Source organism: Rhinolophus sinicus, chromosome 15 (assembly GCF_057876585.1).
Source record: "Rhinolophus sinicus isolate RSI-liver-muscle chromosome 15, RSI-T2T, whole genome shotgun sequence".
Classification (NCBI taxonomy): Eukaryota; Metazoa; Chordata; class Mammalia; order Chiroptera; family Rhinolophidae; genus Rhinolophus; species Rhinolophus sinicus.
In genome coordinates this window covers 129,923,484-129,995,572 of record NC_142515.1, presented here as the reverse complement: position 1 = coordinate 129,995,572, position 72,089 = coordinate 129,923,484, and the positions used below count along the sequence as shown (strand labels likewise).

Here is a 72,089-nt window from a genome sequence, read left to right as displayed (position 1 = left end):
AGCTCAAATGCAGTTTGTTCCTTATCGCACAGAGCGATACCACCATCACACATCTGAACAACTCAGAATTGTGGAAATCCTTCTTGGCTCCTTTCCCCATTATTTCCAAATGGTGATTAATTTATTTTCTTTCCTTAACATCTCTTGAATTGATTTCTTTTTGTCTTAACTGTCATTCCCAAAGGACAAGCTGTCATCATCTCTCACCTGACTTACTGCTACAGCCCTTGTAACTGATCGGCTCACCCCCAGTCTCAGCAGCCCCAACACCATTGTCTGTGTTGCAACTGGGACTCTTTTCTTTAATAAAAACTGGGTTTTTATCACATCCTTACATTAAGCCTTTCCATAGGTCTCTATTGTCCTCACAAGGGCATCGACAAGTCTTAAGTTAGTATAAAAGCCCCTCATGACAACTCAGATGTGCCAGGGTCTCATCAGATACTGTGACGCCCCCTCCCCCGGAGCCATTTTCCACATACAATCAACATCTCCCGACACAATAAATGGCTTCCATCCGCCCAAATGGTGCTGGACTTTCTCTTGCCAGGACATTAAATGTGCCGTTTCCTTTGTCTTCCACACACTACCCCTTGCTACATCAGCTCAGATACCGCCTTCCTAGGCACCCCTTCCTGACTCCCCCCACCCAGCAAGCCAGTCCCCACCTGGGCGCCCCCAGCTCTCTGGAGCACAGCACTCTTCACAGAGTTTTGACCACTTGGCTTGATTGTTTGTTCTCATCCCTTTAGTCTGTAAGTTCCTTGAAGGCAAGCGGCATATCTGATTTATAATTGACTCTCCAGGGCTTATTAAATAGTTGTGGAATGGATATAAACATGAGGATAGAATACAAAGATTGATCAGCTAGATATATGAAAATAAAGCTAAGCTCCTTTGGTTATCCTCTGAGAAGGAGACCATAATGTTCACCATCATGATGGCTTTTATTCAAGTTCTTTACCTGTCGCTTACAAGGCATAGCTTAGAGGGCAATCTACCTTTGCCTAAACAACACACTGGAAAGCTGCTCTTACTATATCTCTTTACTTTGCTTCTCTGTAGAGTATCATTTTTGCCGTGATTCTAGATGTTAGATTAGTCTTGTCATTTATCTACAGTACCTAAGTTTCTCTGTTGTCCTCTGAACTCCTGAGTCCTCGTGCAGAGTGGCTGTCTGGTGAGTTAGGAGCACAGACTCCGGAACGGGATTACAGATTTAAGTCTCGCCTTCTCCACATACGGCTGTGTGACCTTTGGAAAGTTGCTTAAATTCTCTGTGCTTAGTGTCCTCCCCTGTGTCATGAAGATGATGGGATTGTTGTAAGGTGTGAGTTACTAGCCGTGAGACACTAAGGACAGGACCTGGGACCTGGTACGGTCTCTGTGCACATTGCGGCTATTTCTGCACGATCAATGCTGTCAGCACACCCTGAGTCTCTAACTGCAGTTGGCTCTCTAGCTGCCAGCAGTGACGCCTTGTGTTCTGGCACCTGGTCCCAGCTTCTCCGTGCTGCCGAAGCTCCAAGGCTAGATGAGCTGTGTGGTCGGTCGTTCACTAAACCTGGATGGAGGTTTGATTGGTGACCTGGCGCACAGTCACCAACTGAGGGTGTGGGTGTGCGCACACAGGTGTGCAGTAATCTGGGCTCCTTCCATCTGCCCCCAGGGGAGGGGCGTCTGTCTTCTGGAAGGAGTCGCTCCACTCCCCAAGCCCAGGCAGTAGCTGCACACTCTGGTGGCTGTCCTGCCCGAGCCAGGGTCCGTGCGGGCCCAGATCCCCAGGACACCTCAGGGACGCCCATGCTGGGCTCCGAGGTAGGGCCCGCAAACTTAGTCATTGTTCTGAAGCACTCTCCTGGAGCTGAGTCCAGACGGCCTGCCTGTCCCGAACAAGCCTTGTGCAAGGAAGAGCCCTGGACGTGACCTTTGAGTCATCAGCTACATCATTTCTCTTTCCTTTAAGGACACAAAGATCTTTTCAGCCCTCAGCTTCGGTTAGGGCCACTTCCTTCCACCTTGGCCTGTTTCCCTAACTGTGAATTGCAAGGAGCAGAGATGGGTGGGGTGGGGTGGGGCGGGGGCTGTCTCTGTCCTTTCCTTCCCAGAAGGTTTCTGGGCTCCTTATGCAAATTTATCTACCCTTTCCCTAAGCTCTGCACACCAAAGGCCAGGGCCACATGAAAACAACCCAGAATCTGAACCACACCCTCCAAGGGCAGGACTTGACTCTTGGCAACTCAGAACGTTCTCTCTCTGCCTCCCAACAACCCTCCATCAGAGGCGTCTGGTCACAATGCCCACAATTCCCGGGGTGGGTCCTGGAGTCAGGGAGCTCTTAGGCAGCTGCCAAGCCTCCTCTACAGGGACTGTTATGAGCAGCCTTTAAAAATGCACCATGCTTTTTAGTCCTTCATACTGTCTCACAGTTAGTCTTTCATCATCACAAAAGCACAAGAATTAGAAGACTATAAAATGTTAAAAAAAACAAAACAAAACAAAAAAAACAACAACAGTAAATAAGTTCTATTAGGACAAGCTGGACCTAGCAGTGACTGTTCCAGTTTTAACTGTGAACATGAAATTTTAACTGTGAGTTAAAATGTATTCTTTGCCACAATTCTATGTTTTAAATTAGCCACTGTGCATATAAGTGAGAACCGTGGGGGGACATGTACAAAGCGAGGATTGTGCCTCAAACCGCTCTTCGTCTGGGAGGTCAGTGAGATCCTTTGCCAAGAAAAGGCACTGAAGCGAGCACACACTCCAGCAATTACTGTAGTGATTACTATTATTACTATTATTATTATTACTAGTACTATTATTAATATTTATTTGCATACCACTCATCTCTGTCAAACTGCACAAGAAACACTGGAATTTCTGCACCTAAGTAAGAAATAAGTTTACAGTATCATGTTCCTGGTTTGATGACAGGTATGAAAAGACTATTTCCTGACTGCCTGCAATCACGTCCCCCCACCTGATGGCTTGAGGTGCCCATTTCCCTGGCGAAGGTGACGGGGGGGGGCATCATGATGAGCTGGTCTTTCTTTCCTAGGCTCTAAATTTCCTTCCCTTTGGGACACATCCTGTTTGCAAAGGAGCTGGATGCCCTAGGAGAAAAGGATCACTACTAGTTCCACTGCGTCTTTAGTCAAAACAACGTAAAGCCTTTAAAACACCATCTGTGGCTCCTTTTCTGGTGGGAGCTGCTATTACCACTCTCATTTGCGGGGCTGACCAGCGGGTAGGGAGGAAGCCTGCTGGGGCTGAGGGAGCTGCCCTTCCAGGTGGCAGCCACGCTGGCACCACCAGCTGCAGCCCTGCCCCTGGGGTCTTCAGGGCTGTGGTTGTTTCTTCCTTCATGACGTGGGCTCCCTGCTGCTGGGACTTTTAATTCTGTAGTATGAAAACAGAAACCCTGATCCACTTGGTTACATTGCCAGGGTGTGCTTGCCATTTAGATTTTTATCTAAAATTTTGTTTTATTAGAATTTAGATCCTTCAAGCGGTTTTCATTTGACTTTGGTTGGTTGAGGAATGAAACAAGGTGAAGGGCGTAGATTAAATACAGGCCTACCAGGTGTTCATTTCTGTAGTTGGTTATTACAAGGTACAGAAGAGTTGAGTCATGAAAAAAAAGCTCAGATGTTTGGAAAATTATTTGGGGGAAAGACACACCCCAGTAATTGCCTGGCTATTGCGCTTTATCAGGGCTTCTTGTATGTGTAAAATTGTATGCATGAAACTTAACATGCCATTGTTCTTCTTTTTATTGTCCCAGTAAGTAACTAATGGAGTCTCCTCTGAATGAGATGCTTTAGGCAATTTAACATCACTGTGTCATGTAATTAGTGATTTCTATTCACTCACCTAGCCTTCATGGACTCAAAAGACATGTGCTGAGCACCATTGTGTCCCAGGCAGGTGGTAGGAAGTGGACCTGCAGAGGTTAACAGACTCTAATGCCAGCCTTCAGGGCTCAGAGTGTGAGTAAGAGTTGCAGAAAGGTTCATGCACATTGTAGATAGCGTTGTGGACAGATGGTGAGAAACATGTACGCAATACACCAGCTTGCCTGAATGGCCGCTGGTGTCTGCACACTGGAGACTGCATTCTGGATTCTGGACAACTTGTATGTCAAGTTCAGAGGCCAGGTCTGGACCTATGCAATAACCCCTGTCCCCGGGCGGTGGGCGCCAAGCAAACCATTGGTGACTAAGCTACACGGTATTCTTAGTTACACAAAAGAACACGTTGTAGGTGGCGGGGAACAAAGAGTGTCAGGGAAGTTCCCCTAAAACTGCATTGTCGGAGAAACAATCCAGGTGACCATGGCGCCTGCCAAGAATAGCCCTTGTTGGGGGCCAGTGACATGTGTTTGTTGCTGTTAGAGCTTTCCTTCATTTTGTCCCCGTACTTCCAGCCCAGGCATCTACCCTTACTTTCTAATCACACCCTTTCGTCTTTCACTTCTCAGCTTTCTTCTAACTCCATTTTCCACATTTGAAAATGTGGAAACTTTTTAAATCCACCTCAGTATCCCCCACTTTGTAGATCCCCGATTACTTTATTCCTTAAAGACTTCGCCCTCACTCTCCCACCATTACCTTGAATGGGGAGTCAGAACTGAGTTTTAATCCTAGTTCTGCCACTGCCTGGCTGTGACGACTTTGGACAACTTGCTGACTGTGGGGAGTCTCATTTGCCTCGTCTGTCAAGGTTGGGGACTTGATTCACTGAACTCCTGGATCCTTTATAGTTCTGCTACCTCACGGCATCACAGATTTTCCTGCAAAAGTGAAGTCCAAGAACTTTTCTTAATGCTTTTACAGTCATTCTTTGAGGTCCATAAACTCATCTTCCTCTCATTCTTTGGGTCAGACTTACAAACACAGATCTACCTGGGCCACCATGACCCTTAATCTTTGGGAGCTGTTGGCTCCCTGGAGCTGAGAAAGAGAAATGGGGGGGTTTCCTAGGTATTTTCAGACACATGGAAATATTCAGTATTGAAGCCCAGGCTTTTTTCACTGTCTACTTACTGCCGTCCTCCCCGGTACTTTCATCTTTCCCAAAATGCAGGCCCTAACACATTCCAGGAATCATGCAGCCACACTCTCTCCCAGTACCTCTGTGTGAAGGTCTTAATGGCACAGATTGCCTCAGAGTTCCTTTCCTCCCAGCTGAGATGTCCACGTCCTGTCTCTGCTTCGTTCACCTCTCCGTCTCATTAAACCAAAGAACCACCTCGGTCTGGGCTCCTCTGAGGCTCAAGCTAGTCCCTTGGATGTATGTGGTCACTTGGGGCAGAATCTTCCTTTCAGTTTGAAAAGCTTTTCTGTAGACTTTGTAAGGCCAGGGGCGCCTGAGCTTCTTCCTGTGGACTGATTTCTCTTCTACAACTTCTGCACCCACTTCTATTTCACTTTCAGGCCACGATTCCCGGGGCCCTCCTTTTCCTCCATGGCCCTGCTGGACCTAGTTCTTACTCTGGTGATGATGGATGCACGGATGGCCTGTAACTGAGGCCAGACCCCAGGATCCCTGGAGAATGTGAACTGGGTCCTGCCATTGAACTCCTGGCAGAAACGAGAGTCCCAGGCGGGCTCAGACATTCCGAGGTTGGTCCAGAGGAAATGCTGAGGCTTCAATCCTTTGTCCCCAGTCCTGCTGGTAAATTCATTCCCCTCCTCTGTAAGGTTTTTTATCTATATGATACATTATGCCTGTCCGACTGACATCGAAGGTCATCACCCAACTATTAAAGCTGAATTCTGGCCAGGGTTAATATCAATCTATGGGCTACTTTACAAGGAAACAAAAGACATCTCATGACTTCCAAGCTCCTAGGAAGGTGAGGGTTATAGTGACCATACGTCCCCGTTAACTGGGGACAGTCACAGTTCATGCCCATGTTGTTGTCTTTATGTACAGAACCTCATCGCACTCTCTAAGGTGTCCCAATTTACATAGTAAATTTACAGCCTGCCTTGTTTGGGCACTGAGTAGGTGTTCTGTCTTGCCATGCTACCGTGGAGTGGCCTTCTTACTTACATGTGGAACTTAATGACTGACATATTCACTCATCTTTCTAAAGCACATCAGTTAAATCTCTTTGTGAGGAAATTAGAAAGGAATCTTTCTGATAGAATGCAAGCATGGCCTGCTCTATTCCCCATCACTATCACAGCCTTACACGCACACACACACACACACACACACACACACACACACACACACCCTGAGCGACTGTCTACGGGTGTTTCTGCAGCTAATACATAGCAAAGCATGTTCAATCAAGGGCTGCACATTCATCCATATGACGATGAAATCAGTAGCTAGTGCCTCCTTTGTCCAAAAAAGTAAGCCATTCCATTGAAAGACAAATTAGAAACTTTTGTTTCAACCAAGGATAAATCAAATATTCAGGAGAGTACAGGATTTTGCTTAACTGATATAATTGAGTGATTGTGTGCGACTGAGTCATCCTTTGGGAAAAGGTGGCTTTTCAGCAATGGCCCATGTTTTATTTACAATAGAATTCTGGGACATGCTGATTTCAAGGGAGATATGGCTATGTATTGTGTTGGGAAAAGCACTGCCGTCTAATATTAATAACAGCTAAAATTGATTGAGTTCCCTGAAAGTAGGGCATCACACTAAACACTTCACGTGCAGCATTTAGCCCACAGCAACCCAGGTGTGCTAAAGGGACACTGTGGGATCACACGAGCGGGGCTTCTCAATCTATGTACCAACGATAACTCCTAATGATGTTTTCATGGATTTTCCAATGGGATATCTTAATGATTCTCTTCTCCAGTGCTGGGAAACATGCTCCTGATTGTGGATTACTGTATGTGGAGATGATACATTATTTGTGTTGCTCAGAAGGTAGGGAGATGGAATGATAATAGGTGGGGAATATTAAAGGCTTTTCTTCTTATAGGCTGCCTGTGAAAAGTTTTGAGAATCTCAATCTGATGACTGAAATATCAATCAGAGGAAAATTGTATGTAGTATTAAATGTAAATTATATGTCAAGGCAGAGAACCAGAGTTTAAGAAGGCGGGTATTACTGGAAACACTCAGAAAAATCCCCTTCATGGGTCTGAGGCTCTCTTGATTCTGCCATGTCTGGTTTTTTCCTTCCAAAGGAACAAGATGGGTTCAACAAGCTATGACTTTTATCAATTGTTAAATGAGGTGTGCCAAAGCTATCCACATTTTTTCAAGAGTAAAAGAAAAACAAAAACAAAATCTTTCATTACCTGAGAGACATGAGCAAATAATTTCTGCAAATCTACTTAATTTTGCTTATAAATTTTGCTTGCCTGGAATTTTGTTTTATAGAAAACAAAAAGTTAAATAATTTCCCCTGTGTAGTCCAAATATGACAGAAAAAAATAATGTGATTGGATCTCACTAGGGGTCCCTGATGTGGTGAGGAAGTGAAGGGGTCAGAAACTGACCATCTCCACCCATTTGGAGGAACGTCCCCGGTTACCCCCACAAAGGAGTGGCCTCAGGCTCTAGTGGGGTGAAGGACCCATCTAGGTTCTCATCTAGTGACAAGCACGTGACACCCTCTGAGGGCCCAGAATTTTGGTATTAAACATGAATCTTCTCCACTTGTATGGCATTACATCTGATGGAGGAAGAAAAGCAGAATCAAAACTTTTATGAGCTCCTCCCCTTGGTGTCCTGCGCTTTCTAACATATGGCAACGAAAAGGATCAACTTGAAAATGAAAAGGGTTAACCCAGCGTGGGTTAATTTTGACAGGCTCTAACGCAGCGGGCAGCGCCATAGGCCAGGTGTGAGGGTAGGACCCTCTTCCTCGCCTGAGCATCCGACACCTGGGACACAAGTAAATCCTTTAAGCTACAGCTGTTCTCTACTGTGACCTCCCCCATCGAGGGGCCACATGTTTTGAGCAATACCGCAAATTGAAAGAGTCTAATGAACAACTTCTGTCCTGAAACCCCAAGAATTTTCTATCATCTGCTAAGATGGCCATAGACTCGTTTCCTCACCAAAGGGCACATTTCCCAGTGCTTAGCTTCCAGTTGCTAATAATCTAACAGGCTCATACACTAAAATAAATTGATAGTGTACCCTAAAAGGGATATAAAGGACAAATAAATCTGGGGCTGTTATCTCCTGGAAGTTCCAAAGAATGCTTTTCCGTCATGGTGGCCCTAACAGAAGAGAGGACATCTGTATAGTGAAGGCACATTCCTTTATGAGTCATTTCTGACAGCACAGGTTTCGTACGGGCTGATTGAAAACAAAGAAAATGAGTCTACTTTAAAATGTATGGAGCCGGTCAGAAATGGGCTCGGGGATTGCATGCTCATGAATACCTTCTATTTATCTCTGTTTATGCCCTAGAACTAAGTGGGCCTCAAATAATGTTTGATGGAGGCTCTTCAAGTACAAATCTTACACGTAACATACACTCTTTTCTGGAGGAAATTCAGTTCATTGCTAAAACAAACCATTCTGACATTGGTCTATGAATAATATTTGTGTAGCTCATATGGCTATGAAGTGGCTAAATAAAAAAAAATAATAGTTAAAACATAAGAATGGAATTGATGAATTGGGGAAGGAAATATATTCTATATGAGCTACAATCTTGGGAAAAAAGAGAACCTTTTTCATTTTGGAACACACCTGGAAGCTTCTCTTTCCCTTTTTGAAAGTAAACAGAATAAATACTCTTCTTGCTACTAGTAATAATGTCACCAAGAGAAATACAGGCATGGAGAAATGAAGCTGCTCTTGACGAATAAGCTTCACACAGCTGTTTGCAGAATATTAAGCAAGAACAGTCCTTAGATTCCAGCGTTCCATGCTTCATGAAGCGCCCAAGACATAGAAACACACTTTCTCCAAATACTATTCTTAAGGTGTGACTTTTCAACAACTTACAAATAGAAAGAATTTTGAATTCTCTAAAATTGGTCGTAAAAGCTATGTTACAAAAACAAAGGTCTCTTCCAACACAGACTTCATGAGAAATAAGTGGTCGAGAAAACAGAAGAGAATCTGAAACACTATTAAAAAAACAAATAAAGTGGTGGAGCCACAGACCTGAGAAGAAATAAATGGTATAAGAAACAGAAAAGAAGCTGAAATACTATAAAAACACATAATAAAGTGGTGGATCCAAAAGGGACATGAGCCGATAATACAAACTTACAGATGACCCAGAAGTTGCAGTTAGTAGATATGAGTTTAAGTAACCATGATTAATAAGCTAAAGAAAGTAGAGGAAAAATGGACAAAGTGGACAAAAAGATGGAGTGCTACAATAGAGAATTGGAGTCTATGAGAAGAATCAAACGTTTTAGAAATGCAAAATACAGAATCTGAAATTAAGAAATCTTTTGATGGGTTTAAGAGTAACCTGAACATCTAAGACAGGATTTGTAGACTCAAAATCGGTCAATAGAAAGTATTTTAGAAGCACGTATAGCAAAAGAGAATGGAAGGAACAAAATACAACATGTAAGAGATACGAGACATGATCAAAATATCTAACATACACATAGCTGGAGTCCCAAAAGGAGAGAAGAGAGATTAGGACAAAAGAACTATTTGAAGAAATAATGGCCAAAGGCTTTTCAAATCTGATGAAAATAACCCACAGATTCCAGAATTATGGACCCCAAGCAAATAAATACAAAGAAAACCTCAGCTCTTCAGTTCTAAAAACTGATAAGGAAAAAAATCTTTAAAACAGAGGGGAAAAAAACATTATCTTCAGAAAAATAATAGAAATACTAGCAACCAAAACTATATGCTAGAAGACGTTGTTAAAAAAAAAAAAACTGAAAAAGAAATATAAAACAGAATAAAAACATCCAACATAGGATTCTATAGAGTCAAAATATCCTTCAAAAAACGAAGACAAAAAACAAAGACTTTTTCAGGTAACCAAAGCTAAAAGAATTGTTGCTAGTCGATGTACAATACAAGAAATAGCAAAGGATATTTTCATTTCAAAGGAAAATGGTCCCAGATCAAAGAAGACAAAAAACAAACAAACAAAAAAAACAAAACAGAAGTCCAGGAACAGAAGTTCAAGAGTTTATGACTTTTGTAGGAGCAAAAAATTTGACAACTGTAGCAGGAAAAGATACTAAAGAAGTAAATGGAGTTAAACTATAATATTATAATCTCCCTGCGGCCTTTAGCTCATAGGAAAAGTAGACTAGTCACGGTTGCAGTTTTTAATTTCTAGGTTAGCCTCTAAAATAGTGTTGCAAAAATATATAACAAAAAAAAAAGCTAATAGAGGAGATAAAACCCAATAATAAAATTTATTAATGCAAAGAAAATAGTATCCTTAGTAAAGAGTAAAAGGATTATGTGACTGTTTTGGAATAAGTTTGAACTATTTGAACTCAGAGCTTCTCCTTTGGGTTTTTCACCTTATTTAATATGCTCTTAGAAACAACCCTACTTTATCACAGTCTCTGTTCTCTTTCCCAGCCCACACCAGTGTGCCCACAGCGTGGGAGCACTGTCCTCTCTAAGTCCATCTGAATTTTCCACTGGTATGCATTAGCTTCTACCTCCTGCTCAGTTCACTTGACATCGTACGTTATAAAGTTTACGACACTAAGACACATAGGCAGGCAGCATGTCCAATAGCCAAAGAGGCCGGCTCACAGAGAAGCAGGCCAGCACAAAGACGATTTCTTTCTGCCTCAAGTGTACTCTTTTCCTCCACTAGATGTCATCAGAAGATGAGGATGAGTCTTCTCAAGAAGAATCCAACAGAGAAAGCAGTGTAGATCAAGCTTTCACCAGAAGGCACTAAAGGGATTCCGATTCCAGACTTGCAAAATCCAAATATCTACTTCTCACCCTCAGCCCACCCTTTCATTCATTTCCAAGTTTGTAAATGCAGCGATTTTAAAATTGTATCATAGGTACTGGGAGGGTAGCCATATTGTTTCTGGTTTCTAGCACCAATTTCCTTATTCCTTCTCTACAGGTCAGCTTTCCAAAACTTATCAAATTCTTGGAGTGATTTATAGAGCATTTAGAAATTCAGATTCTCAAGTCTCGCCTCAGACCTAACTGCATCATAACCTCTGTGGGTGGGGCTCATGAAGTTTCTGTTTTAAGATACAAAAATCACTCTTCCAGGCTATGCTGTTTTTTGTTTGTTTTGTCTTGTTTTAAGCACAAACGAAAACCTGTACCTACTAGAAATGTACTCGAGCTATCGAAAGGTTTTCCTTGAAGCACTGAGCAGGTCATAGCGTTCGAAAGACTGTGACTGTCACACAGGTGGCCCCGGAGTAATGGCTGGGCGGGTCTCTGCTCAGCATGTCTGTGTCATCGGGCTGTCAGTCTGCAGGTATCATTAATGCAGCTGCATACTTCCACAGACACGTGACTCACATCCATTTCTCAGTGACGCGGCTTTTCTAGCAATTATTAGCCTTCCACCCATGTCCAAATTCACGACCGGATGGCAGAGTTGAAAGGGACGCACAGTAGCAGTAGCGCTCGTCAATGCCTGCCGGCTTTCTCAGTCAGGTAACGAGTGTCAGAGTTAACCTGGAGCTGGGCTTTGTGCTCACATTCATACCCCACTTCGCTGTTCCTTCCAAAACTAAAGTTTTGAGGGAATGATCAATTTCATAAAGCCAAAGTCAGGAAGAGACACAATGTTTTGCTGCTAAGATCAGAAGGAGCATCTGGGCAAGCGTGAGGAAATGAGAAGCACCTCCCTCACGGTCATGCTTCCTTTCCCGGCCCACCTTTCCCCGTGGGCTGGGACAGTCTCTTGAGCAGGATGGCACATTCTAACATTGTAATACGAGCCCGGGTGAGCGTGAAAGGAGCAAAACGAGCTGAGCCGGGCTAACTGGAGCATCCCACTACTCATAAGGCACAACCTGCGCCTCCTCCCGGGCTGACAAACCCACGCTGGGTTGCGACCTCCAAGCCTGTTTTTACCTTCGCTTTCCAGACAGTACAGGCAACTCGCCAACATCTAACCACAGGCCATACTTGAAAATACTTAGCTCTGACTCAGCCATGTGCCAGAGTTCCAGATGTTCTTTAAAACTCCAGCTGCTCTGAGTCCTCCTGAAAGCCGGTTCTTCTGCCAATGCCCTCACTCCCAAAGTGCGGTAATGCTGCCATCTACAGACTGTGCAAAAAGGACCATGCTTGGCAGCTGCAGGTCAGATTTGGGGGAGGGCGTGGACTAATGTAATTGTTGTGAAGTGGAGCAGTTTACAGTGCATTTCCTGTATGCACTTGGTAAGGTAATGTCATCTTCACGCTTAAAGGGAGGCTCTGTATTTTTTCACTATCAACATTTTATTTGGAAACGTGGACGAGAAGGCGTACAAACATAAAATAGACAAATGAATAGATTTGGAAGAAACAAGTCACAGCCCGTGTAGTGCGTGGATCGTGATAATGCAATGGGGTCCTGCTGCCTGTAACTGTGCAGATGGCCTCTGGATTCCTCAGCTTCTAGTCAGCTAGTCTCAAAAATGACACCTTACTCATTCCTGCAGACCCAGCCTACCGCATGGTCCTTCAGCCCTTAAAGGTCACCCCAAACTGCTCGTTAACCTCTTTTTACATAAACTGACTAGAGGGTACTGTGACTTCAGCCTCCCCCTGTAGGATGACAGAAGTGAAACAAGTGGAAGTAAGGCGTGGGTCGGGGCTTCAGCTCCCACAGGACATGGAGTGCTCATGCAGAGGCAGCTCGAGCAGCATGAGGAGGGTCTGCTCCACGTCCTCTGTGCTGTTAAATGATTATGAAGTGACAGTTACGAGGCAGAGAGGCCGGTGTGATAGGTGCATCTCCTAGACCTCAGGCTGACGCTGCATCAGGAAGAGTGTGACCCAGGCGGGCATCTAGCCACGCGTGTCCAGGCTGCCGTGGGCAGTAAGGCCCATTCTGTGCAAGTGGGGTGGAAGCAGAGAGCCAGTCTTCAGTACTGGCCACGCAGGATTGCAGCCAAGAGTTTTCTGTGATTCACCCAACTCCTCTGTTCTCATTTCGGAGGCAGTTTCGTTTAGTGAGGGCAGCTGGTACTGCCGTGTTTCCTGACTCCCCAGCCCTCCTTCTACCACACTCAAGCCTAATATGTGTTTTCTGTTTTCAAATATCTACTGAATATTTTAACCCAAGCACTTGTCTAAGAAGAATACCTGAGAAATCCTAAGGATGTAACCACTGTATTTTTCCTAGGGCACATTAAGGTACAGACATGGCATTGACGTTTTAAAACATTCAACAGCATCCCACCACAAATGGATCCTGCGTGGCCCTCTGAGCGCCGGGACCCGGAAGGAGTGTGGCCTGTGGGATTCGGTCTGACCCCGCTCTGCCTCCACAAGCCTCACTACGCTCCCACCTCCACCTCCCCAGGAGGGCCCGGGCAAAATGCATAGAACCACTGGGCAGCTCAGTAGCCCCCAGCTCCAAAAACAATAAGCTGTTAGATGTTTTCTAATTTTCCAAGGTTCTAATACAGTAACTGATCTCTCTGAAATATGAGGTATTTAAGTGTTTCTAGTTGGGTATGCTGACATTTCACTCCATAAGAAAACATGGGAGCAGCTTATCACAAAGCCAACATTGGAATCAGTATAAAAACTGCTAAAATCACTTTCATTCTTCAAGCTTACAATTTGTGTGCTGTTCTCTTTGTATAGTGTACTCCAATAAAAACGTTTATCATAAAAAGAGAGAACTCCCAAGAGATTTCATTCAAATAAAGTTGGGTGTGCATGGATTAAGCTAGAGACAAGATATTTTTATGGAAAGAATGGGCAATGAACAGAGTAGGTTTCCAGGTACAAAGAACTAGAAAGATTTATGTAGGTGTGTTCTGGGAGTCTCGATACAGAGTGCTGTTTCCAAGTCTAAGAAGAGTCTCTCATCTTGCACCATAACAAATGGACTCAAGTGGGGAAAAAAACTGTTGAAGATCACCTTTCATTCGGTGTTTTAAATCGGCTATTTTCCCCACTGATTTGAAGGAAGATTATAGTTTGTTTTTTTAATAATAGTTTTCACCCCTTGTCATGTAATTTGTTTATTTTCCTTTTAGCTTCAAGTAAATATTTGTTTCTATAGCATTATATCATCATAGTCACAGACATTTGAAATGTAGGCATCCTTCTTTCAAATACTTAGAAAATATAAGCACTTTTCATCTCAGAAATGTGTGATGATGATATAGAGAGGGAGTTGATATAAACTGGAACTGAAAATAATATGCAACCCTGTTTCCCCGAAAATAAGACCTAGGCAGACAATCAGCACTAATGAGTCTTTTGGAGCAAACATTAATATAAGATCTGGTGTTACATTATATTATATTATTATTATATTATATTATACCTGGTCTTACATTATAGTAAAATAAGACCGGGTCTTATGTTAATTTTTGCTCTAAAAGACACATTAGAGCTGATTGTCCAGCTAGGTCTTGTTTTTGGGGAAACACAGTAGCAGCTATGTGAACACGAGGATGTGAAGAAGAGTATAACAGAAAGTCTCTAAAATATACATAAAAGCTGAAAGGAGCAAAGAACACCTTTAAAAAGGTATCATTGGAGACAGATATTTTCATCTAAGAGACAATTACTCTGAAAAGTTTGCTTACATTTCTAAGTGGCTCAAGTTATGGTGACTAAAATAAGTTACAATAAGACGTCAGGAAGCCTGAGCAGCAGTACCTAGAGAATGAACAAAACAACAGATGCCCACTGCAGGGCACTAACACCTTCCGTTATTGCTGTCACCAGAGCAGAAAAGCATTAATATCTACAGAAAAGCTTGTGGAGATCGTGCACTCAGATAGCAGACAACTAGAGCATACACCACAGCCCTCTGATGGTGTAGCTGACAGGGTTAGGGCAGGGTATGAACATACAGAACTCTGTTTAGAACAAATAAAGCCCCAAACCGACACAGAAAGGCATCAGAACACGACTACTGGATGACCAGTGTCTGACTGAAAATTTGACTTGTTGAAAAGTACTCCACATGTAATCAATCATATATGTGTGGTCATTCAGATTGTGTCCAGATGGGCAAAACCAGGTGAGCAGCCCACCCACTCCTCACTTGAACAGAAATCTGTATGTATACGCATGTTAAATGAGGAAGCAAAAACTAACAAGATCTAAGACAACAGACGGCAGAGCGGAACTCACTGCAGAGACAAGTGCCTTCAGAGTTGGGAGAAGACAGACCAGTTCAGGCCAAGCTCTTCAGGAACCCATGCAGACAATATTTTGTCCTTCACATCAGACGCAGGAAACATAAAAATATGCGCTTTTACTTGCTTTTCTCCCCGTAGTAAGTAGTAACATCTTGGAAGTGATTCAGCCATATGTTGTTACCCTGTCTCTCTTGAGATGCATTTAAGAAAGACCAGCTAAGGGTGTTAAGCACAAGGGAGGAAGGAGCTGCAGGAGATCAAGATTCGTCTATTAGCATTTGTTTGGGGTGTCTGAGCTGTGCAAGGTCAGGCTAGAGCAGAGGGGAAAGATCATAACCTCCCCAGAAAAGGGGTATGGAGTTTTATAGGAGGGGGCTGTTCCCCTTTCAATGCTTCAGGGGGTTTTCTTTGACAAAGGGTTTCAGGGCCTGACCAAGCCCTCCACCTCCAGCCCCAGGTCATGCCCCACGCCCAGGCCCCTGAGCACAGGCCCCTAGGAGAGAAAGCAAGACCAGATCAAGACAAGCTGGCTGTTAAGGTAAGGTTTCTGCCCTGGCCTAAATATGGCTTAACAAAGGGCAAGGATGTGATCTATAACCATGGAAACACGAGGCTGTTGTTAGTTCCTGGACAGCGTTAGGAGCTAGCATTCTTAATGAGATCCCACCACCAGCGGAGGACTCTCATTACAGCAAGGCCAGAGCCTCTAAGGACAGTACCATCCTCCCCTCCTCCACCCAGGGGATGATGACCCAAAGCTGGTGTCCAGAGGCTCAGGCACCTCAAATTATCAACCAGACGATGAGATCAGACAACCCACAATCATCTGTTCGCAAGTCTACCCCACCAATGTTTTCCGTGGCACAGCGCACACGTCTAACCTCCTGTACACAGTCCTGTTCTCTGTGCCTGGTGATGGAGCGGTAACCCTCCCTATCTACACATTCCTGCCCAAATCAGCTGTCTGCCTTCTCACGGTGTAGTTCCTTCTGTTTTCTTATCATTTTTTTTCATGACTAAAATTAGAACAGCTGTTGCATTTTCAGGGAAACACCACTTACTTGAGTGTGCTTTTGTGTTCACCTTCTCTGCTGATCTGAATTTCCCAGACAACCCCACTCACTCTTTGGTATTGTTAGAGAATGTTATAAGACTATGCTGCGTATGTTGACCACTAACTTGTGAAAACTTGCTTTAATCTGGCTCATCTGACCACTCAGAAACCCTTCCAATGATCCCTTATTAATGCATTCCCCAAAGTTGAGTGTTCTGGACCATTTCTACACAATGTAGCCCCCCCCCCCAACACTATTCCCTACTCATCGTAGATGCCTTTGCTTTAAAACCATCTTGTTTGAATTGCTGTGAAATTCTCCCTAACCACCTCCAGGAATCTTTATTTGCACTACTTTCCTTACCAGAACATTCATTCTTTCCCCCCCAGACTATTCATTCCAATTCCACAAATGGTCTAAATCCTTCAAATTTCAGCCTATTGTTTCCTTACTGTCCCCTTGACTATTCCAGGACCTTCTCTAAATTTCCATGGTACTATTACATCTCTCTTTTGACACATCCTTTGCTATTTAATGTTAATTGTCTTTTTATGTGGATATTCTGCTTTCATGAGAAACGATAAATACCAAGGGCAGAAATCATGAGACAATTCTTATTGCAGTGTCTTAGAGTTTGTACTTAATAAGACTGCATTTTAAAATACAAATTATTATTTTACAGGCATTAATATTGTAGTGTTTGCAGGTTTTATAAACTCTAGCTGTGTCTTGTTCTTGAAGCTTTAGAAGTGGCTATTGGTAAAGTTATGAGCTTGTACTTGTTTTCAATAGGATCAGTTAGCTTGTTGAAAGATGTCCCCATTCTATGAACAGGATTCAACAATAACTAGAGCTAACAGTCTTGCAAATGCAAATTCGGCATATAGAAGTCATTCAACAAATATATATTGGCTGGATAGGGTAAAAATGTACATGGCACCATGCTCACTGGAGAAAGGAATTCAGCTGACAACATAGTAAGATGGCCAGGATTTCCTAGGGGAAAGAAGCAACCCAGGATGGTATAGGTTGCTATTTTGATTACTGTAACTTCATACGGTAATACAGTCTGAAGTCAGGGAACATGATGTCTCCACTTTTGTTCTTCCCTCTTAAGATTGCTTTGGCTATTTGGGGTTTTTGTGGTTCAATACAAATTTTAGGGTTGTGTATTTTAATTCTGTGAAAAACGCCATTGGAAATTTGATAGAAATTGCATGGAATATGTAGATTGCTTTGGGTAATATGGGCATTTTAACACTACTAATTATTCTAATCCAGGACCATAGAATATCTTTTCATTTATTTATGTCTTCTTCAAATTCTTTCATCAATGACTCACAGTTTTCAGTGTACTGGTCTTTCATCTCCTTGGTTAAATTTATTCCTAAGTATTATTCTTTTTGATACAATTGTAAATGAGATTTTTTTTCTTAAATTGTCTTTCTGCTTGTTTGTTGTTAGCATATAAAATACAACATATTTTTATACTGATTTTATACCCTGCAATTTTGCTGAATTCATTTATTAGTCCTAACAGTTTTTGGGTGGAGTCTTTAGGGCTTTCTATATATAAAATCAAGTCGTGTGCAAATAGTGACAGTTTCACTTCTTCTCTGCTAATCTGGATGCCTTCTATTTCTTTTTCTTGTCTAATTGCTCTGGCTAGGATTTCCAATACTATATTGAATAAAAGTGGTGAGTGGGCATTCTTGTCTTGTTTCTGATTTTAGGGAAAAGCTTGCAGTTTTTCACCATCAAATAAGATGTTATCTGTGGGTTTGTCATATATGGCCTTTATTGTGTTGAGCTGTTTACCCACTTTATTGAGAGTTTTTATCATAAATGGATGTTGGATTTTGTCAAATGCTTTCCCTTTATCTATTGAGACAATCATATGATTTTTTATCCTTCATTTTGTTAATGTTGTGTATCACGTTGATTGATTTGTGGATGCTGAATCAGCCTTGCATTCCTGGAATAAATCCCTCTCAATCATTGTATATCGTCCTTTTATTATACTGTTAAAATCAGTTGCCTATGATTTTGTTGAGGATTTTTGCATCTATGTTCATCAGGGATATTGGCCTGTAATTTTCTTTTTTTGTGGTGTCCTTCTCTGGTTTTTGTATCAGGGTAATGCTGGCCTCATAAAATGAGTTTGGAAGTGTTCCCTCCTTTTCAATTGTTTGGAAGATTTGAGGATAGGTATTAAATCGTCTTTGAATGTTGGCTGGAATTCACCACTGAAGTCATCTGATCCTGGGCTTTTGTTTGTTATGAGTTATTTGATTACTGAGTCAATCTCCCTACTAATAATCAGTCTGTTTAGATTTCCTATTTCTTCATGATTCACTCTTGAAAGATTGTATGTTTCTAGTAATTTTTCCACATCTTCCAGGTTGTCCAATTTGTTGGCATTGTAGTCTCTCATAATCCTTTGTATTTCTTGAGTTATCAGTTGTAATTTCTCCTCTTTCATGTATGATATTATTTATTTGAGCCCTCTCTTTTTTTCCTTACTGAGTCTAGCTAAAGGTTTGTCAATTTTCTTGACCTTTTCAAAATACCAGCTGTTAGCTTCATTGATGTTTTCTATTGTCTTTTTAGTTTCAATTTTATTTATTTGTGTTCTGATCTTCAGTACTTCCTTTCTTCTACTAATTTGGGACTTTGTTCTTCTTCTAGTTCCTTTAGGTGTAAAGTTAGATTGTTTAGTTGAGATTTTTCTTATTTCTTGAGGTAGTTTGTATTACTATAAACTTCCCTCTTAGAATGGCTTTTGCTGCCTCCCATAGATTGTGGTACATCGTATTTCCATTTTCATTTTGGTGACATCACAGGATTGATGGGAGGTAGGGTTCACCCACTGGCACTAGCAGGTTAGAGAGAGGATATAAAAATGGCACCCATCCTCGCCTTTGTCCCTGGGAGAGTTCCAGCAGGCTCCTGCCCCTCTGACAGATGCTTTAAGGTTAGCAAATGAATATCCTTCTCATATGGTCTAGCACTTTTCAAAATGGTGCTTTTGTGCTGGGTCCCGGTGCGAGTGGGTCTGTGCACAAGCCCTTTAAGAGTAAATCTCTGTTCCCTGCATCCCTATGGTTCTCCTTGATGCAAGCCCTGTTGGTTTTCAAAGCCAGATGTTTCATGAGCACATCCCACAATGTAGGTCCCGAGGATTGGGATGCCTAATGTGGGGGCACAGACCCCTCGCTCTTGGGGAGCAGTTTTGTATTTGTTAGATCGCTCCTGATTGTGGGTTGTCAGGCCAGGAGTGGCAGAACCACATCTGTGTCTCCTACCCTTCTCGTTGTTTTTTCTCCTTTGTTGGGGAAGAGCTGTTCAGCTAGTTCTCAGGCCCTTTTCAGAAGGAGTTGTTCCATACGTAGCTGTAGATTTGGTGTGTCTGTGGGCGGAAGGTGATTTGACGACCTTCCTACACTGCCATCCTTAACCGTCCCTCAATTCCTTAATTATTTTTGCACCCACTCAGGCTGGTGGAGTTTAGAGAACAACTGTTAGACTTCATACGCTTACTCCCTACAGAGAGGACATATAATTATAAGTTTGTCAGATGCTCTTTTCTTTGAAATCCCCTTTTGACATTGCCTTTGCCAGTTCATTAAAAATTAATTTTTAAAAAGTTTATTTATACCTAGGTTTTCCTGAGTTAACACAATTTTGCAAACATCGCAGTAGCTAAGGAATCTGGTTTGGTGACCAGAAATGAGCGGCATCAGAACAATAGTTCATTGATTCCTGTCCTCTTATAATTCTAGTGATTCAAATAGAAGCATTTTTTTGGTCATTTTTTTGTTTTTCTTTCTGAATCTTTTTCTTTTATAGCAACACCATCATCTCAGTTCTGGAAAACAAAAATGTGGTGAGCAAGAGGAAAAAGGGTCTGAGATCGACACCAGTAAAACTATGTTTTTAGTTTATGGATTTACCTGATTTTTATGACTTTCTTTCCCTAGTCTCTCATTTGTCCACCAACCCTTTTCCGCCTCATCTGGTTCAGAGTAGAAAGGATTTTCTTGATCTTGAAATGGAAGGAGGATGTCTAGGTCTGACACGTGGTAGGTGCTCCAAGAATATTTATTGAATGAGAACAATGCACTGCCAGTCTACACTTTTTAATGGCTTGATCTGTTTTTATTTCAACATTTCAAGGGGTCCTATATGCCTCATAAAACCTACAAATACTACATTGGAAAAGTAGCTACACTGCTTTTTTACTAGCTACTCATACCAATCACTTCTCAACATGTATTTACACAGCCTGCTGGTCTTACAGATAATGGAATTAAATGGCTCCAGGTTGAATTTTAGGGCAATAAAGCCAAAACTCGTGTTAAGGCTACTCTGGTGAACTGAGAACATAATAATAACTCTATGGAGTGATAAAGAAAGGAATTTAATTTTTATGGTCTTTGCGGGAGTGGAAAGGCTCAGTTTGAGTATCAGGAGGAAATTTGTGAATGTGTAGTTTTCACATTTTATGAGCATTACTTCACCTGCCACACATGGCAATAAACAGCCTTTGAAAATAAAGAACATGTGGATGGAACGTGTTTGTTTGGACGTGCTCTGACTGTGGATGTACTACTTCCTTTTCGTCATGAATTATGTCTGGGACTGCCCACCCTGGGACTTGGGGATGTGACAGTGCCCCATTCATGACAGGCAGTTTGGCCACACGGTCACTGGGTGGGATGACATTTGGTCTCTTTGGTGGCTAGCAGCCTGGCAGGAGCTGCATTTTGGTGATAAGTAGTTCTTTGGTGCAGTCGGCACGGACTTGCTCCAGAAACCAGGCCTATGCACGGCAACTCTTCCACTGCAGTTTGGAGGGTGCCATGGGGCACCCTTATCTAACACAGACCCTTCTGGTACTATGGCATTTGCACATCACATGATCCAGGTGACAGAACTGCTCATACTGCAACCTGGACCATTGGATCTTCTAAGTCAGACGGTCCAAGGCACAGGCCTGCTTGGACGGCAGCCTACACCTGCCGCAGAGCCCTTTGTGCTCTGGGACGCACTCAGAACCAGCAGCCGACCATTTCTCCAGTAAATGGGTCCTAACAGGGGTCCCTAGAAGTGAACAGAATGCCTCCCAAACACAAAGATGCTTACCAAGGATGGCTGGGAGGGTCAAGGTACAAAAACTTGCACTTTACTTTGAAAGCTACGTCCTGGCAATTCCAAGAACACTAGACTCCTAAAAATGTCACCATGTGGCAACCTCTAAATCTTCCTAAGTTTTGTCTCTGTTACCTCCCGCCCTTGGGGCACATATGATGGTGAAAGCAGAATTCTGGCCATTTTTTTGTTTACCAGATCTAAGTCATATAACATGATACATACAATGGACCCAAATGATTTCCTGTGGCATGTCCAGACAATTTATATCCCTTTGGACTCTTTTGTGGAGTAACAGGCAAATTAACATAATCTTGGTTAAAACAGTGGAATATGGTATGCTGTTGTCTATCCCATGTGAATGTAAATTGCCCTGATTCTCCTCTTCAATAGGCATTGAAATCAATGCATTTGCCTGACCCGTAGCTGCACAGAATGTACCAGAGTCTGTGGTAGTCTGCTCTCGTGGATGTCATATCAGCCCAGCAGTAGCATTTGGAGCTACAACTTAAGTTTGTGGTTGTCCCCTGTCATTCATTATGATGCAGCCAGGCTGCGCTGGGGTCTGGTTGGTGCATTCAGTGGGGATGTGATGGGTACGTGTGTTGCGTCGTTTAAAGCTTTGGAAGTAGCACACATCTAGTTCACTCTGGGCAACAGTACCAGGGTGATTAACTATCTTGGCTGCTGTGGTCATGGTGGTGGAGGGGCAGGTTCAAAGGCTTCCTACCATCGATCTTATTCTACAGGTCAAGGAACCAAAATAAGGGTTTGGAATTTTTGCGTTACAAAGCGAAAATTCTGTTATGCATTTTTAAAAAATTGAAGTATGATTTGCTCACAATAAATTCACCCTTTTAAAGTATACAATTCAATGAATTTTAACAAATGTATAAAGTGAAGTAACCACGACCAGAATCAAGATACAGAACGTTTCTATCATCTGAAATAGTCTCTCATGCCCTCTTCATTCAATTGCCTAAAGTTTGTCAGCCCCGAGCAACCACATGCCTGAGGTCTATCCTTGTAGTTTTGCCTTTTCTGGAATCGCATGTAAGTGCAATCACAGAGTGTCTGGCTTCTTTCACATAGCACAATACTTTTGAAACTAACCTTTGGTGTTGCAATAGTTCATTCTTTTTATTGCTGAGTTCTTTTCAGTTGAATAGCTTTAACACAATTTGCTTGTTCATTCACAAGTTGATAAACATTTGGGTTCTTACCAGTTTTCCAGTTATTTTGAATTAAGCTGCTATGAACTTTCATGCACAGGTCTTTTTTGTTTGGTTTTTGGCTTTTTGTTTGTTTTTGATGGAGTTTATTTTATCAGTTCTTTCTTTTAATCTTCCTGCATTTAGTGCCCTGTCTATGAAATCTTTGCCTCGCCTAATCCAGGGTGCAAAATTTTCTTCCACGTCTTATTCTAGAAGTTTTACAGATTTAGCTCTTATATTTAAGTCTATGGTACATTATGAGTGAATTTTTAATATGTCGTATAAGGATCAAGGGTCTATTTTTGGTATTTGGATATCCAATTGTTCCAGAACCATTTGTTTGAAAGATTTTCCTTTCTCCACTGAATTATGCTTTCTCCTTGGGTAAAATAAGTTGACCATATATGTGTGCATATATGTGTGCATTTGTATATCTCTATCCTTGGGCCAATGCCACACTCTCTTGATTATTGTAACTTACAGTAAGTCTTCAAATAAGGTGTATAAACCCTGCAACTTGGTCCTTCCTTTTAAAATTGTTTTTGATTTAGAAAATAGTCTTAAGTCAAACTGGCATGCAAAACACCAGTGTCCCGATCCATAATAAGTGGCTGTTCTTTGATAGAGTGGAAGAAAAGGTACTACTTTTTGGCAAAATGATTCATAATGAAATAAAGTGCTTAGAGGTCTGAGCAGTGATACATATCTTTTCACTGATTTCATAGACATTTTCCCAAAATGCTGATAAATATAAGAATAGTTTTTTGTACCCCTCCTCAACCATACCTCCTGGATGGATCCAAAGAGACCTTTACATATCTCACTGTAAGCACCAGATAGGGGAAAATCAGATGGAATAAAATGAGAGAGAAAAGAGAGGGGAAGCAAATCTCTAGGTGGAAGACCAAAGGATTTCAGGGAATCGGGGAGGGGACTGTGAAGTCAGGGAAAAGAGAAACAAAGGCCCAAACTAGTGTTCTTTTCACAAATGCAAGGCGAACTGTCGATGGACTCATCAGCTGTGTTCCACCATCTCGGGACTCAGAGCTCTTTGGCTAATAGCAGGAGTTTCTCCGTAATGGACTAGACCAGAACGTCTCTTCCAAACTTTTATAACAATGCAAAAGGATTATGTTTACAGGACAAGAAATGTGCTAACACTATTTTTTATTTCTGAAACAATGTTAGTACAACGTGAACCAAGAAAAAAAAAAAAAGAAAGAAAAGGAAAGATAAGAAAAGAAAAAAAGAAAAAGAAAAGCTTTCACAAGCTGCCTGGAAATTTTACAGTAAATATTTCAATTAGTATCTAATATCTCAATGTTTTGGATCAAGCTCCGCAATGATTAAGAATTTTTAAAAACTTTAATCTTGATAATTAAATGGTTAGTAACAGTGTTGATTCATCTGTTTCTCATTAAGTCACATTTGGAGTATATACTCACATACATCAAAGTTAGGAAGCATCATATGGATATTTGCTGATTAAATAAGAATAACCAAAATCAGTGAATCTGATTCATTTGTAATGGTTTAATGAGTTAATGATAATCATTGTTTTGTTACAGGTTAACTAGGCATAACAGGACAGGGTACATAAATAAGCCACAATGAGTCCATTTCAACACAAACCAAATCATCAGCTTTCCTCTCTCAACTTTGTTAATTTTCCTGTGTTGCATAGACATTTTTTTCCTAACACCACACACTGTTTCATCTCTGTTTTCTTCCTTGCTTACATTAACAAACATGTGCAATGAAATGTCTGTATCTTGAAACACCCCTATGCTCTGAGTTCTCTGGTCTCAAACCTTAAAGTTTTACAAATGAAATAACCTGAGCGTTCCTGAGCTCCCTTTTCTTTCTGGCCCGAAAGCTGGAGATAGAAGAAACACTTTGGCCACAGGCTGTGTCTGGACTTTGGGAATCTCAGATGTTGAAGGGGAAGCAACAGGGCACTGGAACAGTGCCCAGTGGCTCCAGGACACCAGGGGGTAAGAGGGGAAGGCTGAGAAGTGAGGAGCTGCGTTGGAGGGAGATTTAGGTGAACAGGAGTGGGGAGCGCCACTGCTCTTCCTGACCCGTCTCTCGTGGGGGTCAGTGAAAGTCATGGGCTCGGAATTGAGGCTCTCATCTAACTGCACCTACCAGCCCTTTTACGTCCCCAAAAGGCTTTCATCCCACTAGTGAAAATGCAGAGCTTAAAAATGTAAATATTTCAGATAGATTGGTCTGTTTATGCCACTCAACCTATAAATGAGGATCCCAGAATCTTTCTTCTTTTGAGTAGAGAAACCAGTTACAAAATAGGCACAAGCTGAAGGTTGGGCAGGGCTGAGGACAAATCTCAGAACGGAAAAGGGAACAGATGGAGAGATCTGAGACATAAGGAGCTACGATAATGCTTTGGAACTTGAGGGGGCGTTGGAGTAAAAGTGCCTTTCTGCTCCTGGCTCACATGTTCTGGCAGTGACTCGTGGGTCGAGATGCTGCCCCACTTCACACAGGAAGGGATGACGGCTTAAAGAAGGTCATGGTGGCCAGTGGTCACAGCGGCGGTCACAGCAGGTCTATGTGGGAATTGGAGCTCAAACCTAGGCAGGCATCTGCCTCCAAATCCCACCCGTCTGTCATTTTGCTGCTTCTGCATCTTCTTCGACTTTACAATCATTGGACAGACCTCATTTGCAAGAGAATTTATCAACAAGCTTCAGCAGTGCACTAAAAACGATGTTACAGCATTCAACTATTAAACTTATTCAAGACAGACGATGTAGTTTTTAACTTATTTTCTCATCCAACTTAACAATACACAAAAAGCCACAGTACAATTGACTGGCTAGGGGGAAGAAGTAGCCAAAAACATTGATTTCTGTACAAGGTTTTTTAAAACTCCACTTTTGTAAAGTACAAGGATGGTTCACTAATTTTTCAAAACTGTAATTTCATGTACAACATCATATTTTTATGGAAAATGATGTAAGATGCCTTCTTTTCCTCATTCTACGAATAAAAAGTCTTTGACCTTTCCTCAAAATAACATTCTCTTCAGGTTAGGATATGAATGGTATTAATTATGCAGAAATGTTATAATTAGCGCCCACGGCCTGAAGCTCGTATTAGCCGTTTGGAATGAATGGGTGCGCTGTCACTTGAGACGCTTTTTCTCCTCCGGCTGTTCACACAACCTGACATCGATGTTGCCCTCACTGAACGCTTCTCCTCTGGTCTCCTCCACCGGGTTCTCTCTCCAGCAAAGCACTGCTTTCTTCTGCGTCATTGTCATTCCCGAATTTCCACGTCTCCGTGCAGGAGAGAAGGTTTCTCTGACCACACAGTAACAAACTGCAGATAAGAAGTTTTTTTTGAAGTTTTCATTCATAAAGGCATAAACAATGGGATTGCAGATGGAATTGGAAAACCCAATTATTTGCACGATGGCAAAAATCATCTTGATTGTGACATCATCCTGTTCCTTTTCAAAATTGCCTGAAATAAAAAGAAATGCTTGAGAATGCATATTTGTTTTGATGAGCATAAAATTCAATTTCTGTTTACCATCAATCTTTACCAAACACACTTGGACAAGTGATTAAAGGTGAGAAAAATTCTCAGGATGATTTTGGGGAGAGCCATTGATGTCCGAAGAAAAGCAACCTTGTGACGAGTCTTCCTTCTTAGAGAACCGAGGCTTACAGGCCTAGCCCGGTGCCCCGCACGTATCGGGGGACTCACTGCCTTTCAACTTGATTTCAGGCTTCATGGCAATGGGGAGCAGCAGTGACTCTGCAAATGTTCACTTGAGTTATAGAAACAGTTACCTGAGAACCATGTGACGCCTCAGATTATTAGGGAGAATTCACTGAGGGGCTGGGTGAAAAGCTAAGCATTATTAAATTCATGGGGTTCAATCCAGCATTCAGTAGGGAATGCTCATAGGAGGTCATTGCTGTCCCAATACTGAAATAACTTAAGGAGAACAGAGGCAGAGCATGGAAGAAGATTCAGAAGCTTGTCTTGATCTTCTGTAATTATTAAAGATTTAGTCAGAGTCGTACATAATTACGCACCACGGAACGACCTAGTGCTGTCGAAACCATGAAAGAAACCTACTAGTTGATATTTGATTACCCAAGTGAATCATGACAAATTTCAAGGGTTCATTGCCCATTCTGGCAGGAAATAAACTAGAACTTCTGTCAAATGAGAATGACAGGCACTCACTGTATTCAATCATCATGTGAACGATGTGGAAAGGAGCCCAGCACACCACGAACAGAGCCACCACTGTCACCATCATAATGACAGCTCGCTTCTTCTTCCTGGACTCATAAGGACACATTCATTGTGTTAATTAACTTCTCCTTGGCAAGTGTGTCAAACTGATGGCAAAGCTATTAAATAAAATTTGAGCCTAGACCTCTCAATCAAGATTTTTCAAATCCTGATGAAGTTCGTGATCGGTTACACATGGGCTGTCCGTCACTTTCCCCTCGCTATTCCCGCACCCCCATATTCCTCACATTATAAACACCCCTGTGACATGTACTCCTTGTGGGGCTGCTGGGCCTCACTCATGTCATTGATCTTCCCAACAAGCCGTTTGGCACATGCAGAAACTGAGGCACAGAGAAGGTGAAGTAACTTGCAAAGTCAGACAGCTAGTGAGGGATTTCAGCTCCTAAGGGCTAGACAGTCCTGCTCATTTTATATTGAAGAGGACTCATGCCTGGGATAGAAAACTATCAATATTTATGAGCTACAGGAAGCCCTATGTTTAAAGGATACAATTAAAATGGAATCCTTTATTGTATCTCTAAATTACATGATTAACCAGGATTTCAAACTAGTTTTCTCCATTAGTCCTGTAAAGGATATTAACATCTGCAAGGGAGCTACACATTTGCATGGTGCTATACATATATAAAAGGTCATATTCATTATTCTTTATTTCAAGCTGGTAGCCCTTTCTTCTGAGGAAGCAGGACTGCCAAACCAGCAGTAAGTTCCAAGGTGCTGTGCAGAGAACGGGGATGTCTTATACAAACTGGGCACTAGGGATTGCTGCTCACTTGAAGAAATCATCAAATCCCATCAAACCACTCAACTTCTTATCAGGTTGTAGCTTTGTTTTTAACGGTCCCTCCAAATAGATTATGAAATAAACCATATGAACTACAAGTACCATAGCAGTAAATCGTGTTTTAAATTTTCTATTAATGAGTGTGATCAGAAAGCAAAGCCCTTAGTTGAAAATAAACTATATCAATAATTAATTATTCAAAGTGAACAGCATGCTCTAGTTTCCAAAGGATTTTCCAGCACATGAGCTCACGTATGTAGCATCATCCTTGAGTGGGAGGAAGTAAGGACGGATGTTGCTATGCTCCCTGGTACGTGAGGAACGCACAGGCTGTAGGAGTAAGGCTTCCCCACATCACGTGGCTGGTGAGGGGCAGGCAGGGGAGAGTACGCAGCTCTTCCTACCATAGTGAAATGACATACAGAGGATGCCACAAAAATGCATACGCATTTTAAGAAGGGAAAACTGTATTAAATTGTAATACCCAATATATACCAATAACAAAAGATGAATACAAGTCACGTCTGACTTCTGCAATTACCAGAGGAGCTCAGAGTGGTTACCATGAGCGTCCAGACACTTCTGATGATGGTGAACTGCTGCTTGAGCAACATTGACCAAAGTGTCCACTTGTAGACATTTTTTGGCACCCCCAGTACAGATGAAAACACAGCAATTTCTAAATTCCAAGTAAGTTTCTATCTGTAACGGTGGCTTCCCCCTTTGATTTGGGAGCTGGTGATCTCTCTTCTCCCTGCCATACATAAACTCTCAAAAGTTGAAAGCAGCCCACACCCTACATGTGAATGATAAATGACATTTTGACTCACACAGCAGTTCTGAGATCCCTGGTAACTGTCCCTTCCAGAGAATTAAAAATATTTTGAACAGAGATGAATATCTCATTAAACCAACCTGGCTATTTTTGACATTTCTTTTCCATGAATGGTCCGAAGCACGGAGCTGTCCCCCACTCTCTTACTGATCCAGAGTTCATAACCGATTTTACTGTATAGGCTAAGCATCACCACCAGAGGCAAGAGGAAGAGAATTACAAGGATAAAGGTGGTGTAGATTTTCTGGTGTACAGGGCTGGCCCATTCTTCCAAGCAGCAGACGTGTTCTTTTTCATATAAGAAGTCATACTTGATCTTGAAAATAAGAATTATTCCATTAGGAGAGCTGGTATTTAGCATCACAGCACAGAGAGCAGCAGAATGCTGTGGTAATGCAGTGTTTTTCAGATCCTTACATATTTACCATGGTTACATCTCTCAAATGATATCCAATTTTGATTGTGCTTTTGTTTGAAGAGTGGTTTTTCCACTTCACTGCTTAAATTCTTAAGTGTTTTATACTTTCTTTTCTGTTTTAAATGGAATTGAGGTCCAAGGCCTGCTCACTGACGTTTCTCAACTTTTTATACTCCAGTCGTAAGTTTTCAGTTGGGTGAAAGAGCACTTCAGTGACCAAAGTATTACAAAAACAGTATTTTGTACTTTGTGCCAACTAGTTTAATGTTACATTATTTTGCTTCCTCAATCGTTGCGACAGGTTTGACAAGGCACCAGACTTCTCCCAATGGCTAAGAACCAGTCTGTATTTTGCTATTTCAGATTGCAGTGATCAGGTCACTAGCAGAAATTTCAGAAAGGCAACTGGTAGCTTTTAGATTCTGAGATGAATGAGAAATTGGGATTCAAACTATTGCTAATTCACAAATATTCAGGCTCAATTATAAGTCTTAGAGGTATATACAGAGGATGCCAAAAAAAATGTATACACATTTTAAGAAAGGAAAACACTGTATTAGAGTTGTAATACTCAATATATACCGATAACAAAAGATGAATACAAGTCACGTTTAACTTCTGCAATTATAAGAGGGGCACAAAGTAGTTACCGTCAGCGGACTTTCAGTAGTTTTTTCCTTTCTTAAAATGTGTATACATTTTTTGGCACCCTCTGTATGTATTTTAATTTATTAATACTATTTCTAACAGACTCATGAGTTCAACTATATTATTAATAACAATATTAATAAAAATATCAAAAGCTAATAAGGGACAAACTAAACATTTAAAGTATATTCAAATGTCATTTTTCTAGATTATAGGAATAAAAGTTAGAGAATCTATAAAACCTATTGTCATTTTAGTCACACTATAGCTTTTCAGACGAAAAACATTTAGGTCTTAGACATAGTTCTCCAATCCCAGCAGATTTTATCACCAATCTTCAATGCCAATTAAAGGGGTGGGGGAGCTTTTTGGTATACTCACCAAAGGTAAGAAACGTCAAGTTCTGATCTACGTGTTATTTACAGATACAACTAGAAATGAAAACACTCAGTGAATACAGACTCCCTGGGAGCAGGATATTAAAATGAAATGCATTCTGACTCCATGCAGACAGAGCACACCAGGGCCAACAACCATGGAGGGGGAGGGGGCACACAGTGACACATCCTAAACCACAAGGCCGGACTGGCCATCTCCAAAGAGCTGCCATTGTTCTGGGGACAAACAACAAAGACTCTCTGAGATCACGGTCAGATGGTTTTATGAAACCCAGCTTCAGAACTCCTATTTCCAAACATACACTTCTCTTCAGTTCCCCTGCCTAAGAGAACGGCGGAGGCTGAAGCGTCATGCTGGGTCCACAATCCCAGCTCTTCTCTCACAGTCACCCTTCTCCCAACTCACACAAGTCCGAGTCTCACCCAACCCAAATCTTGCTGTGGGAGACCTAAGAAAGACATGGTTCAAATTACTGACGCCAGTGGAACCACCTGACCCAGGTCCCATAAATCCAGACAGGGCTTTGTGCTTTTCCCGATATTAAATCTATTTCTATTCAAGGTAGCTAGGCATTAGAAAAAAGGTATTTTGACAGGTGTTGAGATGTTGTTAATTCACATTTTTCATACAGTGAAGGGGCAGAAGTGATGACAATTTTAATTTAACCACCTCATTGCTTCCACCCCATGAAAATTGTCAAATAGATCACTCCTGAGCGAGAGCCCAGTGAGAGCAGAGCACAGAGGCCATGGGTGGAGATGACAACGTCAGTGGTGCTTTGTTTCACCTGGGAGGGAAATGCAGTTGTGGGTCACACTCAAACGCACCGTCGCTAACAGAATTTCGGAACGAGGAGGGAGCCATGGGATGCCTCTAAATACATGGATTTGATTTGAAAAATGATCTCATACTTTTTCCTGACAGAAAACAAATCTGATTTTGCTGATCTGACAGGACTAGCCTAGCCAATTAGCTTATATGCATTTTCGACAAACTAAATGAGTTATATACTGAAAATATATTCAGAGCACATGACAAAATAATTTTATTTTTAAAAAATAGATAAATCTTGTGTTCTATGGGCCCGAATTGGACTGGACATGGAAACAGGGTTGGGTCGTTTCTAAAAGGGCCCCCCATACGTGTGGGCTTCCTGCGGGAGGAAAGGGCAGCCTTGGAGGAAGGAGCTGGTCACCAAGAGGTGTGTGTGGCGGTGGAAGGGTCTTTATGAGCAGATGGCTGAAGAAGGGGCAGCAGGCGGAACCGAGGTTCTGGTATCTTTGAAAAACCCATGAAGTAAAGAATCAATCACCAGCCAAAGTCACACACAGAGGACATCGAGACCAGAGGGCACCTGCCCCATCCTCTCCCACGCTCCCCACCAGCTCCCACGGAGCCAGAGGCAGCCAGCTGGATGGGGAGAGAGAAAGAGAAACAGAGTGAGGAAGCAGAGGAGAAGGGGATCACACCCCCCTCTAGATGGCTGGATTCCAGACCTAAAAACGGCTCGAGCTGGGAGATGGGAGACATTTGCAACTGATTGAGCACGCAGACTTAGGTGACCGACACAGGACTTGACATTTCCATAACGGAACTAACACTGTTCTTGGGACTGGAAGTACCGGAGGAGTTTAATTATCTGACTGAATAGAAGAGCTATGTTATATGGTCCCACGCAAGGCTTTCCCCGTGGCGTCTCATCAGAGGGCTGGGAAGTCCTCAGACGGCATTTTTATAGGTAGCAAGGGAAGGAATAAAAGTGCCATCTGTGCTCACCTATGGAGTCCAGCTCATTCAACACACCAGTGACATCAGGAACTAAGCCACTTTTTAAATGTCCCCTTGCCTGAGGGCTCCTCTGGTATCCTGGCCAATGGACAATGCCCAGCAGAGTCCCACGTCTGCCTATGTCGATTTGAAAAGGTACGAGAGGACACACGGTTCAGAAAATGATCTCAGGGAGCATGTATGTGTGCAGCCTGCACGGTCTGAGCTGGGGCCCCTGTGAAGGACGCGTGACAGTTCATCCCACTGGATGCACTGGGCCACTGAAAAGCAGCACAGGACCCCCTCACGGTGACTATCCAGGCAACGCTGGGCCACCTGACAAAGTATGGGGGCGAGAGAGGGGATAAGATGATGCCCTCACATGTTTCTAATTCCATTTGCGATACGTCACTGAACGGCAGCCAGGTGAGAAAGGACTTAGGGAAGCGCATCAACTGACAAATAAACACTCAATTACAGATTTTTTTCATGTGACTTGAAAGAAGAACTTGGAGCAATCACTGGACTTTTACAACGTATCAAGACACTGGCGAACGCTATGAAAGCCACGTTCAGCGGGCAGGAACATGTACAAAGGGACCCCGGTAAGCTGTACTGTAATCATTCAAGTCTTACCATTAGAAGATTGAGAACGCACTAGATAACACAGAAGGGAACAAAACCTGAAAACAAATCATTTGATTCCACTTGCAAAAGCTCCAATGAAGTAACAGAAATCATACAAATTTGTTGTCTTCCTCTTGCAGGAAGGGGGAGAAAATAATCGAGGGGATGTGAAGACATTTCAACATTGTAATGATCAATCCCAGCCCCAAATGTACCTCAAGTCGTTGCACGTGCCACATGGGGGATCCCACGATGACTGCCACCAGCCAGACCACACCTGTAAAGTGGTAACATCATCGGAATATGACTGAGCTCAGCAAATACATCCCGCTTAATTCTCTAACCATAAGGCTGCTTATATGCAGTGCACCCAGCCCCCGACCCTGGGGCAGTATAGTCTCTGCGTGTGTTCTCATCTCCACCCTCTCACTGCCCTCAAAATTGCTGCTGAAATGTCTTCCCAAAACATGTTCTAAACATTTAAAACTCTTTAATAATGTTCCATTGCCTAGAAGATAAAACCCAACTCCCTACCATGGTCCCTGAGGCTCTCTACAAGCTCACTTGCTCTCTCTCCCATCTTATATTTCAGTTTAAGTTCTTCACACCAAGTCCTCTGCTGAGGACCTTACAGAGTTGGTTTCAGTGCCCACATCCCAGAATGCTTTGTGCAGCCCGTGCCTCCAGGCTGACACCCCTCATTGGCACCCTATCCCCAGGGTCCACTTGTGGCCTCCTTTTCCAGGATTTGACACAGAAGTCACCGTCTCTAGGAGAGCTTTGAAAGCTTTCCAGATAAAACTGACCACCTGAATTTTCCCAGGAAAATTCCTGGCCCTCAGTAGGTGCTTGATCAGCAAAAGTGGATGAGTAATTTGAACGTGATGTAGATTGCCCTCTGAAATTTCTTCTTAAAATTGAAAGTACATTTGTCTCAACCATCATAATATAGGCATTAATTTTCACTTACAAAACAAATACAACATCAGAAACCAGAGAGCGTGTTGAGTGAATTGCTCTAACGATGGGTCCTTAGCAAGGAACAAAAGAGAATTCTAACAGCCTAGGACGAGGCCAGAACCAAGAGCCCCAACACTGATTTTGAGGGGAAAAAATCCCAGCTCAAACTCGACTTGTTCTTTCTGTACTGAGTGGAACCATTAAGAAAACAGTGTATTGCCTTCGGTTTCAAGGAACTGAGATTCACTTAAGCCGTAATTGGGGTTTATTATAAAGAAATACATGACTGGCACTGCCTATTGAAAGGCTTTATGACTCAGTGATCCAAGATAATTCTGAGGCTCACAAACGTCTCTCTCTCCATTGCCATGGATATCTACTCTAGTCCAATCATTATCTTACTGTGTTCTCTTCTGTTCAATCATTTGTCCAGTCTTTAGCAGAAGTTCTGGAGGAGCTGAGCCGAATTGGCTTCGCTCATTGCCAGTCCTGTGGGTCCACTGCCTGTTCAAGGATAAAAGTGCTACCATTGGGTGAACATTACTGCTGGGACCGGTGACCACCTCTGGGCAAGAAAGGCTAGCGGGTCTTGCTGGCTGGGGACCAGGGGCAGGCAGTCTCTGCTGGAAGGAGGTTCGCAGTGTGACAGCTTCAGGGAGACATTAGACGACCATGCACAGAGCCCCATGAAGATGTCTACTTGATTTAAAAACCTGCCTGTCTCCTATGACTTTTTGGAGTACGTACTGCCTTGATTGTCTATTCTCAGCTTTGCTTTCAGATCTGGAGACTCCCTCTGCTTCTCTTTCTTTTCTTTTTTTTTAAATTCCCTTCCTTCATGTATTCCTTTCCTCACCCTCCTTCCATAATCACCTGCTGTTTTCAGCTTTCACCTGATGGTGGAAGGTCAATTATTAAAAGCCAAGAGGTCTTTGAATTCTTTACAGGAAGGATGTGACATAAATTTGAAACTAACTAAAACTGACCATGTCCTCCCAGTTAGTTTATCTATGCATTTCAAGCTATTTTAAATGAGTTTGGCATTGCAAAGATTTGGGGAGTTTGTTCTGTCATTCTACAATCCCATGCTGGCTAAATTCTTACAGCAGAAAGAAATGTTTCCTCAGTGCTCTCAAGTGAGATGTTAGTAAAAATTGTTCTCTTTGACTATTGCATTAGTTGCTTCCTATACCGCTGATTATTTGGCTGCAATACATTCAAACCACGGTGGGGCACATTAAAGTTTTTAAATGGCTCGATTATAAATATCAAATAGAGAAACTGTTCCGTTTTGCTGTGCCGGGCCCTAAGACACTGCTTCAAGTTTACCACTTATCACAAGGTACTTGCTCCTCAGGACCGATTCCAGCAGCGGAGGATTCAGGAATGCCGGAAGCTGAATTGTGAAGAGGATGGGACGTGCCTCTGTCAGGCATCTCATCTCGGCACCAGTATGCTCGCAGGCCCTGTGGCCTCCTGCCATCGTGGACTCGCCCCCAAGGGCCACCTCCATTCTCCATTTTTCTAAGAACACCTTTCCTGTGGGTCCCCTAACAAGGGTATCTTGGATTAAAGGTCTCTTACCTAATAAATGTCACTGTGGTGATGCCACCGATGGGCTACCTTAGATCAGCTGAAATTCATGCTTAAAAGCTTAAGACTTAAACTGAAGAAGTCTGAAATGAGAGATCTTCAGTGCTAGAGTAGGCCTAAAGGAGAGATGGGCTGAGGGTGGGGGGGGAAATGGGCGAAGGACTGAACCCTTTAAATCACACCCCAGCACCCACTATACCAGAAGCTACTCCCCCAGTGTATAAATGTGCTTCACTTGGCACGAGTTCTCTCTGCTCTGCCCTGAAGAACGGCATGCCCCCTCCCGCGGGCACATCCTTACCCAGCACCGTGAAAGCCCTCCGGGTGGTATACTGCCACTTCATTTTGAAAGGATGCACGAGTCCCTGGTGCCTTTCCACAGCGATGCAGGTCATAGTGAGAATTTCGGTCACAATGGCAGTAGACTGGACAAATGGCACCATCTTGCAAATGAAGGGACCTGCAGTGAGGAAACAGGACAACTTAAGCATCCAAAAGAATAAGAATTTCTTTCTGTCTCTTTATAATTATTGCAGTTAATTCTGAGTTCAAAAGTTTTATGTCTTTAATTATATTTAGACACAAAATAATTGAGAAAAGTTGCACTGGCTGATATTTTCTCTCCGAGTGGATTCTGAGTTCCTGAATTACATATAATTATGTATAATAGGGCACTGAGGGGACAAGTCAGCATCTGACCATTGATAATAGGCAGAAAACGAAATCAATGCGACCCTTGATTGAGAAAAAGCAAAGCCAGAGTGAACAGGTCTCCTGGGATCTAAACTACCAGGGTAACCTTTTAATTCTTCCTTTCTCCTTCATTCCCTGTCAAATGATAACAAAGGAGCCATTCTCACATTTCTTCTTTTATCTTTTATTCTCCTTGGACTTCCTGTCCAAGACTTGACGTCTGGATTACACCATTCCACTCTGAACCGATTTTAGGTTCTTCAATGCAGAGGTGTCCAGCTGGTGGCCCCTGGGCAAGATGTGGTCTGCAAACATGCCTCGTGTGGGCGACGTCATATTTCTTTATCTGGACATCACTGCCAGTATTTTACAATGTTTATACTCTCTGACTTGCGCCTTCACCATCTGTATGAACATTTGTGAGCTCTGTTATGACATGTCTGCTCTACAATCCAACCTCCTCACTGCTACCGAATTACTTGATCTGAACTATCAGAGAATCATTAGCTCAGGGAATATAAAAAGTTGGCAGAGGCCTCAGAGGTCATATAGTCCAAGCTGTCACCAAAATGGAAATCCTCCCTTCACCTCTCTAACAATTGCTCCACCAATCTCTGTGGAGGAGGCTCCCTTCCGGCATGCTCCCACCTCGGGCCTTTGCGTGGCTTTTCCTTCTGCTTGGAATGTTCTTCCCCAAGTAACCCCCTCCCCTCCTTCACTGAAGTCTCTTGCAGACGTCACTTCTCAACAAGGCCAACTTACAAAGTGTCCCCACGCCTACAAGAATATAAATATTCCAAGAGCAAGGATTTTTGTTGTCTTCCTAAGGTACCCCACGCATTTGCAGTGGCACACAGAAGGCTCTCAATAGTCATTTAATTGAAGGGAATGAGTGACTAGGAGGCTCTTAACCTCTAAAAGTGCCTCCATGCAACTCTGAGAGGCTGTCACTGGAAACAGTGCTTTTCAACACTTCCACCCACTTCCTCTAGCTTTCCTTTAGTTTCCAACCACCTTTTCCAAACAGCAGCTCTTCATGTACCTGAAAGCAGCTTTCATGTCCCTCACTGCTAAGTCTTTTCCAGTTGCCCCAGCGGCCTCTCACTGGACACGGTGCAGTGCGAACCCATCACACTCAGGATGTGGTCTGGCGGACGCAGGCATTAGAGGATTGTGTTGTCTGCTGGGGTCTGAACACCCTCTTCTGTGACTGTAACTTACATCAGTATGTTGTGGTAGACATTTCAAATGCTTGATACCATTGAACTTGAAATCAACTTGAAATGAACTGGGTCCATTTAATGGAAAAATTATGTGACTAAGGGAAAAAAACGTACCGAGGTATCACTCTCGACAGTCCCTTTCCGATCCTTCTTGGAAGCTCCAAATGGCAACTCAAGAGCCAGTCACACCCACTGCCATGCTCTGTTCTAGTTCCCCCAAACCCAATCCCATTCAGAGTCAAGGCCCCTTCTAGGCCAGCGAGATAGTTCAGATACTAAGTGTAGGGTTTTGCTTTCAATACTAATATACAGATGGTGCCCAAAAAAGTATACACATTTTAAGAAATACTTAAATATATACTCAGTATATACCAATAACAAAAGATGAATACAAGTCATGTTTGACTTCTGCAATTACAAGAGGTGCTCAAAGTGGTTCCCATCAGCATCCAGACACTTCTGATTATGGTGAACTACTGCTTCAGCAACGTTGACCAAAGTGTCCACTTGTAGACATTTTTTTGGCACCCCCGGTATTTCACTGTTTGAATATTGATCATACTGTGAATGAATTAGCTTACCTCAGGATGTGATACTTGAATAAATAAATACGAGAATAAATTATTCATCTGGGTAGTTCTCCTTTTCCTTGAAAATTTGATCAGAATTTCTTCTGTTCTTTCAACCAAATTTTTTATATATTTTTCAAAAAAAGTTGCACAGGCTAAGGTTAAAGGAACACCAGAAGAAACTTTCCATGAAATGGACATGGATCCATTATCAACACATTTTAGGCATAACTATCCAAACACATAAGAATGATTATTATTTGCTCAGTGGAGCATTATCCTTCCTTATATATTGACCGTGTGTATGATGATAGTATGGGAGATTGGTTACCTGATTCCCCGATATCAGGGCACACCCTGATCCTGATTCATCTGATCTACTGCTTAGCCCCTTCGAACCTCAATTTCCTCATTTGTGAAGAGGAATTACCAGTGCCCACCTGTCACGTGAGCACGTCACACAAGGACATAGCACCCACTACGGCATGTGTTCTTTACACATGGCAGCTCTTTTATCATCGGACAGACTGACTAAAAGAACTGAGGGGAATTTGGTACATTTGAAGCTAACCGATTGTTTGTGGTTAAATTGCCTATTAAAGGACATCTAGTTCTATGGCCTGGGTTCCCTGATAAAGATACTGCCGCTCAGAGAGGTTAAGTGATTTGCTCACGTGCACACAGCTGTGTAGTGACGGAATGAGGCCTTGAGCCCAGCTCATCTGACTCTGTCCACTACCTCAGCCTCACTTATCTGGATAGACCCATGCCGTGTGACCGTTTTCTTGTCTACATGCTCATGAACCATCTGTTCAATAATCCATTTGAGAATAGTCACTTGGGAATGTTGCACCAAGCCGTAATTCTATAATCGGTCACCTCAGCCTTTGTCTGAATCCAGGCAGCATTTGCCCAGCTCATCGCTTCTGACATTTCTCCAACCAACTTTCTAAGAAATCCCTAAGGGTTTCCTTGATCACATTCTCCAAGTTTTGTCAATATTATGGCACGTAATTTATCTGGGCTGAGGATCTGAGTTCTTTTAAAAATTGATAGCTGTTCTTTTGCTCTCTACTCACTTATCATGGATCTTTGTTTTTATTCTAATTATCTTGTGCTTTTAATTATGGCGATCACTTTTCAAGGTCTGGAAAACTGAAGCAAAACAGGCATTGAAGAGTTTGGGTTTTTTCTCTGCCCTTTATTAAATTTCTCTCTCCGACCCTCCTTTTTCAACTCCTTGTTCTGAGGATCTCTCAGATAACTCTCCTTCCACACTGTAGCCAGCCCAGTGTGCGCTGTACAGATCCAAGCTCTTTTGCAAGAACGTGCCCTTTGTGACATTTCTTCCCATGAGTGACAATTCAAAACTGAGCTAAACCTAGAATTCCCTGTATAAGGCATTTTGTTTTCTTGGGATGTCCTTCCCTTTTGCTCTGTGTGCTTATCTGGTTTTAACGTCAGAGTTGTGTTTCTCAGAGTCTGCCTGGAATGGTCACTTCTCATTTTGATTGTCCATCATCCACCTGCATTTCCTACGAGCAACACAATTTCCTCTGGTGCGAAAACTGTCCCCCATGTGGGCAGGTGAGGTTAGAGCCCTGATAGAGAAGACAAGGCAGGGCCAGGACCAGGCCTTCCGGTGTTGGAAAGGTGCAGTGAACATGGAAGGGAGGCTGGAGGTGGTGCGGCCCCAGCTCACTAGATTGTGAGTGTTGACAGACCACAGCACAGTTACTGCCGCTGACCTCTGAGCACCCTTGGTGCCTGCCTGCCTGTTCCTCCAGCTTCACACTGATACTGCCAGCCACCAACATCCTTTCAGTACATTCCCTTCTCTTAGGCTACTCAGTCATCAATGTTGCTTGTAACCAAGGAAACGTACTTGACATACTTCTCTTTCATTACCTTTTCTTTGGAAGGTGGATTTCCTAAAATGCAGGGTACACTGATCAATGTCCCTTCTGTGTGTGCTGTGAACTCTAAAATGACTCAATCCTAATCCTGCTCTACAGTCTGGCTCCATCACTGCTCCCATTGCCACTGCGTCTGACTCCTGCATAGACAACTACAATAACTCTCCTTTGCCCACTGGACTCAAAACAAATGCTTTGGCTTAATATCATGGCTTCTCTTTCCAACCTTGACTTGTTTATACAGTTTTATTTTCCAGAATATGAACTTCTTGCTCTGGACACGAATGGTGTCCACTGTCATCACTACCCACCCGCCCTCATCACTTATCACACACAGTGCAGGTCTCAGAGATCCAAATAGAAACAAGACCTCATTATTCCTAAAAACGATGCTTGGAAATTGAAAACAATTTGCCAGTATTTGCTTTCACCCTAGTGTAACAGTGACTTTCAAAAGGATCCAAGTGAAAAGGTCAGAGTAAAAAGAACAGAGTATTCATATGTACAAAAGACTGAAAGCATTCTTTTATTAATTTAGAAAATGGTATAATGAGCTATAATTGCATAAAAGTATCTAATGATGATAACCACTCTGTGAAGAATTTGTTCCAAGGTTAGTAAAACAAACAAACAAAAAATGCGAAAGGACATTTGCAGTTTTATAAAGGAAAGGCTACTTTGTACATCCACTACTTGAAACAATGATTTAACATATTATCAAAGAATCTGGCACATAATTAAATTACCTTAACTTCCCGTACAAAAAAACCCAAGTCATATTCAAACAGCTGATACACCCTGTCCCAAATTAGTCTGGAAGTTTCTAGCTTTGTCCAACATGTTTCTTCAGCAGCTGCTAATGACCAAATTTACCAACTCCTGAATCCTACCTCATTCCCCTCAATCACATCCTATAATAGGAGAGTGGGGAACAATTAGTCAAACTCAGAATTGTTAGACCAGCTGTGGCTGAGAACACAGGCTCAGAGCCATGGACCTCCCCAGCAGGAAGGCCCCCCAGAGAGGATCCCCGCTGCCTGCAGGCTTTCCACCAGTGTCCCCCAGAGCCCCGTGTTTCTGCAGGGTTGCTCTAGGAGCTGCCCCGGAGAGAGAGGGGCAAGCCAGCCACAGCAGGAAGGAGACGGGATGCCGAGCCCCAACTCTCCTGCAGCTGGAGCCGCTCCACCCATATCTAGCTTCATTTGTTGGGGTTCTAGCATGTAAGACATCGAATTTTAAAGAAGTTATACCCTAAAGTGGACTTACACAAGCCACACTGGAACACCTGCCAATTTTAACTGTAGAGACTGAGGAAGAGAACCATAGCTGCTAAACACTTAACAAGCGATATGAGGCCCTTGTCTCCTAGAATCTCAGCCCTCCTGATAATTAGGCCTATTTAGCGCAGTCACTCTAATAATCATCCTATGATTTGTGAACTTTCTGCTAACGCTGCATTTGTGTAGCAGGAAAGAACTGAGCCCAGGAGGAGCCTGGCTGGAACAACAGAGAGGCTGGGAGGAGGTGGAAATGGCTGAGTTCCTGCAGAGCGGAGGGTCGGAGGAAGGTTCTAGAGCGGCCAGGTGCCAAGAGGAAGACTCAGTAGAGAGATTGCAGTAGAAAACGGACAGCAAGGAAGATGAGCCATTTTTCTCCAGAATTCCTGCTGGACTCAGGGGAGAAGAATTTTTTGTGGCTCTCCTATTAGCCAGTTGGTAGAATTCCTGGACTGATCCTTCTGTGTTTATATCTTTGTTTATATATTCTTCTACTTTATAAATTCTCTTTGTCTACTTGCTCCACATTATGGAGATTCTCGTCTTTGCTTTCCAGCTCTTGTAATTTATAAGTTCAGCAATCATATTTTCACTTTTAAGACGTTTTCCTTATTGTGAAAATGTTTCTTTTCTGTGAAGCTTTCTCTTGACCTATGAAGTCAGTGTCTTCTTAAATCCAGACATCTCCCATTTGACATCGGTAACTCATTCATGAAAATGAGACATTCTGTGTGAAAATGTGCGCTGATAGCCTATTTCCCATTATTTAAAGTGCCAAATTAAACTCCCATCAGAATTCCTTAAGTGTAACTAAAATACAGTAAGACCACCACTTAGTATGTAAAAGGCTTTAAAACATTGCTCCCTATTGCAAAGCAATTAGATCAATTGTTACAAATTGCTTGTATGCACACTGCTCTGGATGCTGTGTTTTCATGGTGGGTCATGAATTTTTTTTTCAACATGACATAGCAACTGGCACACAGAAATTAATAAATATGTTAGAAAACGCAGGTAAAACCTGCAACAAAAACAAGGCAATTACCTGGGATGAGCTGCTATCATTAAGAAAGCAGCAGACTGGAACCTTGTAGAAAGTTGAAAGGCAAGGAGAGCTGAAGTGCAATCACCGTCACTGGTTGTAGAAAGTGGTATCATGGGTGAGTTGGGTTACAAAAGGGCCATTTCAGGCAAACTGTGAAACTGAGAAACTAGCTGAGATTCTTTACCACTTTCACTACGGGGTAGGGACTCCTGAGTGTATCTTCAGTGTAGGTGGCTGACACTTAAAGATGAAAAACTGTAGAACACTTACCATTTATGTTTATCGAATTCTTTGCATGGTGCTATGAGAAATATCAGCAACAGTACCTCCACTGGGTTCAAGATTAAGATTCACCATGGTCTCTGTGCAGCCCACAAGTGATTTCACCAAGTGACCTAGTGGGTTCATGGAACGCTTTCCAGATTATCACTGTGATCGGCTTTTCTCAGACTGTTATTCTGAACAACCTCAATACTTCTGAATTTCTCAGCGTGACGTTTTAAATCTTCACCACCTTTTTCACTGATCCGTTCTCAGAGTCAGTCTTCTTTGCAAGAGCAGCAGTCGCAAAGAATGAGTGGACAGATGTGACGCTTTCTCTGCATCAGCGCCGTTGAGCACACACAGGCCAGCTTTTCAAAACACCTACTTGTGATTTGGATGTTGTATCAACTGCATTTAGAATATCGTTTGTTTAGAATGTTTTATTAAGTTTGGAGACATACATTTTTCTTATGTAAACATCAACTAAAAAATTGATTTGTTGGGTGATAGACTTATTGCAGAAGTTTGAGACTTAAGAACCAATTGGAATTCCAGTGGGAAAATATCAGAAGACATTCTTCAGGATATTCTGTAAATATGAAAATACTTCTCAGAGTTTATTTCTAAATTAATTTATAAATAATCCATGTCTTACAGGTTTCATTTATCAGTTTGTCTTTTTCCCTTTTGTTCTGCAAACTTTCTTCAACTGTCTGACAATCCTTGGTTGTCTTCACAGATGTGAGAATGGGGCAACATGGCAGACACCTGGCTTCAGTGTACAGGGGCTGGTGTGTCCCCAGGAGGACCTTGGAAAGAGTGGGCCTCCAGTGTGGGCCCTACAAAGTGCAGAATTTAGGATTTTCGCTGTGGAGCCAAAGCTCATACTAATTCTGTAGTTCTCCTCAGAGTGTGTCCTTCAGTCACTATTATAAGAAGAACCTTCTGGGTATACATTTGTGCAAGAAAACAAATTCACCTGAGTGAAATTACGTTGTTTTTTCCCTGGTCTTTTCTTCTACATTTCATTATTCCAATAGCTGCAGAAACTATTTTAGAAAAGTAATTGAATTGGATTTTTACTCTAATGGCAATAATTAGACTTTCAAAAAATAGAATAAAACGAGCCCAGGTTAAACATTAGGGTAAGAAAGAAGAAAGCAGCAATAATGTTGTTTCATTATGTTCAAAATGTTAAAATGACTCAATGTCAAGTTATACTGGAGGATTTTTTTGTGCTAAGGAAGAAACGTTGAGGGTCAGGTTTTACATTGAAAAAAAAATTCTTCAATATGAAGATTATCAGTTAACATAATGCATTTTCACATGTCCTTCCCCAGAAATGCTTAATAAAATTTTAGAAATATTTACGTAATTTATGTACTCAGTTGCTAATCAAACATATAGTAAACTCGAATTAGTATAAACTAATGTCAAAAAATAGCAGAACAGCTAAATTATACATGAATATAATGTAAATTATTATAATCATCTTTCTGTGGATGTTTTAAAATGAAACAGAAAACGAACCAAAACCAAGCAACAAACAAATGATATATACATGCACACACACATACACATACTCATATACCCAAACACTACAAGGTTTCTATTTTGCTAAAAAAAAAATAAGTAGGAAAAAACTAAAATGTAACATGCTAAGATAATCATCGTAATTATCTTTGAATGTTGGAAAAAATAATTTTATTTTCTTTATATTTATTTGTTCTACATATTAATTAGGATGGTTTGGACTGCAAGTAAAGTAAAATCCAACTCAAGTGGCTGAAACAATAAGGGAGATGTATTATTTCACATCAAAGGAATTCTAGGGTTGGATGATAAGAGGGTGGTAGATTCCACAGCTGAATGATTTCACCAGGATTGGGGTGAAGGGCTCATCTCCTGGGTTTGCTTTTGTTCTTAGGATTGTCCCTCTGTGCAAATAATAGTGCAATCATTGCATCTCTGACCATGTTCAAAGACCAAAAGAGGAAAGGAAAGTACAGGCATGTCTCAGAGATACTGGGAGTTCGGTTCCAAACCACAGCAATAGAACCAGTGTCACAATAAAGTGAGTCACACAAATTTTTTTTTGTTTTCCCAGTGCATATAAAAGTTATGTTTACCCTACTATACTGTAATCTATTAGGTGTGAAAAGCATTATATCTAAAAATCAATGTACATACCTTACTTAAAAAGTATTTTATTGCTAAAAAATGCTCACCATCACCTCAGCCTGTTGGAAAAATGGTGCCAGTAAGACACACTTGACGCCGGGTTACCACAGACCTTCAATTTGTAAAGAATGCAATATTTGCAGAGCCCAAGAAACAAGGTATGCCGGTATATACTTTGCTCACTTCCTTACGGAAGCGAGAAAAACCTCAGAGCCTGTGGCCAAAATGGGCTGCATGCCTGTTTTGACACTCATCATTACAAGGAGAGTAAAATTTAAAATATTGGTCTAAATGAATGAAATCCAAGACCTAGAGCTGAGACGGGGTCCTGACCTTCCCTAGAGAACACGCCCACCCAGCACTTGAACATGTCAGGTTTCCGTTCGCGTTGAAAAAGACTGAATACATGGAGGCTCATCCTACGTGCATTCGTTTCCTGTTGCCGTGTAACAGATCGCCACAAACTTTGTGGCTTAAAGCAACACAGATTTAGACCTTCCAAGTCTGGAAGTCAGTTAAAACCGGTCAGCAGGGCTGTGGTCCTTCCAAAGGCTCAAGAGACTCTGTTTCTTTGCCTGTTCTGGTTTCTAGAGAACGTCCTGCATTCCTTGGCTCAGTCCTGCCTCACCCCAACATCTGACACAGTTGTCTGCCTCTGACTGCTGACCCCTCCGATAAGTACCCTTGTGATTCACTGGGCCCACCCAGGTAATCCAGGCTCACCTCCCTGCCTCCAATCACAGGCTGTGGAGATCAGGATGTGAATGAACATCCTTAAGTGGCTACTATTCTGTCTTATCACAATTAATATGACTTAATATTGCAGTGATTTAACATCACAAAGAGATCAGTTATCTCCAAAACGATATTTTTAAACTGAATACAATACCAATCAAAAGTCCAGGCAGTTAACAAACTTGGTTTTAAATATATATGGAAGACTAAACATCCATACACAGCACGTGAAGGCTCGCTCTCAAATCCAGTCTCTAGCCCCATAGTGCTCAAACGCTGCTGTACGTTAAAACCTCCTGGAACCTTTTTAAATCCTAAGGCTCCACTCATACTCCATAAATCAGAATCTCTCAGAGTGGGTCTCAAACTTTCTTGTGCATATGGACCACATCGGGAATTCTGTCTGGGGTGGGCCTCTGGGGCTCTTTGTAGCAATGCTCCAGGTCAGCTGACATTGCTGGTCCATGGACCAGACTCCAAGTAGCAAGGAAAATGCACAATACAGTGAAGACTTTCTATTTTGTTCCAAGGGAACATTACTTCCTGACTGCAATATTTTTGTTACCATGGTAACCAGACCCCAAGTGGGTCCTGTGACCCCTGACCTAATGACCTGAAATGCTGGCAGAAGAATGTTTTCACCAAAGCGGTCTCTGCTTCTCCCACGCTGAACCCCTCAAAGGAACCAGTACTGTTTGTTCCAAAATAAAGTATCTTCTACTTACCCCTGAAGCAGGAAATTTTTATTTACCTCTTTGTATCAGGAACTTTAAAGAAGCCTAATAACTTCAATTGTCTGCAATTCTCTGCATTGCCAGCCACTCTCTAGAACTGGAGCATGTTGTAAAGATATATAAAGGACACGCAGAGCTCAGAACACAATTCTGGGTCATATGCCACCCACGTAATTTTTTTTCTGTTTGAGATTCCTGTAAGAGTTTTAGTGGGAAAGAATCAAATCCCATTCTCATAGGCAGCTTTCCCATCTGTCAGTAACATCTGTAAGTCAAGATTTTCTGACAATAGAAAAATGTGGGTGTTTTTCTTCCAGCTTTCTCCTATTTTTAAAGAGGGTTTTGTTTATTTGTTATATACCCTTTTCCAGAAAGAAAAAAGTGGGGGAGGGTACACGTGTAGAGTTGTTTTAACTACAGAAAAAAGTCTTCTTTGACCTGTTTACTACAAGACAATGTAAAATGAAGTCTGCCAAGGATAAAAAGCAAATCCAATTTAGATAACTAACCAAGGTTCACAGTTACCTAACATGAAATTCTCATCGTTAATTTTTTTTTTTTTAGGGAAACCCCAGTAAAGACATACATCTGACTGCAAACAGATTCACTTATTCCTACATATATTTTTATGTGTACTGAAGGTTGCATGTTTCCTGAGGAAAAGGGAGGAGAGAGGCCCAAACTAAACTAAGATAAATAGAGCTGAAGGCTGAGTGAGAGTTAGTGGGAAGTTTCCAAACGAAACTGGACACCCCGATATCGCCACAAAAGGTTTCTTTGGGAATTGTGGTCGCAGGAACCACTATGCACATTCAGTCCGTGCTGCCTGGCCAGGCACAGCTCCCACCTGCGCCTCACGATTCTCTGCGCTTCTGGGGGCAGGCCGTTGGGGCTGCGGGCAAACACGGAGGAGCAGCTGTCAGCACAGGTGCCGAGGGGCGCAGGAGGCGACAGGGGTGCTGCCAGCACAGGTGTCATCGTCTGTGTGGACGGTCCAGTGGTCGTTGTTTCCTCTCTGGAGAGAGGACACTACACCCCAGGCCTTCATCTTGAACTTGGCAGGTCCTCGGTCTGGGAAGGTGCTCGCCAAGCCTGCGCACGCGTCCCAGCTGTTCAAAAGACAGACTCAGCCCTCGGCGGTGGCGCTGCTCTGGCCGCTGTTGTCCACTGAGAACTCCGCAATGACGTTGTCCTGCAGCAAGAGGCCCTCGGGCTCCTTCTAGGCCATAGCCTACCTGGTCCGGCGGCGAACACCGGGAGACGCGCGCACACCTGGTCTGCGTGTCCCCGCGCACAGAGCGAGGGAGGCGCGCCTCATCACTGTTACTGAAATAACTGCAACCATCTCTCAGAGAACTGCTCTGCAAAACAACTTGAGAATTTCACAGGTACATTTAAAAGAAGCAAATTAGTCCCTGAACCTCTCGGAGTCATGCAAGCCGTCTGCGTTTCACAGCCCCCAACACCTTCTAAGGAAAGAGCAAAAATACACCCCGCTTCCTGGGCCCATCGCCCCCAGCCTAACGCAGCTCTTTCTTATAGAGTCTGCCCAGTCCTGGTGGGTCACGTGCCCCCCCCCCCCAGCCCTTTGCTGATTGGACCATATTGGACCCAAAGTCTCTGCCAGTCAGATGCCTCCTCTTTGGGCTAAGACCTAGGAAACAGAATAAGGATACAGTGCGAGATGAAGCCAAACAATGTACACAAAAGTCACAAGTAAGAGGGGGGCCACCAGGGTTATGGGAAAGGAGAAAACTTAAAGACAAATATAACAGGGATGAAACAGAAGACTTTTCTAGCTTCTTTCTTTCCTCCACCCTTACCCCTTCACTAAGGGAAATGCTTGCTGGGTATTTCCCTCTTTGAGCCATTTTATGAACCCGATTGTGTAGGTAAGTGCGGGAAGATATCAAGATGGGCTATTTGCACGAATAAGATTGAGATTGACCTGAATGAGACTGAGAGGAGAGATGGAGACTAGGAATAGAGAGAATGGTGAAGAAGGAAGAAGATGCAGAAGAAGAACCGAGAAAAGGCTGAGGAGGGTTGAGGGGACGAACCAGACAGCAGGAATGTCCACAAGATAATTGACAGGACACCGTCATGGTCAAAAGAGGTTCCCTGGGGTGAGACGGGCCATTTGGCACAAAGAAATTGGAGATGCTATTCAGTGGGGCAGTTTTATATTAATCCCAGTGTGGCAACATTATGCCTACGATCTGGGTGGCCAAATAGACTCATGAGCCTTGCAGGGTGAGAAAAGTTTTGTGGGACACTACTGCATATAACAGAAAGGTCCCAAGTAGAATGGAAGAAAGGGGTTTTCATGAGAAACCATTAGCGTTGGTCACTGGCTGTGTGTTTTGTTTGAACACTGTACCTGGCCTGGGCCATCTGGAACGCTAGGATTTATTTTGCCTTCCAAGAGTAAAGTGGAAGACAGAAGAAATGAGATACTAAAAAGAATTAATAAACCCAAAGATGAAAGCCTATGGTCCGTCATGAAAAGCAGTCAGACTTCACCAGCAGGCCAGCGTCCACTGCTGGACAGGGACAAAATCACAGTCGTGGCCGAGCCCTGGATGTTCATTCTTCCTGCTGAGCTTCACACAACTGCTCCTTTGGGTCCCACTTCGATTCCATGAGACCTGCCTGTTAAACTGTCCTTCAATTTATAAGTGACCCACCCTCCCCTTTATGGCTAAAAAAGAGCCTTGCCATAACTCCAATTATTTAAGGTAAACTGAATTTTCCTTCCTTGCAACCAAAACAGCAAAAATACAATATATACAAAAGACAAATACAATCTCATTCTCCTGCACATCACAAAAATAAATACAACCGATTCCGTAAAAGCCTCAAACACTGTTGCAGCGACAAATAAGGAGCTACCCATTAATTCATTCAAAACTACGTATTGAGAACCTCCTGTGTGCGGCTGAGACCGTTCCGTTTCTGGGCAACAATCTGTGTGCTGGAGAGACGAGAGATGACGCGTTGACCTTGGGAGCCTACATTCTAGTGGAGGAGACCAAAACCAGGCAAATAAATTGTGTCTTCAGCGTCGTAAAACTCAGACGCATTAGTTCCCCAACAGTAAAAATCTAATTTGAATAATGTGCTCCCTGGTTTAACGAGCTCCTTTTGCATCTTGCTAACACAGTGAAGATCTATATTTTAGACCTAGAGAGTCTATTTATAGGTAATAGAAAATTTTAACAGGACCTACATCTTGCCCAGAGTGTGGTCTTACTTCATTAAGTCCTCACTTAATTTGTCCTAAGCACTAGCCCAGAGCTAATTTCCAAGGCGCCACCACTCTGCTCTTTAGAAAAGTAAAACTGTTCTTTTCACTCATTACCACTGTCTCTTCCTCAGAACCCACTAAAGTAATCACTGGTTGGATCAGGTTTGTATGGATACTTTGACTAGATTTTGATGCAATAAAATTCTTCCCCATACGAATTAACCCTTTATTGTTTGCGGATATTGCAATAGAGGAATATTTTAAAAGCCAAGCATGTTGCTTCATGTGTAGACTAGCTTGACAGCTACTCCTATTTCTGAGTCAGCACATGCTTCTGAGAACATGTGTGTGCTCGGGGCCCAAGCATTACTGGGCTGCTGGGCAGAGCCACTGAGTCCATTTGCGGGAGTCCGTTTTCATGAAGGTTTCCGAGAAAAAGACCATGGCTTTTTCATTTCAGAAATCTGTCCTCTAGTTCTCAGACTGGTATCTGAGAGCCAGTGGCTAGGTGACACTGCACAAATGGGGCAGAAGCAGGTGACAGAGCCTAATGCATGGCAGAAAGATGAACTGTCCCCTTTCCCGTATAGCCACTGTGGTTAAAAGAAGCCCAACACTGAGCGGACTTCTTGGGCTCAAATCCTGTCACCATCCCTTCCCATTTGTATGAGCTTGGGCAATTTAATACTTAATGAAATAGATGGTTAAAAAAAGGGGGGGCTGCAAATTTATCCCATCAAGTCCCCTCCTTTATCAATGTAACTTTGTCACCTCTCTTGTCCATTGGAGGGGTCTATTTACCCCATCTGAGGCCCAGTGATCATAGAAGCTTTATCATAGAAGTGACATTTATGCAACTTCCGATCTTGGGTCTTAGGAAGGGAAACCAGTTAGGACAGAGATCACCTGTCCCTGCTCAGATCATCTAATACAATGAGCTTCTATCAGGCCACGAGATGAATGTAGTCTCATGAGTGACCCCAGGTGAGACCAGCAAAAGAACTGCCCAGTTGAGCCAAGCCAGAATTGTTGACCCACTGAAATGTGAGCAAATAAAACCGTGGTCTCCGATCCACGAAGTTCTGAGTAGCAGCAGAATAGGTAACTGATACACAGACACCATCTCTTTGGGCCTCCCTTTTCTCCTCTGTAAAATCGGGGTAATGATATGTTCGTCACATAGAAACGCTCACATTTTTTGCAGGAAACGAGTAAACTCGTCATATCGCCTCTAGTTGGAACCGGCAAAAATTTTGCAAAGTAAATAAATAGAGACCTCTTTTAAACTAAAACACTGAAAGTTTCATAGAAAAATATCAAATAGATCGTAAGATATGAATATTTTACGGAAAGTCTAATTTTGGCGAGAAAATGTCAAAAAAGCCCCGTGTTACGACGCAATTTGGCAGGAAAATGCCCGCTTACAAAGTTTAAGAGTTTGATATTCATTTCATCATTGTTATTCCTCCTTTTCTTTGGTGCAGAGCACCCAGAATTGCCCAGATCCCAGCAAATCAATGCCAGCAACATGGGAGGCTCAAAGGACGGCAGTCATGGAAATGACGTCACTGTCTCACAGTGGCCCCGAGCCCACCGGCCAAACTGAGCCAGTCCATGAGCTGGACAGCAAGAAGACCCCAAAATACTTGGTAGCATGTGATCAAGGGAGGCTCTGCTGGGGTAGGAAGGGGAGCTCGGCACAAAGAGGCTGAGGGGCCGTGAGGTCCCACATTACTAGAAGGGGCACAGGTCAGTGGGATGCTGTGTATTAATGCTGATGACATGGTGCCTCCAGTCTGGGGTGGCCTAGAAAGACACGGGAGCCTTGCAAGGAGTTACAGAACCTCTATGAGCCCCACCAAATGTTTTACCACTTCATTCTCCTCCAGGGAGGTGTTATGCTTCTGAGGCAAATGAAAGCAAGCACTCTTCTATTTCCGAGCACAAACGAATAGTTTGAATTTTCTTCATTTGATTATAGAAGGAAATAGTTTCTTTTATATTATACAAGATTTCATCAACCAAAAATAACCTATAACTGGATATGACTATTTACAATTGTTTTACACAAATATGTATCATAAGTATCTGAGACATAACTAATATTGTAATTAGTCTTTTTTTAAAACTCTGAAATCCTTATTGTCTATAAATCTATTCTACCCACAAATGTATCTATCTTTTTAAATAGTGATACTTCACAGTGGTGAACAAGTTTCCTTTCATTGAGTACCCACTAAGTGTCAGGTCCTTTGCACGGGTCAGTCATTCTACCAGCAGCCCTATAAGGTAGACATAGATTTTCCCAAACTTACAGATGAAGAAACTACAGCAAAGAGAAATTAAAATAATTGTCCCAATGTCAAACACTGTGTTTACCAACCTGTACCAACTGCAGGTATTAAATGCATCTCAATTTCACAAGGAAAAGGTTTTTTTGTTTTTTTAATAATGTTTTTTCATACATGTATTGAAAGAATCTTTCAAGTTTTACAGGTGGAAGGGTTTTTAGGGAAATATGTACATAGTATGCTCCATATTGAACTCCAAGGAGAGACCCTAAGAACTGGATATGTAATAATATTTTTGTTAAAATACAGCATGATGTAAAACTGCATCTTTGTTGCATTTTCTGCTGTCCACCCACCACAGTGGGACAGCAGCATAACTACTGTGCAACTTCTCTGCTTGGCCTCCAAATAGGGGCAGACCTAGTAGTACAAGGAAACGTAACTTACAATGTGGTTAATAAGCGTTAGAGCAGAATCAGAACCAAGGCTGTCTGACTCTCAAGTACACTTTTGTTTTCACGGCACCAAACTCTCTTGTTTCTCCCAGCATATGAAGACATGTTATCTTTTAAGGAGATTTCTATTAGCCCTTAATAATCTGCAATCTTTCTGGTACAATGGGTGAAGTATTTCTCAGAATCCCAGCCACAAAAAGAACAAATATCGTTTTGCATTGATAGATTGAAAACAATACACACTTGAGCACTTCCAAGTCATTATTAGAAAGCCTTAGTTTTGAGACAGGAAAGGAAACAAGAAGTTCAGCTCTGCTGAATCGTTTTTTAGAGACACAGACTGAGCGGGAACTGCCGAGATGAAGCTCTCAGACTGCGTTCACCGCCCTCACTAGCTCCTTCGCAAAGGAGGCGTCAAACGTCCAGCACCAAGGACAGCAGCCCGCAGGCCGGTCCCTGGAGGACGGCGTGGGCCTGGCGGGAGCCTGGGAGCCAGGAGATGGCCACACCCAGCCCAGACCAGGAGAGGTGGACAGGAGAGGCTATTCAAAACTCTGGTCCAGCGTGATGCTGAGTAACCTCGTCTAGGGCTTGGGCCCCGTGGGAGGACACCAAAGGATTCAAAGACAGCGTGTGTTCAAGAGCATCGAATCCCCAGGGTTGAACTCGGTCCAGCAGACCCAAGTGGGCAACTCGACCGAACATGTCTGTCTGCCCTGCGTGCCTTCCTGCAGCAGCCCTTCCTGCCCAGTGCAGCGCATGACCGAGCAGCAGCGCGGGCGCTAACGGGGCCACAGGTGTTCCTACTGCAGTTGCTAGGCTGGCCTGTGACACTTCCAGATTCAGTCGGTGCGGAAACAATGAAATTCCTTACACAGACAGCAAAGCAAGATCGGCACGGTGTCAGCTCCCCGTGTCCCTGGCCCCAGAGGAAGACACCGAACCTGAAGGGACAGGTGACCACGGCGTGGGCCACAGCTCCCTCTGAGAGGAGGCACCCACCTTAAACTGCAGCAGGGCAAGGTTTACACAAAAGCCTGTGGTTGGACCTTAAGTGGCAGCCCAGTGGGAAGTCCTGGGCTCGGCTGAAGCCAAACTAGGGTGATGGAGGAGAAGCAGCCGGTCTCCCAGGAGACCCGGGAAGAAACTGCCTGATGCCGGCTACTCACCTCGCTTTCCCCTCCTGCTCAGGCAGGAGCTCCAGGCATTCTGCCAAGGCGGCCAGACAGTGGTGAGGCCTTGCCTACGTGACCTACGGGGAGACAAGCATGGTAGAGCCGTCCCCCTGAATTTCCCCCAAGTCATTCAGGAGGGGGTGACCCAGACCTCCCAACCTCCACCTTCCCACCAGCCTAGGGCACATGACTGAGGCCTGAGCAGAAGATTTCAGAACTAAGGCCACAGTGATTGGTTCTATGGGTAAGAGAACAATATTTTCTGTAGCTACCAGGAAGGATCCTCTCTTTTTTCCGTCAGCCCCCGGTAATGTCTAATCTACTTTCTGTCCCTATGAATTTGCCTGTTCTAGATAGCCCATGGTGGAATCACAAAATTTGTCTTTTTGTGTCTGGCTTATTTCACTTAGCATAATGCTTAATATCTTCATTCTTTGTTATGAGTGAGTGACATAATGTTATGTGTCTATATCACATTTTGCTTATCCATTCATCTGGGGATAGTCACTTGAGTTGAGGTGGGGAGTTTTAAAGAAAATGTGAGCCTATAACTCCGGGGAAAATCTCACACCACCTGACAAGACAGCCCAGGAATGAAACCACAGGCTAGAAAGAAGAGAGCTGAGCACAGAGAGGGAGGGCGGCAAAGCCTCAGACTCGTCGTTGGAGAACCTAGATCCAGCCGTGCCTGAAGCTAGCCCTAACCATGAGACTTGCAGTTCCACAAGGCAGAATAGTCCCCGCTTTCCCTGAGTTAGTTTACGTTGGCCTTCTCCACTTGCAAACAAGAATCCTAATAAACCGACCACAGGTTAAAAAACTGAGCTGGGTTGTGGAGAAAGCAAATTTAAAAGGGCATCCTTTTTGTGCCTAGGCACAGGCACACAGCGACATTTTTCAAACATTCTCATTGCTAAATGCCTACCTGCCCTTATTTTAACTGTAAAATGCTCTTGTCCTACATAGAAAGCATCTATATAAATGTTTTTGCGGCTATTGCCACTTCCCACCTCTGGAGAAAATTGACCTATGGCATCTTTTCTTCTCAAAGTGCGTGCATAACTGACTCTAGGGAACTCACCCAGGGTCTAGCCCAGCATACAGCTTTCTGTTTTACTTCCAAACTACTGTTGCTGTTGGGCCTCCCCTTGATTTCTTTTCTTTATTTTCTTTTCTTTTTTTTTTTTTTAATACACTTCTCTGTTTTAATGAGAGTCTTCTTTGCCAATAACTTTCAACATTCCTGGTAAAAGATTTTTAAGCTCCCAATACTGTTGATTTTTTATTTATTAACTTCACTATATTTAAAATTTCCCAGAAACCCTAAACTTTCTGACGTGTCATAGAAAATCATTATAAGTATAAGTGAAAATTTCTAACCACTAATCAAATAATAAAACAGAAGTTCCAGTCTACTCCCTCTGCTCTTCAAAGAATTCAGATCTGTTCACCAACTTCCTTTAATAACCCATTTCACAATACACCAGCTTGAAATCTCTATAAAGTCACTTAAATCTTTCATGCAGTGTACCATGACTGCTTTTTCTTTTCCTCCCTCTCCCCTTCCGGTTCCTCCTCCCAGTAAAATCCTTTTTTTTTTTTTTTTTTTTTTCATATGAAAACGTATGCAAACTCTATCTGTTAAAAAGAGAGAAGGGACCTGTTGTGATGAAGCCTGGACCTTGGCTGCCTGTCTCCCACCCTCACCAGGCACTCGACTCTGGGTAAAACCTTGTTGTGAGGTGTGCTGATTTAGAACTAGGCTTCTGTTCCCCAGGCGAGAGAATAGTTCCTCTTGTTTTTCTTTGTATTTCTTCTATCCCCACCTTTTCATCACTTTTGACTTCTTTCCAAATCCATCTTGAAAGACTCCAAAAAGATAAAGGGCTTTAGTAAAAGTGTAATTGGCCGCGTACAATGAAAGAATTGTTTCAGCCGTCCATGTTGGACTCCATTTATGCAACCTACTTCTGCGTCTTCCAAGAATTCTGACTTCAATGCCTGTTTTATAAAACATAATAACTACATTTCACTGGTATATGTGGCAGACCCTCTGCTATTTGAGCACTTTGCATCCTTTATTTCTTTTAACCCTCATTACAGCCCAAGCCTCAGGGCTGTCAGCATTCACACTACATCAGTGGTTCTCAACCTTGGCTGCAAATTCTTTTCTTCTGAAAATCTGATAGCTGGGTATCACACTCAGACCAATTAAATCAGAATCTGTAGGGGTAGGAACCAGGTATGGTTTTGAAAACTCTCCATGTGATTCCTGTGTGCTGCCAAGATTGAGCATCATGGCCCTAAGAGGAATTTTCATATCAGCTACCGAGAAAATTAATTTTACATTTTCTTACCCAAGCGAGTGGTCTTTGGCTGAGTGCAGTACATGTGTGGATGTGTCCGTCTCCCAATGACACTGCCAACACTTAGGGCATTTTGGGAACTCCTTTCTTGGTATTGCTTTAGTCAATTTGCCAGCCACCATTAGAAAATTATTTTCACCACCCTCAGTGGGATTGCAAGGGACATGGGGTGACCATCATGTCCCTTGGCTGTGGCCACACCCACAGCTGGATGGAGGTGGGCACAGAGTCCTGGGGTTCCTACCAGGCTGTCATCTACCCCTCCCCCACACTCCCCATCCCACCTTGTTGATGCTGAGAGCCAGAAGGAGGCTGGAGTTTGAACTGACTTTCTACCGCCTTCTGGGAGGTCTTCAGAATGCATCCTCCCATGCCTGAAGTTCACATTACCTCAGTCACCATGAGTCCCATTCCCCAGATCCTCCCTCACCCCTGGACCTAATCCAGGCTCTGCATATCCCACACTCTTATTCAAGCCCCCACTCCCCACACTTCCACTGTGTCCCCACTGTGCACTCTGGAACCCCTGCATCCCCCATCTTTTATTTGAATGCTTCCTTCGCCTTCTTGCTCTGACTGACACCTGTCTATTCCACAAGGACACAGATGTCTCCACATCTGTGATACCCCACACACATAGCAGATACCTCAGAAATGCCGAATGCAGGGGCGACTTGTAGGACTACTAACAATGGTGTTGACCCTGGGCAGAGGGGAGAGTGTCAGATGCCAATAAGATATCCACATGCAAATAAATGCCTGATCTTCGGATCAGGGAGAGACTGTGGCTTACAATAATGATTAGACAGTGATTTCAGAATCATCAGCAAAGAGATGAGAGTCCTGACGGCAGCCTTTGTGCAGAAGTGAACGAGGAAAGAGGAGAGATCACATACTAGGCTTCAGTGGACACACTCTTAAAAGTAACCAGAAGTGTGAGAACCATCCAAGGCAAGACATAAAGAAAGAGATGGAGACATAAAGAAAACAAAGAAAGAAGATATTTATGGAATCTTCTAGAACGGAGCAAAATGTCTGTTCAGAAACCAAATCTATGGTTACTGAGTTGACCTGGAAGAAACAAAGCATGTTCAGTGAGTGAATTTTGAGGAACTTTATATATTGTGAAGAAACAGATAAAAGGAGGAAGAACATGCTGCAGAAAATGAGAGGGAAATTCCATTGACCAAGAGCACGAGGGGCACGTTCATTGCTGGAGTCTGACCAAATAGGTCAGAGATGATCAGAAGGGCACAGAGCTTCAGGGCAGGACTCGTAACTGCTATGGGAACACAACCCCATCCTCACATGAGTGACAAAAGTCATAAGCAAATGCTATTCCTTATTCTTGGGGCAAAGAGCCCCTCTTCTGCTAACTCCATGTTGGAACAAGTTCTGGGGAGTAGTGTGGAAGTGAGCCACCCGGTGGACCACAAGTAGATGAGATTAGGACAGCAACGCAGGTGTGTCAAAGCGATTGCATGGCAGCTTGCCTCAGGGCTGGCAACTTAGCTGCTGAGGACCCTGTATCTCCTTCTGATGAGTGCAATTCATGGAAAAAGCTAAATGTTTATGGATACACCTGGTCTCCCCTGGTGCCATCACGGTACAAAAGGAAGGCCAATTTCTTTGCTGAGCAGTATGCTGGAAACCAACGGTCTCAGGTTTGTTTTTAAAGTCCTAAATTGCAGCTGCCGATTTCCACAGTGTAAACTCCCACGTGACCTATTTCAGACCAGCAGCACGATGTCCCTGAACAAGGAACTATGTAGAGATGTGCACAGAGGGTGCGAGCTGGCTCCAGAATCAGACAGAACTAGTCCGGACTAGTCAGCAGTGTGGGGCTGGCACAGATGGGTTTTAGAAGCCTCTCAGGACAGTCTGTGCAGCCAGGTCTGAGGACCATTACTGAGAGGCATGCGTGTCAGACTTTGGTGTGAATCACCGGCTAGGGGGAGCATGTCAAGACGCAGGCTCTCACTCATGACGCTGTTGCTCCCTAACAAGGCAGGTGAACGGCCCCCAAAAAGGAGAAAAAAACAAGTCAGCTGGTCATTCCCAGCCCTGCCATCATCCAAAAGGTCAGAAGCATTTGAGAGAGACACTTTGTTGGGAAGTCACCAACGAGGTCCATGAATTATTTGTGGCCAAACTCAGAGAGGTTTGCTTTCACCCAACTACATGTTACTTTTTAAATTTGAATTAAATGCCAACCTCATGAAAATATGTATTCCTAGCTTCCCTGGAAAAGATAATAAGAGCGATAACAGCAGCAAAAGAAGAAGTGGCAGTACTGGGCACACACCCGTGCCTGCAGCAGTCTTGCCCCTGGTGCTTCCCAGGGGTCTCCCACCTGCTCTGTTTATGCTCCCTGCCTCCCTGAAGGAATTTGAGGGGAATTCATATTTTAGGTTTTATATAACTTTCAATGTACTTTTCCTTCCCCCATTGCACTAACCTACCTTTCTGTCTCATTTCCCACCATCCCCCACATATAGACTGTATATTCTTGAAATACTTTATATGGTGTTCTTGAAATACTTCACCTTCTTTCTCTCCTCCAAACTTTGGGTTGACGCCTGGTCCTAGAACACACCCCATCATCCTTTCTCTGCTGGCAACGGTCTGAATTATTCTTCACGATCCAGCTCGAACACCCCACCCTGGTGAAACCTTTCACCTCATTCACACTCCCACAGCGAGTGCTTCCTCTCCCATCAAGTCCTACTGTTGCTCATTTTGGGGGTATTTCCTACTCTCTGAGGTCCAAAAAGGCATAGATGAGCTTTATTTATTTTTGGATTCCCAAGGTAGAATGCTTTTCCACAAAGGAGACCCACAGTAGTTTCATGAAATAATGGAACTGCAAATTTATTTTCAACTCACACTACATCGCCTTGAACTTTCTTTTTGTTAATTTATCAATGCAGTTTTGCAATTATTTTCAGATCCTATAAAGTACAGTCTAATTCTCTCTCCTCTCTCCCAAACTTCAATTTTGGTGTTGCCTACTCAACTTATAAGAATATTTATTCTATAAATCTGGTTCCAGATAAACACAGGCCAGTTCTAATTAAACACTCCTTAACAGAATTAATAGCTTACATTTTCATGCAGTGATCCATTTTTTTCAAAGCACTTTTACTAACACACTTATTCTCACACTAACCCTGCAAAACACATAAGCAACACATTAACCTTTTTCAGCATTTGGAAGTTAAAGTGAAATGTCTGTCCTTCATGAACTGGGAAGCAAGGAAACAAAGTTTGAGAGAAACCTTTGCAGTGGTCACCTAAGTCCTTGGGCAGGGTGACCCACCATGCAGTCTCACCCACGCATTATTCTCCAGCACAGCCAGGGGTTAAAGATATGTGTCATTCTGCTTCCAAGCTTCTAGAATCCCTAATATTTTATTGAAAACCTGAGGTCCAGACATGTGGAATTAACATGTATTAGAGCCAAAGCAGGAATCTGGGTCTTTTGATTCCCAGCATGAGATCCCACTTTGCTTAATGATGTTTTCCTTTAAATATGGAGCATCCAGCAATATAAGTATGCTTCCTAAATCTGTCCTCACAAACATTTAGAAATAACTCCTGTGCCTCTTCCTCAAAAAATAAGTTACATAGGATGATCAAAAGTTGTCCCATTAATTTTATGGACTCGGTTGCACTGGGTAACTTGAAAATGCCCAAGTATAATGATTTTGTCCACGTGCATAAGAAAGTCTATAATCCATAAATCAGTTTACACCTCTCAGCATCACATGTCACTTTCAAGTCAATGCTATGTACTCTAATGTTTTGTGCATTTGGGGAAATATTCACATTATAGAGGAGCTGTGAATCAAAGGTTTTAGCATCCTGACCCAAAACCTGACTAACACTAAACTCAGTGCAAATTAATGGGGAAAAAGTAATGACAAGGAGATAAACTGAAGATCTCAGATCGGTACTGGTGGGATGAAAGAAGCACTTTCCACAAGATTAAAAGGAATTAGCAAGGAGGTGGAAATGGCAGGGCTTGGAGGCGTAATGACCCCTTTCTCTCAGATTTTCTCTGTATTTCTCACCACTTTCTAAGAATTTTGATGTGGCCACAAGAATACACCCACCCCTGAAAGTGCGGGTACACCCATGTGTCCTCCCCAAGGTACACAGCAGGCAGTGGTGAGAACACATCGCACTCAGCTGATGGCTGACGGGACAAACTCTCGTGTGTGTGTGTGTGTGTGTGTGTGTGTGTGTGTGTGTGTGTGTGTGTGTGTGTAAGGACTGGATCATTTGGGGAAGAGCAGTGTCTTTTCTCTCCCAACCGCCACACCCTGCTCCCAACTCAGTGACTGCAGGTGTCTTCCCTGCCGTTCCTGCTCCCTTCTACGGAAGGAGAAATTTCTCCTCTTTACCAGTCAGGAGGGTACGTCTTTTCTGCATTCCTTCTTCCTACGTGAGTCTGTTAATCCAATTTTTAAAAAGAAGGACGGGTCCAAGATATTTTTCTTCTGCAAATGTATTCTACTTGTTTTTCAAAAGTTTTAAGTCCATACATGAGCTTGGTCTACAAATCACTGCCTGGAAGCCACACAGGCACGTGGGGAGTGGCCCGGGCCCTTGAGGCAGGGACGGGATGTTGGGGCTTTTATTGTTTGAAATACTTGTCTCACTTTTATATGAAAATAGAAAAAGCCCTGGTAATTATGGAAAAGGGAGCTGAAATGACTGAATTGCGGCGCGACTCCCTCCCTCTGGGCCCCGGACCTTTCCTAGGCGGTTCCCCAACCCGCGTCTCTCAGAGACAAGAAAAAAACCGCTGGACCGAAGCGGCCAAGAACTTAGCTCCCAGGGAGCGCAGGTGAGGAAGTTCTCAGGGCGCGGACCCCTGGGCTGGAGAAAGAATGTCAGGAGTCAGAGGAGCGGGGTGCGTGCGCGTGGGGGGGGGGTCCCCTGGAAGGCCGGGACGAGGGGAAGCGGGCGGACTCACCCCCCAGCCAGTTGTCCGAGACGTTTTGGAGCATCGTGACCGGGATGCAGAAGAAGGCGATGAGCAGGTCGCTGAGCGCCAGCGAGCAGATGAAGATGTTGGTGACAGTGCGCATGGCCTTGCTGCGGGTCACCACGTAGACCACCAGCGCGTTGCCGAACAGCGCCAGCGCGAAGATGAGCCCGCCGGTGAGCACGAAGGCCAGCTTCGCGCGTCCGGGCAGCTCGGGCGTGTAGACGAGCGGCCGCAGCCCGTACAGGGCGATGAAGTGCTCCCGCGTCAGGTTGTGGTCCCGCAGCAGCCGGGAGAACTGCTCCGGCGTGATGTTCAGCGACTGCATGTTGCTCCGCGCGCTGCGGGACAACCTGGGCTCCGACTGGGGGCGCAGGCTGCGCGCGGCAGGTGCGGGGAAGGGAGGCGGGTCGGAGCAGACAAACCCGCAACCGAGAGGCGGGAAGCCAGAGCGCGGAGGCTGTCCCCCTGACCCAAACGTCCGCGACTCCAAGAAAGTGCTGCGCCCGCCCTTCCGCAGCAGTGCCGGGCGCCGCCGACGGTCCCGGCCTGTGGCTCCCAGGCTCTGCCCCACGCGCGAGGGTGGGGCTGCACTCGGCGCGCAGACGCCGCCTCCCACCCTCCGGACCGAGCCACCGGCTCGCGCTCCGCCAGCCAGCCTTGCCCCAGGTCGTGCGGCTGTAAAAGCCAGCGCTGGGCTTTTCCACCATCTCTCGGTTTCTCCTCTTAGGAAATAATGTGAGGCACTTTCTTTTCTGTAATTTTAAAAATAATTGTAGCACATAGGAAATTGCAAAGATAGTATAGAGAGGTCCCGCGATTCCTCTCCTGGTTTCTCCCCCATTCCACCTTAACTGCGGTACAAGACAAAACCAGGACCTTGACCTGGTACAGGGAGTGAGTGTGTTGGGGGGGGTTGGGGGGGGGTCTGTGTCATTTGATCCCAAGCGCTGATTCCCATCACCACCACCAAAATCAAGGCAGAAAACTGGCACCACCATCTCCGGCCTGCGACCCCTTAATAGTCATTCCCAGAACCCTCCCCACAGCCTCTAAGCCCTGCCCATCGCTAATGCATCTTCCATCTTCCTACTGTTGACAGGCAGTTATGTAAGTGGAATCATACAGTAAATAACCATTGGGTGTTGGCTTTTTTTCACTCAGCATGACACCCTTCAGAACTTAGGTACAGCAGTAGCTTTTTTTTTTTTTTTTTTTTTTTTTTTGCTGAGGATGTGCCACAGTTTGTTCAACCATTCACAGATATGACACGTTGGTTATTTCCAGTTTGGGGCTATGACAAATAAAGCTGCTAAGAAGAATCATGTCCAGGTTTTTGTGTGGACATATATTTTCATTTCTCTGGAAAACGCCAAGATGTTTGGTCATTGAGTCTATGGTTGATGTATTTAGGTTAAGAAATGGTCAAACTACTTTCCAGCGTGGTTGTGCCATTTTACATTTCCCCCAGCAATGTATGAGACTCAGTTTCTCCGGGTCCTTGCCAGCATTTGGTAATGTCACTTTTTATTCTGTTTTGGTTTTTAGCTTTTCTAGTGCATAGTGAGTGATATCTCACTGTCTTAACTCGCATTTCCCTAACAGCTAATGATGTTGAACCCCTTCTCATGTGCTTAACGGCCATTCCAGATCTTTCCTTGTATTTTGCCCATTTTCTAATTGAATTGTTTGGTTTATTTGCTGTTGAGTTTTAAGGGGTCTTTTATATGCCAGATACCAGTTCTTTAAGTGGTTTGCAAATATTTTCTTCTGTTACCTTGTTATTTGTCCTCTTAAAGTGTCTCTCACAGATCAAAGTTTCTAATTTCAAGGAAGTACTGTTTATCAGTTTTTCCTTTTTATTGATTATACTTTTTTAAAACTAAATTTTATTGGGGAATATTGGGGAACAGTGTGTTTCTCCAGGGCCCATCTGCTCCAAGTCGTTCCTTCAATCTAGTCGTGGAGGATGCAGCTCAGCTCTAAGTCTAGTCCCGTTTTCAATCTTTGGTTGCAGGGGGCGCAGCCCACCACCCCATGGGGGAATTGAACAGGCAACCTTGTTGAGAGCTCGCCCTCTAATCAACTGAGAACATCCGGCCTCCCTGATTATACTTTTGATGTCCAGTCTAACTCATCACCAAATCCTATGTTCCCCAGATTTTCTCCTATGTTTTTTCTAAAAGTTTTACGGTTTTATGTTTAACATTTTTATCTCTCTATTCTGTTCCATTGATCTGTGTGTGTTTGTCCTCCAATACCAAACAGCACTGTAGCCATAAGTCTTGAAATGAGGTAGAGATTTCTCCCACTTTATTCTCCTTTTTCAAAATTATTTTAGATATTCTAAGGCCTGTGCTTATTTGGATAAACCTTACAACAAACGTGTCTGTGTCTACAGAAAGCCTTGCTGGGATTTTGATAGGAATGGACATTTTTACTATGTTGATTCTTCAAATCTGTGAATATTATATTTACCATATGTTGAGATCTTTGATTTCTTTCATCAGCATTTTATAGTTTTCAGCACACAAGTCCCTTATGTTTTGTTAGATCGCATTACATAAGTATTACCTTTTTTGCAGTATGTGTACATGGTATTGTATCTAATTTTCAGGCCCACATGTTCACTGCTAGTATGTAGAAATGTGATTTCTTTTGTATGTTGATCTTGAAACCTACAATGTTGCAGAATTCACTTATTAGTTTTGGGAGGAGTTTGGCATTTTGTTGTTTTTGTTGTAGATTTCTTGGGATTTTCTACATAGACAATCACGTCATCTGAGAAGCGGGCAGGTGTATGCCGCAGCCCTGCCTGGAAGAGGCACCTCCTGATGGCAGAGCAGCGTGGCCTGCACGCGGGCACGGAGCACAGCCCACCCTCTGGGCAGGGCATTCTCATCCAGGGATCAGCAAACCACAGCCTGGCCACAGAAGGTCCACTACTTGTTTTTGTACAGCCCAGGGGCAAAGAATGGTTTCCACATTTTCAAATGGTTGAAAAATAATCCTAAGGAGAATATGTTGTGTGACATATGGAAATTGTGTGAAATTCAAATTTCAGTGTCTATGAAAATAAGTTGGATTGGAACAGCATCATCCTCATTTGTTTACATGGTGCTATGGCTGCTTTGACGCTGCAATAGCAGAGTTGCATGTTTGCAACAGAGACTGTATGGCCCTCAAAGCAGAAAATATTTACTATCTGACTCTGTGCAAAAAAAGTTTGCCAACCCCTGATCTTGTTGGAGAGGCAGAATGGACACAGATATCCACAGTCCAAAGCAAGGTGGTAAGTGCCACATCCATACAAAGAAAAGACACGTTCTCAAAATGCAAGCCAAGACAGGTCCTCAAATGCTGCAGAAAGAAAGCAGAGCGTGATTCAGGCCTCGAAGGAAGGGTAGAGATGAAAGAAAGGGCACTTATTTCACATGGAGGGCACCACCTCGCAGAGGCACTGAGGTAGCAACGACTATGCTAGGAATGCTGGGAAATATAAGGCCAGAAGGCAGGATTGGCTTCTGATACTTGTCAACACTCATGACGAGAGGACAGCAGGGAAAGAGGGTCCCTTTTCCAAAAGAAACAAGCTGAGTGAGTGAAAGAGAAGCACTGGAGAGCTTTCTACCCTGGAGGGGAGGACTATGAGACAAAGTATTTGGATAAACGTCAAAGAGGCAAGCGGTACTCTTATGGGAATGTTCTAGAGTTTATCTCGCCAGTCACAGTGTGTAATAATCAAGTCTCCCTTAGGAAAGATTACAAGGGGGTGAATGAGAGCTGGCTGGAGGTGTAAGTCGTCTAAAAGCATAGTAAGTGGGAAATGTTGCCTTCCCTTGCTGGGACTTTTGTCACGCAGCAGGAAGGAGTGACTGGTAGAACTGATATTCAGTTTCTAATTCTGACCAGTGTGGAAACAGTTGACGGCGCGGTGGGAGTGGCAGGAAGTTTGAGAAGACTGAGTCTGAGCTGAGGTAGGACATGCTATCTACAGTCAGACAGAGACGCTCGACTTCAAGAAACAAGACAGTGATGTTTAGAAAGGTCCGCAGGATTTCTTGGACTGAGCTTCTAAAATAGAGACTGGCTAAGGAGGGTTGAAAAGATCTAAACTTTAAATTTCTCACACATAGTAGGCGAGTCTCACAATGAGAAAAGACAGGACGAGGCAGGCACAGAAGACCATAAGGACACATAGCATCGATACCCATCCATGGTCACAGCAGGATCTTCGCCACAGCCAAGAGGCAGGCACAGCCCGTGTCCATCGCAAATGAACAAAATGTGGTCTATCCATACCACAGAGTATTACTCAGCCTTAAAAAGGAAGGCAATGCTGACACGGGCTACAACATGGATGAACCTTGAGGACACTTTGCTCAGTGAAATAAGCCAGTCACAAAAGGACACATCCAGTATGCTTCCACTTATCTGAGGCTCCTAGAGTGGTCAAATCCACAGAGATAAAAGTAGATGGCGGTGCCCGGGCTGCAGGGAGCAGCGTCAGGGGAGTTACTGTTTAATAGGTGTAGAGTTTCCGTTTTGCAAGATGAAAAGAGTTCTGGAGATTACATGACAACGTGAATGTACTTACTACTGAACTGTACGCTTAGAAATGGTTAATGTAGTAAATTTTATGTTATGTATCTCTTACCACGATTTTTTTTTAAAAGGGAAATAATTGCAGTAATAATAACATCTTTGAATTGTGCCTTACTGGCATTATTTTATTTAATTTTCACAATGACCATCTGAGACAGGTGCTTCTATTATCCTCTTTTTATAAATGGAAAAGGGAGGCATAGAGAACACTCTGAAACTCGCTCAAGGTCACACAGCTAAGAACTGTTGGTTTGTTTCTCAAACTTCCAGGCAGTCAGACTCTTAGCCCACACGTCTTTAGTACCAAGCAAAAAGCTGAAACCTACTGGCACAAACCAAAAAGGAGGAGGGTGGGGAGTGACGGAGGCAGGAGGTTGGTCATGAAGGCAGTTGAGCAGGCGTTTGTACCAGCAAACGTAGGTCACAGGAAGCTGCAGCAGCGGAGAAGGTTATTCAGCCACCAGCTTCCTGACAAGGAAAGTGCCGGGGCCAAAAGAAAAAGCTACAGGAGCACTACTTAAGAAAAGCAAGCCATCATACTGGTAGGTCGGCAGAGAAAGCCTTTTGCAGGCTCTGACCTCTGGGAGGAATTTACCACATTCGTTTTTATGAGAAACACTGAAGCATACAATACTTGGTGTCTTCAACTGCAGTGGACCTTCTGCACACAGCCCTTTGGAATGGCAAACTTGATGCAAGCTGATGGCAAAATTCATGTCAGAGTTCTATAAAACGATCTGTACGAACAGCCACAATAATAAAATGTGAAATGCAGGTGTGCTGCTTTCTAGTGATTTGACTCAAAACGGCCAGCCCTGAATCCCAACCGTCTTTGGCGGGCTTTGGACAGGAGCCGTATAAGAAATGGCTCTATACTGAGATATATGGTCTTTCCTGCTGTTCTGGACACAGCGTATCTCCCACCCACTGCCTGCTGTCCAGTGGACACTCCAGGTCAGACCAGGTCAGCAACAGATGGTGGCACCACAAAACAGGAGAAGTAGCTTAACCAACATAGCTGAACGCCCCTGAAAACCTCTAGGAAATCAGAAGACCAAGACAAACAGTGTAGACTACACATGGGTAAATTCTCAATTTCCCCAAGACGGAAAATGGGGGCCAGCTCCAGTAAAATTCTAGAGGGACTCAATAAAGAAAGGGAGATTTTCAGCACAGGTTTTTAGTGAAAACAAGTTTTGCTCAAGCACGACATTTTTAAGAAGTGTTGCTAGAGTACCAGCAGGACACTGTGGCCAGGATATAACCTGTTTACCCGTGAGCCCCAGCAACGCCACTCAGTGCAGAGCCAGCAGACTTTCTTCTCCTTTCTAAGCATCCGTTTCCGTGACTACAATCTGGGAGTGTAATACCTACCTGATGGTTCTATTGTGAGCAGTACAAAATAATAATAATTCATGCAAATTGTTTAGCACTGCGCCCAACGAAAGTGGTTGATAAACATTAGTTATTATGATTTTCTTCTGTCAAAATAAAACAGCAAGCATAGGTTTAAAAGAATTAGGAGTTGAAGACTCAAAACCCTCAGGAAACATTCTCATTTTTGTTAAACTTTTTTTTTTTTGTCCCTATATATAGTTACTGGAGAGTAACTTTCTCTATTTCATGGTTTTCTAGGGTTCATTCTTTGAAACACAAATGTTAATTAAGGATTCAACCACTGATGGAGCACCCGAGTGACACTGGCTGAATATTAGAAAGGTCTGAGGGTCCCTCGAGGGAGCTTTCCGTTTGATCTCCCTAATGTGTAGCTGACTTGTCCACAGTGTTCTAATAAAACTATGATTTCACACAATATATGGCTCCCTGGGTCAAGCATGATTCAATTTAACATAAGCAAGAATGCATGTGCGTAGTAAATGAAGAGACGATGGGTAACTGGGTATTTCTGGGTGGTGTAAGTGCACGTGCTTTAGTTGCTTTGTTTTAGTGAGAAGTATTTTCTATTTTTTCCTACAATAAATATATATCAAATAGCAAAATATTTTTAAAACTAGAGTGATGAGGAATGTCAAAAATCTAAAATTTTTAATATTGGATGTGAACATGCTTGGAATGTGTCTGTTTACATTTCCTAGCCAGTTGGCTTTGGTAGGCAGGAACCATAGCCTCCAGCCTTAGGAAAAAGAGTATCAGAATACCCATTTGTTCACTCCTCAAACACATATTGTTCCCAGGATGTGCCACATGCTATGTGATGTATAGGAATAATATGATAAATCAGAGTAATTCTGGCGGCTGAGCCTTTTGGCTTTCATAGAAAAGAACAGAAACCTAAATTTTCCTAAGTCAGATTCCGATTTATTGACAAAGTGATTCAGGTGACCGTCAGATGCAGCCACAGCCTGAAGCACTGAATTTGACAGATGAGGGGTAGGAGGGGGGCACGCAGGGGTGAAGGGAAGAGCCTGGGGTGGAGACTGCACAGTGATGGCAGAAGCAGTGCGGAGTGGTGCCCTAAGAAACGACTGTGTACCTGCTCACAGGTGTGCCCTGTGTGAGGACCTGGCCCTGTCAGTAAAGGGACAAGCTATGCCAGCCACCCGGAGATGGGTGGGGAACACTGCCTGTCACACAGCTTGGTAAAAACAAAATGCCAGGTACATGCATACAATTTCTCACAAACCCCAGCTCCAGTGGAGAGAAGGTTGCCAAACCTCAGGCTCCAATGGCACTTGGGAGAAGTCAGGCAGAAAAGAGCAAAGCAGAAACACACCAGAACCCCAGGGGCAGAGAAGGTCCCTGGGACAAGTCTCAGCCATGGGCAATAAAGGAAAAACATCAGGGAGGTTGGTAGATGGATTCTGAGAGGCCTTGGGCCACAAGAGCAGGCTGTGGGGGTCGGCGAGGTCTGGCGGCGGTGGCAGTGCAGGCTGGGGGCTGGAATTAGGGGCTTGGACGAGGGACCCCAGACGGTTGAAAGGGAATAAACAAGGGCCCCTATCGCAGGTCAGGGCCACATCAGAGGCGGGATGTGAAGATCAGTGTGGAGAAGAGAAAAACAGCCATAGCTCCTAACAGTACGATATAAAGAGGGATGTGACCCCAGAAGCAAGCCAGCAGCCTACCTGAGGGCGGACTAAAGGTCAGCGGTTATGTGGATGCCCAGCCCGGCTCAGGCGGCAGCCGCCACAGCCCCTCTCAGCGCACCCCGCCCGCTGGTCACCACCAGCCACAGGAGAAATACACCCCAAGGAGAAGGAGCCATCAGAGGTCCCGCTTGGGGCCTGAGGCTGGGAGAGCCCTGGCTGCCTCCTGCCCCATCGCAGGAAGAAAGGTCAGGTTCTCCTCCTGAGTATGGCGGGTCCACGAGCACTTTGCTTCTGTGCAGAACTGGGGACACGAAAGCTGAAAGGGGTGACTCAGGAAAGTTGGGGAGATGGCTAGCAGGGGTGAGAGAGCCTGCGCCGTAGGAGAGGGCTGCAGGGAACACCGACAGGCTCTGTGAAAGCGAGGCAGCGGGGAGACCAATAGGGCCCGCAGGTTGGTTTGTCTGTCCTGTGGGGAAGAATCACGTGTTTGCCTAAGAAAACGAAAGGTGGGACAATTGCATTAAGAAGACTTCATGGCAAAGGACATTGTCAATGTTAACAAACGGTTTTAAGCTAAAGACCCGGGTACACAGTATGTGGTTTGATTAAAGTCATATAAACTTTGGAAAAAGAGGTTTGTTCTGAGAGTAGACCAAGCACTTCCTGGTAAGAGCTGGCGTTTATTAAGAACTTTTGCGCCCTCATCAGTGTGTCTGTGTGTACAGCACTGAGAGCTGTGCCTCGGAGGGTGTGTTGCTGCCACAGCTGTGACAACGCTCTCCTAAGAGCAGAAAAACCTAACAGGAGGGAGGACACTGCAAGGGTTACAAGCCAAGCTGACAGCCAAAAGTCATGTCTCTGCCACTTACAATGTGGGTGACTTTGGACCAGTCACTGGATTTCTGTCCCTTATTTCCATCAATCCTAATAAGGTCGTAGTGAGGATGAAATGCGTTATATTCATACAGTGCTTCTGGCAATGTCCCCTATTATGACAAGTCTAACTGAGTATCATCCCTTTTCTAAACCTCCCTGTAAATCAGTCCTCAAACTCTGCTGCACGTTGGAGTCTCCCAGGAGACTTTACGGTGTATGATCCCGGGGTCCCTCTGCACCTCCCCTGAGACACCATCGTAACTAATCTACATGTAGCCTGAACATCCAGTAGGGTGAAAGCTGCTAGGTGACTAATACACGGTCAAGTTTGAGAATCACTAATGTGAATCATCACTCCCTTGCTTTAAGTAATAGTTTTGTTTAACTAGGTCATTTTTATAATAAATGAACCAAACAGTCCGCTAATGACAGCTAATCAAACTGCAGATGTAGAACCAACTGGGAAGAATGAGCTCTGGCCCCCAGACTTGGGAGGTGATAGGGTGGGGTCCACAATGCTTGTTTCACGGGTCCTCCTATCGGAGGCTGAGCATGCAGACCATGCAAACCAATACACAAGTCCAGAGTCATGGAAGGAGGGATCCGTTGAGCAGCGGCTTTGGCAGCGGAGCCCAGAAGGGGACGTGCTCCGTCGGCAGAGCAGTGTGTGAGCTCACGCAGAGCCTGCACTCAGAAGCCCTCGTTATCGGCGCGGGTCGCTTGATGGTGGTCACACCTAACTGCAGGGGCTCCTGGACTAGCATAGCCCACGTGCTTCTGCTTTAACACACACACACCCCACCCCACCCGAGGGCCACTGCAGAGGTGCCTCAAAAATAGTTACTGACGCTGCCTTTTCCAGGAAATGCCAGACTGTCCTGGAATGGGAAATCAGTTATTATTTCAGGGTGTGAGTAGCAAATCTTTCTTTTGGCTGAAGGGAGATTAAAGTGTTTGTGTCACTCACTAGCACAGCAGAAGCCGATGGCTGCAGGGAGACCACAAACGTGAAACAGCGCCCCACACGGCGTTCCAATGAGAGGGTTGGGGGCTGCAGAGTTCCTGAGGTTGGTGACACGGCAGGCAGCCAGCCAGCATTTCGTGCAGTGTTTTGGAAGGAAGCAACATTTTCTGAAGAAACGCAATGCACGCTGCTTAAAGACCAAACATGGAACAATGAACAGAGGCAGAGAAGATCTCCATGAATTGTGCCGGGGACTCTGAAGCGCGAGGGGTGGCACTGACGTGTGGTCAGAGGCTGGGTGGTTCCTTAGTGAGGAGGTGGAGGCCGGCCACACCTGCTGTGTGACTTGTGCATCGCGTGTGTGACTGAATGGCTCATCCCCAGCACAGAAGGTGTGTGCAGCCAGGCTCCCGCCCATGTGAGGGCCAGCAGAGTAGCAGGCACGACCCATGCAGACTGCCCAGTGTCAGGCCTGCTCCGCCATGTGCCCCCTGGGGAAACCATCTTCCTCTGTAAGACAGAGACCTTCAAAGTACCTTCTCTCAGAAAAGGCGTGTTTGTAGACCCCCGGGAAGCATGCCTTCACACTGCCCTAGAAATGCTTCTTCCATAAGGAAATCTCATCCCGCCTGCACTCGGCATCGCCCTTCTGACTTTGTGTAGACCTCTGAGGCAGGAGCACCCTGCCTGGTAACTAGTCCCGACCCTGGCATTCAGCAGGGGAGCAAAGAGCAGCAGCGCTTCCTTCAGAAGAGCCTCTCTACCCGAACCACCGTGGTGCTACAGTAGCCAGTCCGAGGGTGTCGGGGTGACAGTGGCAGTTTAAGGCACCTTCTGCCTGTTATTTTCACGTCAGGAAATAGGCTGTAAATAACCTCTCTTGGATTTGCAGAACCCCAAAGAGCACATGAGAGCCATCTTTCATCCTCAGCACTCTCTGCTGTCAGCACGTGTTTGGCTCGTTGGTCGGTTTGCTAATTTGCTTGTGGTTTTTGTGATCAGCTTTTTTACAGTCTGGAGAAGAGGCATGAAATTACAGAAGCCAGTGCTTCTGACAGTTTTCTGGGGTCGGCCATGCTCGGGGCAGAGGCAGCTTTGTCAATTCTGGGTCCACCAAAAAAGCTAACTTGTGGCTGGGGCCTCAGAGTCCTAGGGGCCCGTATTTCTGTATCACATAGAAGCGGAAGCCCCGATTCACCTGCGTCTGCAGCTTGGAGTGGAGGGTCCACAGAACTTCCCGGTGACATTGTGCCCCAAAAGTGCTCAGTTCACTGGCTACAAGCCTTGTCTCAGCTGAGCGAGTGACTGTCTCAGCAGGGTTAGTGGGAAGACACTGCTGACACCGCCCCTTAGAAATGGCTGAGGGTCATGATGCTTGGAAGATGGGTCACACAGCTCCTCTGGCCACACCTGCCTGGAGAGGTGGCAAAGGAATGCATGGCAGCACCACGGATTCTCGTGTCATAAGCAGGTGGCACTCTCCCACGCGGGTTACGTTTTCATCCTTTGTCGTGTATACGAGTGTCTCAGGAAGCTGAGTCCACACAGATCTCAGGATTCCTAGGGACCTTTCCAGAAGAGCCTTTGGCCTGGAGGCCCAGGGCTGCAGACTATGCCTCCTTTCCCCACATTGCTCTTCTCTTTCCAGCTACATCTGCAGGGTGGATTTATGTTAAAAGTCACTTGGAAAATGGAAAGTATACTAATAAAACAGCTAAAAAGTTTACTTTATTTTATAAACCACCCGTGGCGTTTCAAGTCTGAGCTGTGAATGATGCGTTGGGGGCTTTCTGGGGGCCATGCCACACAGCACACTGAGTTACTCCACAGTGGACAGAACGTTTGTGGACTCAGGTGTATTGGAGGCTGTGTTGGCCTGATCGCCTAACCCACCTCATTAACTTTCATTCCCTGCATACAGAACTTCCCTGCAGGTCACGGCCACTGTCCGTTTTCTTGCCTGGGGGAGTCATGAGTCCAAGAGGAAGATGCAACACAGTCATTTTTATATTATGTGCCCAGCCGCGCTCCTGACTCCCAAACAAACCGTCAGCTCCTAAATTACAAGCTCCCGTTCTTTAGAGGACATCAGTTTGTGTGTGTGGACTGAAATACAGTGGAAAATATTTGCACAAGAACGTGCTTTTTATCCTATTTTTATATTTCACTTTACAAAGCAGCTAAGTATTCCATGTGCAACATGGTATGGAGTTATTAGCTTCCAGGCATTATGATATATGCATATTTAATTCAAATATATGTACATCAGCTTACGTTTTAAAATACGTCTTGATTCTCCCAGGGTATTTTGGGACACAGTGATTAAGCATCGCTCCTCTTCCGCATTCACTGACATTTCTAGCTTATGCATGACTCCCCCAGTACCTTCCGCGGTACTGGAGTTGCTTGCTTTCAGTGTTTGAACTGCTTTCACACACACTGTTCTT

General features: G+C 43.8%; 1 protein-coding gene and 1 pseudogene across 1 annotated transcript; both read right to left on the bottom strand.

Annotated features, from left to right (window-relative positions):
* Window positions 1–24,166: 24,166 nt before the first annotated feature.
* Window positions 24,167–60,860, bottom strand: QRFPR (pyroglutamylated RFamide peptide receptor). Its single transcript, XM_019741427.3, has 6 exons — window positions 60,136–60,860; window positions 35,285–35,443; window positions 32,646–32,707; window positions 28,652–28,887; window positions 26,878–26,975; window positions 24,167–26,142 (listed from the first exon to the last, which is right to left on the bottom strand). Exons 1-6 carry the CDS (start codon window positions 60,473–60,475, stop codon window positions 25,802–25,804), a joined length of 1,236 nt encoding a protein of 411 aa, XP_019596986.2. The 5' UTR covers window positions 60,476–60,860; the 3' UTR covers window positions 24,167–25,801.
* On the bottom strand, window positions 46,257–46,848 carry LOC109452480 (retinol-binding protein 4 pseudogene; annotated as a pseudogene).
* Window positions 60,861–72,089: the final 11,229 nt, after the last annotated feature.

What these genes read in the sequence shown, in the direction of transcription:
- QRFPR (XM_019741427.3), bottom strand. Translation starts at nt 60,475, where the DNA reads ATGCAGTCGCTGAACATCACGCCGGAGCAGTTCTCCCGGCTGCTGCGG. An exon ending in GGCACGTGCAACGACTTGAG is followed by an intron (nt 28,888 to 32,645) that starts GTACATTTGGGG and finishes CTTATTTTCAAG; the next exon opens with ATCAAGTATGACTTCTTATA. An exon ending in GAAATGTCAAAAATAGCCAG is followed by an intron (nt 26,976 to 28,651) that starts GTTGGTTTAATG and finishes TTATGAGTCCAG; the next exon opens with GAAGAAGAAGCGAGCTGTCA.